Below are 72089 nucleotides of genomic sequence, written 5' to 3' on the forward strand. Positions count from 1 at the left end.
AACATCAAAGTCTGTCTTCATATTCTCTCATATTCTTTATACTCATTAGCATATGCAACATTTGACTTGAGGTAGTTGTAATTGTAAAGGACAAATATTGTAACTTTACTTTACCCTTGATATGTCATCATGTTAACTGTTTACATTTTCTACATCGGAATGGCTGCAGGTCCAAAGTTCCATAAACCCGCAATCATACAAAATAATGAATAGAAGTTACAGTATAGGAAATGTGAAGGTTTTCAGTCTTACCTGTTGAGCGAGCACCAGACACACCAGACACCATGCAAAGGCTGTCCTGCTACTGAAATAGTGGTGATGGTCCTGCATGTTTGACTGACGAAGTTGAGGTCCGATGATACAGATAGACAGAGCTAGATACAGGCTAAAGACAGGCTAGAGACACAGGCTAGATGCAGCTAAACACAACTAAAACAGGTAGACAGAGCTCGAGACACAACTAGAGACAAGTAGACAGAGGTGCTTTACTGGTCTGGTGAAGCCTAGTCTATGTTCAGTAGTTTTACAGAGTCTGTTTAGCTCCGGCCAGCGTCGTCTCTCTCCTCTCCTTAGTCTCAGTTAGCAGTGACAGCAGAACTAGACCGTTCCTCCTCCTCCTTATACTCTCCCATCAGGTCCTCAGATAATTGTGTGTGTGTGTGTGTGTGCGCGCGCACATGCATGTCAGCTTATCAGTTTGACTCTCTCTCCCTCTCCATCTTTCTCTCTCTCTCAACTCTCTCTCTCTCTCTCTCTCTGTCTTTCGCTCTTTCTCTTTCTGCACTTGGCCTTTTTATGCCCCCTCTATGACATCATGCGTTTGTTCAAAGCTTGAAGATCGTTCTGATCAGCCGTAGCTCTAGACCTTGAGCCAACAGAACAGCAGTCACACACACACATACGCATGCACACTCACATACCTGCTGTACAGACACTGCTAGCATGAACGTGGCGCGTGACCTTGAGATAGGGGAAGGGGGAGGGGAAGGTGGAGGTTGAAGGGGGAGTGTTGAGGCAGAAGAGAGTTTGAGTCCTTCCTTGTCATAAAAGATAAGGCCCTTAAGGGAGGGCATGTGAAAATGACTGTAAATCAGTGTTTAGCTTGGTTGTCTTATAGCACTTTAAAATGTTTAATACAAGTTACAACAGGGAGGCAACCTCCAGGATAGAAGCATAGAAAATGTCTAACTCACTTTCTCTTAGCAAGCCCTTATATTCTTTATCTCACAGCACCAAAGTTCTGTAAACACCCGCCATTCACAATCAGTGTCCTCGGTCCTTTTACCTACAGTCTGGCATGAATCATTATCAACAGATATGAGAACAATCCATAACATTCAGTATCAAGTCTAGTGACCTTCAAACCGTACACAAATGTGTCACAAATAGAACACAGGAAATAATGTGTATTACAGAAAGGGACAACATGTAAATAGGCATTGTGTTAATTACTCTTAACTGAATATGAACTTTATTCATCTTAAATATCCTCAACAGTAACGGTTTCCAAGCAAGCTGATGCAGTTAAGCGAAATTACAGGATATTTTATGAGCACATATGGTATAGATTCCTGGAATGTGTGCATCATAAAAGCATGAGTGAGAATCCATGTGAGTCACCACATCTGCACACAAGTCATGAAGAAATCAGAACTCTTTATTAGAACCGGGTCCGATTCCAAACCAAACAAAGGTCCTGACTTTCTGTCTTACTAACTCGAACATGGAACATGCTATGGAACATGTTCGTGATCGAACATGGAACATGCTATTATTTGTGTTTGTCAAAGGGAAAATTATTTCACCTTTCACATATGTTGGAACAACACAGATTAATTATTCCAGAACATCAACCCATATAGGCCTGCTATTATGTAACTGGGTGTAGCTAGGTTTATCTCTTGCATGTTATTGTTTCAGAAACAAAAAAACACGCAATCACATTGATTTTGACATTCTGAATCTCTTGCAAGGACAACCGCATATTTAATTTAAGGAGGCTTCAAAGTATTCACTATAATGATAGTCCATAGTTCTGAGTTATATGTTGTGAGTACTAATTTCTAACTTCTGAGTTCTAAGTTAGTTTTTATACATTTTATTTATTTTTATTTTATTTTATTTCACCTTTATTTAACCAGGTAGGCAAGTTGAGAACAAGTTCTCATTTACAATTGCGACCTGGCCAAGATAAAGCAAAGCAGTTCGACAACATACAACAACACAGAGTTACACATGGAGTAAAACAAACATACAGTCAATAATACAGTAGAAAAATAAGTCTATATACAATGTGAGCAAATGAGGTGAGATAAGGGAGGTAAAGGCAAAAAAGGCCATGGTGGCAAAGTAAATACAATATAGCAAGTAAAACACTGGAATGGTAGATTTGTAGTAGAAGAAAGTGCAAAGTAGAAATAAATAATGGGGTGCAAAAGAGCAAAATAAATAAAATAAATACAGTAGGGGAAGAGGTAGTTGTTTGGGTTAAATTATAGATGGGCTATGTACAGGTGCAGTGATATGTGAGCTGCTCTGACAGCTGGTGCTTAAAGCTAGTGAGTGAGATAAGTGTTTCCAGTTTCAGAGATTTTTGTAGTTCGTTCCAGTCATTGGCAGCAGAGAACTGGAAGGAGAGACGGCCAAAGGAGGAATTGGCTTTGGGGGTGACAAGAGAGATATACCTGCTGGAGCGCATGCTACAGGTGGGTGCTGCTATGGTGACCAGTGAGCGGAGATAAGGGGGGACTTTACCTAGCAGGGTCTTGTAGATGACCTGGAGCCAGTGGGTTTGGCGACAATTATGAAGCGAAGGCCAGCCAACGAGAGCGTACAGGTCGCAGTGGTGGGTTGTATATGGGGCTTTGGTGACAAAACGGATGGCACTGTGATAGACTGCATCCAGTTTGTTGAGTAGGGTATTGGAGGCTATTTTGTAAATGACATCGCCGAAGTCGAGGATCAGTAGGATGGTCAGCATGAGTGAAGGATGCTTTGTTGCGAAATAGGAAGCCAATTCTAGATTAACTTTTGATTGGAGATGTTTGATGCGAGTCTGGAAGGAGAGTTTACAGTCTAACCAGACACCTAGGCATTTGTAGTTGTGCACATATTCTAAGTCAGAACCGTCCAGAGTAGTGATGCTGGACAGGCAGGCAGGTGCAGGCAGCGATCGGTTGAAGAGCATGCATTTAGTTTTACTTGTATTTAGGAGCAGTTGGAGGCCACGGAAGGAGAGTTGTATGGCATTGAAGCTCGTCTGGAGGGTTGTTAACCTGTTATGGCTAGGGGGCAGTATTTTCACGGCTGGATAAAAAACGTACCCGATTTAATCTGGTTACTACTCCTGCCCAGTAACTACAATATGCATATAATTATTGGCTTTGGATAGAAAACACTCCAAAGTTTCTAAAACTGTTTGAATGGTGTCTGTGAGTATAACAGAACTCAAATGGCAGGTCAAAACCTGAGAGATTCCTTTACAGGAAGTGGCCTGTCTGACCATTTCTTGAACTTCTTTGCCATCTCTATCTTTTACAAAGGATCTCTGCTCTAACGTGACACTTCCTACGTCTTCCATGGGCGCTCAGAGCCCGGGAAAAAACAGAATGTCGTCATCCCAGCCCCAGGCTGAAACACATTATTGCCTTTCTCAAGTGGCCGATCAAGGGACTGTGGGCTTAGGCGCGTGCCCTGGCCGCCCCCGTCTTTGTGATTTTTCCTCTGTTTGCCGAAAAGGAGATTCCCGGTCGGAATATTATCGCTTTTTTATGAGATAAATTGCATAAAAATTGATTTTAAACAGCGGTTGACATGCTTCGAAGTACGGTAATGGAATATTTAGAATTTTTTTGTCACGAATTGCGCCATGTGCGCGACCCTGATTTACCATTTCGGATAGTGTCTGGGACGCACGAACAAAACGCCGCTATTCGGATATAACGATGGATTATTTTGGACCAAACCAACATTTGTTATTGAAGTAGCAGTCCTGGGAGTGCATTCTGACGAAGACAACAAAAGGTAATCAAACTTTTATAATAGTAAATCTGATTTTGGTGAAGGCTAAACTTGCCGGGTGTCTAAATAGCTAGCCCGTGATGGCTGGGCTATGTACTTAGAATATTGCAAAATGTGCTTTCACCAAAAAGCTATTTTAAAATCAGACATATCGAGTGCATAGAGGAGTTCTGTATCTATAATTCTTAAAATAATTGTTATGCTTTTTGTGAACGTTTATCGTGAGTAATTTAGTAAATTGTTAGCAAATTCCCCAGAAGTTAGTTCTGAACGTCACATGCTAATGTAAAAAGCTGTTTTTTGATATAAATATGAACTTGATTGAACAAAACATGCATGTATTGTATAACATAATGTCCTAGGTGTGTCATCTGATGAAGATCATCAAAGGTTAATGCTGCATTTAGCTGTCTTCTGGGTTTTTGTGACATTATATGCTAGCTTGAAATATGGGTGTCTGATTATTTCTGGCTTGGTACTCTGCTGACATAATCTAATGTTTTGCTTTCGCTGTAAAGCCTTTTTGAAATCGGACAGTGTGGTTAGATAAAGGAGAGTCTTGTCTTTAAAATGCTGTGAAATAGTCATATGTTTGAAAAATTGAAGTTTTTGTATTTTTGAGGAATTTGTAATTCGCCTATCATTGGATATTGGAGCAGGTGTTCCGCTAGCGGAACGTCTAGATGTAAGAGGTTAACACAGTGTCCAAAGAAGGGCCAGAAGTATACAGAATGGTGTCGTCTGCGTAGAGGTGGATCAGAAACTCACCAGCAGCAAGAGCGACATCATTGATGTATGCAGAGAAAAGAGTTGGCCCAAGAATTGAACCCTGTGGCACCCCCATAGAGACTGCCAGAGGTCCGGACAACAGGCCCTCCGATTTGAGACACTGAACTCTATCAGAGAAGTAGTTGGTGAACCAGGCGATGCAATCATTTGAGAAACCAAGGCTATTGAGTCTGCTGATGAGGATGTGGTGATTGACAGAGTCGAAAGCCTTGGCCAGGTCAATGGATACGGCAGCACAGTATTGTTTCTTATCGATTGCGGTTACGATATCGTTTAGGACCTTGAGTGTGGTTGAGGTGCACCCATGACCAGATCTGAAACCAGATTGCATAGCGGAGAAGGTGCGGTGGGATTCGAAATGGTCAGTAATCTGTTTGTTGACTTGGCTTTCGAAGACCTTAGAAAGGCTGGGTAGGATGGATATAGGTCTGTAGCAATTTGGGTCAAGAGTGTCCCCTCCTTTGAAGAGGGGGATGACAGCAGCTGCTTTCCAATCTATGGGAATCTCAGACGACACGAAAGAGAGGTTGAACAGGCTAGTGCTGTTGACTGCAGTAGGGGTAGCCAGGTGGAAAGCATGGCCAGCCGTAGAAAAATGCTTATTGAAATTCTCAATTATAGTGGGTTTATCGGTGGTGACAGAGTTTCCTATCCTCAGTGCAGTGGGAGGTTGGGAGCAGGTGTTCTTATTCTCCATGGACTTTACAATGTCCCAGATCTTTTTTTGAATTTGTGTTGCAGGAAGCACATTTCTGCTTGAAAAAGCTAGCCTTGGCTTTTCTAACTGCCTGTATATATTGGTTTCTAACTTCCCTGAAAAGTTGCATATCATGGGGGCAGTTCGATGCTAATGCAGAATGCCACAGGATGTTTTGGTGTTGGTTAAGGGTAGTCAGGTCTGGGGAGAACCAAGGGCTATATCTGTTCCTGGTTCTACATTTCTTGAATGGAGCATGCTTATTTAACCTGTTAGGGCTAGGGGGCAGCATTTGCACGTCTGGATAAAAAAAATGTACCCGATTTAATCTGGTTACTAATCCTACCCAGTAACTAGAATATGCATATACTTATTATATATGGATAGAAAACACTCTAAAGTTTCTAAAACTGTTTGAATGGTGTCTGTGAGTATAACAGAACTCATTTGGCAGGCAAAACCCTGAGACATTTTCTGACAGGAAGTGGATACCTGATGTGTTGTATTGACTTTAAACCTATCCCATTGAAAAACACAGGGGCTGAGGAATATTTTGGCACTTCCTATTGCTTCCACTAGATGTCACCAGCCTTTACAAAGTGTTTTGAGTCTTCTGGAGGGAGATCTGACCGAACAAGAGCCATGGAACGATGATGTCCCATTAGACACCTGGCGCGCGAGTTCATGTTGGGTACCCTCGTTCCAATACGTTATAAAAGAGTATGCATTCGTCCACCTTGAATATTATTCATGTTCTGGTTAAAAAAGGCCCTAATGATTTATGCTATACAACGTTTGACATGTTTGAACGAACGGAAATATATTTTTTCCCCTCGTTCATGACGAGAAGTCCGGCTGGCTTAGATCATGTGCTAACAAGACGGAGATTTTTGGACATAAATGATGAGCTTTTTTGAACAAAACTAAAAACAAAATTTGAATTTTGACATTTATTTGGATTCAAATTTGCCGCTCTTGAAATGCACCTGCTGTTGATGGAGTGCACCACGGGTGGCACGGTAGCGTCCCACCTAGCCCATAGAGGTTAAGATGGTGAGGAAGGCATTTAAAAAAAAAAACAGGCATCCTCTACTGATGGGATGAGGTCAATATCCTTCCAGGATACCAGGGCCAGGTCGATTAGAAAGGCTTGCTTGCTGAAATGTTTCAGGGAGCGTTTAACAGTGATGAGTGGAGGTCGTTTGACCGCTGACCCATTACGGATGCAGGCAATGAGGCAGTGATCGCTGAGATCTTGGTTGAAAACAGCAGAGGTGTATTTAGAGGGCAAGTTCGTTAGGATGATATCTATGAGGGTGCCAGTGTTTAAGGCTTTGGGGTGGTACCTGGTGGGTTCATTAATAATTTGTGTGAGATTGAGGGCATCAAGCTTGGATTGTAGGATGGCTGGGGTGTTAAGCATGTCCCAGGTTAGGTCACCTAGTAGTACGAGCTCTAAAGATAGATTGGGGGCAATCAGTTCACATATGGTGTCCAGAGCACAGCTGGGGGCCGAGGGTGGTCTATAGCAGGCGGCAACGGTAAGAGACATGTTTTTAGAGAGATGGATCTTTAAAAGTAGAAGTTCAAATTGTTTGGGTACAGACCTGGATAGTAGCACAGAACTCTGCAGGCTATCTCTGCAGTAGATTGCAACACCGCCCCCTTTGGCCGTTCTCTTGTCTGAAAACGTTGTAGTTAGGGATGAAGATTTCAGAGTTTTTGGTGGACTTCCTAAGCCAGGATTCAGACACGGCTAGGATATCCGGGTTGGCAGAGTGTGCTAAAGCAGTGAATAAAACAAACTTAGGGAGGAGGCTTCTAATGTTAACATGCATGTAACCAAGGCTATTACGGTTACAGAAGTCATCAAAAGAGAGCACCTGGGGAGTAGGAGTGGAGCTAGGCACTGCAAGGCCTGGATTCACCTCAACATCACCAGAGGATAAGAGAAGGATGAGGATAAGGGTTCTGCTAAAAGCTATAAGAATTGGTTGTCTATGACGTCCGGAATAGAGAGAAAAAGGAGCAGGTTTCTGGGGGCGATAAAATAGCTTCAAGGTATAATGTACAGACAAAGGTATGGAAGGATGTGAGTACAGTGGAGGTAAACCTAGGCATTTAGTGATGATGAGAGAGATATTGTCTCTAGAAACATCATTGAAACTAGAAGATGTCATAGCATGTGTGGGTGGAGGAACTGAGAGGTTGGATAAGGTATAATGAGGAGGGCTAGAGGCTCTACAGTGAAATAAGCCAATAAACACTAACCAGAACAGCAATGGACAAGGCATATTGACATTAAGGAGAGGCATGCATAGCCGAGTGATCAAAGGGTCCAGTGAGAATTAGATAGCTAACCGAGCCATAGGTAGCAAGCTGGTAGAAGATGGAGGGAAGTCTGTTTTTAGCCACCTCGTGCGTTTCCGTCTGTAGATTAGTGTGGTTCCGTGTGGTAGGGGGGACCAGTCCAATTGGCAAAATAGTTATAGTTATCGTGGCCCCAAAAAAGTTGTCCGATAGACCTATTCAGATAGCAGCCGATAAAGATAACTAACGATTATAGGGCTGCAGATGGGCGTTCAGGTCATGTCGCAACGGAGGGGCCAGTTGGATAACTCCCTCAGGCAGATAACGTCGGTGGTCCAGTCGTGAAGGCCCGATGGGGCTTCGCATCGGCAGTAAAAAAAAAAACAGATCCGGATAGGTGATTGTAGCCCAGGAGTGGCTGAAGGAACTCTTCAGCTGGCTAGCTCCGGAATAGCCCAGGAGTGGCCGATGGAATGCTTCAGCTGGCTAGCTCCGGAATAATTTATGTTAGTTCCAGGACCGACGTTCGCCAATAATCACTCAGGTAGCAGCTAGCTCGCTGCAAGATCCAGGTGTAAAAGTCCAGAGCCTGCGGTAGAAATCCGGGGATATGGAGAGAGAATAGGTCCGGTATGCTCTGGTCTGAGTTGCGCTGTACAAAAACTGCCGATAGCTTTTTGAGCTAATGAATAGCTGAGGACCGCTAACCGTGGCTAGCTGAACTCCAACGTTAGCCAGTGAAATGGCTAGCTTCTGTTGTGGATTTCAGATTTGAGGTAAATAATACTTTTTTTTTAATTGGTGAGGCGGGTTGCAGGAGAGTGTTTTGAGGTTGAGTTTTTAGAAAAAAATATGTAAAAAGATATGCGAAGAAAAATGTAAATATATATATATACACAGGACACGACAAGAGGAGAACAAAGGACGTCTGAACTGCTACTCCATCTTGGATAAGTGTTTTATTATATTTGTTTTTACCCCTTTTTCTCCCCAATTGGTAGTTACAGACTTGTCCCATCGCTGCAACTCCCATACAGACTCGGGAGAGGCAAAGACTAAGAGCCGTGCATCCTCCGAAATGCAACCCCGCCAAGCCGTACTGCTTCTTGGCACAATGCTCACTTAAACCAGAAGCACCAATGTGTCAGAGGAAACAGTGTACAACTGGCGACCATGTCAGCGTGCATTGCGCACTGGCCTGCCACAAGAGCCGCTAGAGCACGATGGGACAAGGACAATCAAGCCAGCCAAACCCTCCCCTAATCCAAACCACACTGGGCCAATTGTGCGCTGCCTCATGGGTCTCCCGGTCATGGCTGGCTACGACACAGTCTGGGATCAAACCAAGATCTGTAGCGACTCAGCTAAGACAGTACACAGTCTCTGACCTCACAGTGGTGTATCATGCATGTATCATGAACTTTGATTGGCAGTGAGTAACACAAACTATAAAATTTGACCAGAGACAAGATTATTTTATTAATCAGTCATTACAACAACAACAAATATGAGCAGTGCAAATTGGACTGTGCACATAGACCTTCACAGAACCAAAATACCCAGAATGTTCTATGTGCACAGTTTAGGCCTTGAATCAAGTGAATTTCCCAACTGAAAGTGCTTGATTCGCAAAAACGCACTCAGTAAAGAAGTGACGAATTCGTTGCCACTGAAATGTGGGCCTGATTATTGTGAAATGGTTTATGGAGAAAGATGTCTTGTTATGCTCTTAGGAGGGATAAATCTAAGGAGTTCAGATTCTTCAGCTGGGGTAGTTTCAACACATCTCTGTTTGAGAGAATGGGAGGAATGGGGATGGAGAAAGAGAGAGTGAAAGGAGAGCAAATGTGTAAGAATGAAGAGCAGAGATAATGAAGAGTATGAGGGCACGTAAGAGACGAGAGAAAAACAAAGATTTGACACGTGACTAAAAAAGTACTGTTTTATTCAAAACCCAGATGAGAAAAAAATACAGTTCAATAGATTTAAGTCACATAGAATGTATTTCAAATACATGTGCATCTTTGCTAAAATGCATGTAATGGCTTAAAATGCATTCCAGAGATTAATGTACATACAGTACCAGTAAAAAGTTTGGACACACCTACTCAGTACGGGGTTGATGGCAGCATTCGTGCAAAACTGAAAGCGCGAACCACTGCTTTTAATCAAGGCAAGGCGACCGGAAACATGACCGAATACAAACAGTGTAGCTATTCCCTCCACAAGGCAATCAAACAAGCTAAGCGTCAGTATTGAGACAAAGTAGAGTCGCAGTTCAACGGCTCAGACACGTGAGGTATGTGGCAGGATCTACAGTCAATCACAGACTACAAAAAGAAAACCAGCCCCATCGAGGACCACGATGTCCTGCTCCCAGACAAACCAAACAACTTCTTTGCTCGCTTTGAGGACAATACAGTGCCAACAACATGGCACGCTACCAAAACCTGCGGGCTCTCCTTCACCACAGCCCATGTTTTAATGCTTTACTCACGTGTTAACCCTCGCAAGGCTGCCGGCCCAGACGACATCCCTAGCTGAATCCTCAGAGCATGTGCAAACCAGCTGGCTGGTGTGTTTACGGACATATTCAATCAATCCTTATCCCAGTCTGCTGTTCCCACATGCTTCAAGAGGGCCACCATTGTTCCTGTTCCCAAGAAAGCAAAGGTAACTGAGCTAAATGACTATCGCCCCGTAGCACTCACCTCCGTCATCATGAAGTGCTTTGAGAGACTAGTCAAGGATCATATCACCTCCAACCTACCAGACACCCTAGACCCACTCCAATTTGCTTACCGCCCCAATAGGTCCACAGACGACGCAATCGCACTGCCCACTGCCCTAACCCATCTGGACAAGAGGAATACCTATGTAAGAATGCTGTTCATCGACTACAGCTCAGCATTTAACACCATAGTACCCTCCAAACTCGTCACTAAGATCGAGACCCTGGGTCTTGACCCCACCCTGTGCAACTGGGTCCTGGACTTCATGACGGGCCGCCCCCAGGTGGTGAGGGTTATAAACAACATCTCCACCCCGCTGATCCTCAACACTGGGGCCCCACAAGGGTGTGTTCTCAGCCCTCTCCTGTACTCCCTGTTCACCCATGACTGCGTGGCCATGCACACCTCCAACTCAATCATCAAGTTTGCAGATGACACTAGAGTGGTAGGCTTGATTACCAACAACGACGAGATGGCCTACAGGGAGGAGGTAAGGGCCCTCGGAGTGTGGTGTCAGGAAAATAACCTCACACTCAACATCAACAAAACAAAGGAGATGATCGTGGACTTCAGGAAACAGCAGAGGGAGCAACCCCTATCCACATCGACGGGACAGTAGTGGAAAGGTGGAAAGTTTTAAGTTCCTTGGCGTACACATTACGGACAAACTGAAATGGTCTACCGACACAGACAGCGTGGTGAAGTAGGCGCAACAGAACCTCTTCAACCTCAGGAGGCTGAAAAAATTTGGTTTGTCATCAAAAACACTAACAAACTTTTACATATGCACAATCGAGAGCATCCTGTCGGGCTGTATCACCACCTGGTACGGCAGCTGCTCCGCCCGCAACTGCAAGGCTCTCCAGAGGGTGGTGCGGTCTGCCCAACGCATTACCGGAGGCAAACTATCCGCCCTCCAGGACACTGTTGGTTCTGTTCTTCAGCCCTCTACCCTCTTGTAACAAGGCAATCTTAATTTTGTAGTCAGTTAGCCTAGCTACTATCAGACAGGGCCTTCCCTCCCCTCTGCCACCAAAACGATGAGCCCTTGAAAATCTATTGTATCCACCTGTTTGTCCGTCATCTTGAGATTACGTTTTATGAAAACCTTGACTTTTTCCTCCGTTGGCAGATAGTTTTCATTTTCATCATCCTTTATTCCCATTATGGCAATATCATTCCTCATACTTCTGCACTTTAGATCAAGCAATTCTGCTATTAGTGTGTAACAGGTGTCGTAATGATCAGACCAAAACGCAGCGGGAACGTGTATACTCATCTTCTTTTTAATGTGAAGAAGGAAAAAACAAACAAATCACGTATACAAAACGAACGAACGACACTAACAGTCCTATCAGGTGCTCAGACACTAAACAGGAGACAACTACCCACAAATCCCATAGAAAAAACACCCCTCTAAAATAAGACCTTCAATTAGAAGCAACTAGGAGCAACTGCTTCCAATTGAAGGTCAACCCCATTAACTAAACATAGAACTAGACATACTAGATAAACATAGAAATATACAAACATAGAACATAGCCCAACAAACCCCGAACCACATAAAACAAACACCCCCTGCCACATCCTGACCAAACTACAATAACAAATAACCCCTTTACTGGTCAGGACGTGACATAGTGTTTTATTATCATACAGTAGCCTCTCCGTAGTGTCTTTTAGGGAGTCCACGTTAGTTTTCAATATCTTATTTTCCGCTCGTATTTCTTTCATCATTTTATTACTGTAATCCATTCCTGTTTTTAAGGCCTCAACCTCCCCCAGTAGCCCAGGCAATCGATCCAACTTTTTTTAACTGCTCGCTCATGCTTGTAAGAAATGCTCTATCTTCTGAAGACACGTTACATTTTCTAATTTTAATTAAAATTTTTAGATGGCGGCTTCCATTCAGTTTCACTCGCAGAGGTCTTCTCTTGTTCGCTTCAATGTATCTGATTCTTTTTCGAGCATATCAAAATGCTGATCAATAAATAGTTCAAGGTTCTCTATATTTTCCAGAATGTTTGTTTCGCAGATATCAGCTAATCCTCAATTTTATGATTCATTCATGGGACAAGCTGTTTCTACCACGCTGCCACTTGCCAAGTCATCAGTCCTAACAATTGTTCGCTGACATGGCCAATTAAGTGACTGTCAGCGACAGACATAACAAGAGAAAAACTGCTGAGGCACAACCAAATTTCAAAATTGCACCTGTGTATATTCTACTATTACAACGCTCAACAGTATGTTGAGACCCCAATGGAAAATAGGGCCCCGTTTTTTTTTATTGATCCGTGGGCCTACAAAAGGGGAGCCGCAGCCAGTTGCCCATCCCTGCACTAAAGATTCCACTGAAGTTTCCACTTAGAATCGTCCACTCCCCCCTGTCAGTTGGAGTTTCAGTTTCTCGTTGCATGAGAAGTTTGAGTCTAATAATACAGTAATCACCCCATTGCCTTATCAGTTGTTAGTTGAGTATTACATATTACAATTGAGGAAAAGGCACGTATAATGCCTCGTAGAACAGCATAATGAGATGCTTTTTTGCCTTTCAGCGTCACTTTATACAAAAAGATCTCCGCTTAACATAGAAACAGGATCTATTTTTCTGTGACCAGCGATAACTTCAGAACGAAGTTGACTACAATTAGGCTACAAAGTCGGCAATGTCTTTGTAATTGTTACCAACAAGTAAAGGATAAAAGGATGCTTCAAATGAGAACCGAGATGACTTCATTAACTTTTCCCACATTTTGTTACGTTACGGCCCGATTTTAAAATGTATTAAATAAAATGTTTTCCTAATCAATCTACACACAATACCCCATAATGACGAAGGGAAAACAGCTTTTTAGAAATGTTTGCAAAAGCACTAAAAAAGAAAACAGTGATTACAGCCTCGATTTTTATTGGGTATGACACTACAAGCTTGGAACACCTGTATTAGGGTAGTTTCTCCCATTCTTCTCTGCAGATTCTCTCAAGCTCTGTCAGGTTGGATGGGGAGTGTCGCTGCACAGCTATTTTCAGGTCTCTCCAGAGATGTTCAATCAAGTCTGGGCTCTGGCTGCACCACTCAAAGACATTGAGACTTGTCACAAAGCCACTCCTGCATTGTCTTGGCTATGTGCTTAGGGTTGTTGTCCTGACGTAAGGTGAACCCGCTGGAGCAGGTTTTCATGAAGGATCTCTCTGTACTTTGCTCCGTTCATCTTTCCTTCGATCCTGACTTGTCTACCATTCTCTGCCACTGAAAAAAATCCCCACAGCATGATGCTGCCACCAGGTATTTTTCCCCCATATGTGACGATTGTCATTCAGGCCAAAGAGTTCAATCATGGTTTCATAAAACCAGAGAATCTTGTTTCTCATGGTCTGAGAGTCTTTAGGTGACTTTTGGCAAACTCCAAGTGGGCTGTCATGTGCCTTTTACTGAGGAGTGGCTTCCGTCTGGCCACTACCATAAAGGCCTGATTGGAGAGAAGGTTATCCTTCTGGAAGGTTCTCCCATCTCCACAGAGGTACTCTGGAGCTCTGTCAGAGTGACCATCGGCTTCTTGGTCACCTCCCTGACCAAGGCTCTTCTCCCCCGATTGCTCAGTTTGGCCGGGCGGCCAGCTCTAGGTGGGTTCCCTGCATTTATCCTTGTTTTACGTGATACTTTAATGTGGATTATTCCACTACCCCTTTGTGCATTATAAATTGTACGGACATGATCACCAGCATTATTCAGAAACATCGGACTCAACCTTCTGGCAATCACAACATGCTTATTCCTTATCAAACACACAGTGTCTGGCTCACCTGGAGGTCTACCTCTACAACAGGGACGTGCTACTCCTGCTAAGGCGTACTGCGAATGGCAAGAGTGAGTGTTTTCCAGACATACTGGATTATATTAAAAGGACTGAGAAACTGAAATGCAAATGAGGTGAAAAGGGGAAATGGGGTAAGGCAGCACGTCAGAGCCAGGAACAGCCACACACCTTTCCAACTATCCTCATAATTAACATACCCTCCATGTCAAAGCATCATGATGACCTCACTGCCAGTGTCAAATACCTCAATGAATACAGAGAGAGCTGTCTACTATGTGTCATCAAAACCTGGCTAAAAGACATTCATGATAGCAAAGAACTTAAAACAGAAGGCTTTGGAACCCCAATTAGAAGAGACAGAGATCCCACAATCACCAAAAAGTCACTAGGTGGAAGCATTTGCATATATATTAATGACAAATGGTGTAAGGATTTTACTGTAAAGGAATAATTTTGCAGTGGGGATGCAATCAAATTTATTTAAAGAGCTCTTTTTACAACAACAGTTGTCACAAAGTGCTAATACAGAAACCGAGCCTAAAACCCCAGAGAGAAAGCAATGCAAATGTAGAGGCATGGTGGCTAGGAAAAACTCCCTAGAAAGGCAAGAACCTAGGAAGAAACATAGAGAGGAACCAGGCTCTGAGGGGTGGCCAGTCCTATTCTGACTGTGCCGGATGGAGATTATAAGAGTACATGGCCATTAAGGGCAGATAGTTCTTCAAGATGTTCAAACGTTCATAGAAGACCAGCAGGGTCAAATAATAATCCTCTCTGGGAAGGGAGAGAGAGACAGATGGGAGGATTAGAGGGAGCATATCTAAAATCACACAGGGCACCGGATAAGACAGGAGAATAACATCAGATATAACAGACTGACCCTTTCCCCCAGCACATAGACTATTGCAGCATAGATACAGGAGACTGAGAAAAGGGGGTCGGGGGACATTGTGGCCCCGTCTAAAGTTACCCCTGGACAGGGACAACCAGACAGGATATAACCCCACCCACTACGGCAAAGCACCCCCCCCCCCCCCATACACTATGGATCAAGTCCATGTAATGCTTTGTAGGAAGTCTTTATCTCTTTGTCCTTTCTACTTTCCAAGGGAGTTTGGACTAATATTTGTGACTCTGGTGTATATGCACCCCAAAGCCAACTACAACGAGGCACCAAAACTCATTCTCTGTGATTTTAATGGATGCTCCTTTTAGAAAGCCCTCCCAAATGATGAAACATATGTAACCTGCCACACTCACAATAAAAAAAAAACACTAGATCTCTGTTATGGAAGTATAAAGAATGGTTATAAAGCAAATGCAAAGGCATCACTTGGGGACTCGTATCATAATTCCACTTTGCTCTAACCTAGCTACAAACAGAAAAATACATCTGAGAAACCTTGTATAAGGTATGTGAACGATTGGTCCCCCAGAAATATGGACATGTTAAAAGGTTACTTTGACTGTACAATTTGGGAGGAATTCTGTGACACAAACAAAAACATTAAGGAACTGAAGGGGGCTTTTACTAACTAGATACATTTTTGCATTGACTCTGTAATTCCAGTAAAGATCACTAAACGTTTTCAGAATGCCAAACCCTGGATAACTAAGGAACTAAAACTGTTACTTGAACAAAAGCGAAAAGCAATGCGTGCGAAGGACACAACTCTGATGAAATCCATACAGAGTGGCATTAAACAACAGATCAAAAAGAACAAGTTGGATGTGGTGGCTAATTTCTGCATTACCAAATGAGGAGAGTTACAGACTTCACACACCAGTCAGAGTTATACTTAAACTACATCTTTAATAATAAGAGCTTTGCAAAAGCACTTGACTTTCAATGATGCGCCATCTCTAATGAATCATTGAAAGTGACAACACAAAAGTACAAAGATCTTTTATAGCCAAGATACACCCCTTTCAACGTACATGACGAACCACAGATCTTAGGAACAGTTCACAAATAAATACTTTTACTTGAGAGAGGAGTATCCCATAGACAGACAGCATTCGCTATAAATTATCGTTCAGTTTGGTCCCTAGGACGAGGTTCTAATCCCGTTCCTGGTACTTCATAGCACAAAAACACCATCTCGTCCAATGGCATAAATCAATTGACAACTCTAGATACACCCATCTCAAGTAAACCCCCTCTTGACTCCACTCCTGGACAAGCTCACTGAGGGGAGTGAGCCTCTAGGTCATACACTATCCCAAGATAAGTGCAACATCAGAGGGTACATACAATGGTTCCAGACACTGCCATACACCTTCCCCCAATGCCAAAGGAGGGAGTGACTTGCACACAGACATTGTGGAGACAAGTAATTGGTTCCCCATTAAACACGCCATCCCTTCACATGGTTTAACAGATACATTCACATATGAAGACAATGTTCCATCCTGTCCTCTTCCCTTTCTGATATTCTGCATAGCACCAGGGATATGTGAAAGACAAGCCTGACCTCTCCCCTCTCTGGGCCCTAAGTGACTGAGCCCCAGCTGAGGGAAGAAGTCAGGCTTCCAACACCAGAGTCCAAAGGGATACATTCTGATTCATCCGCCACATGGATTACACATTTAAAATTGAAAACATGCTTGAAAATAACAATCCAAGCAAGGCATGCAAATGTATTAAACAAATGATGGGTATATAGAGAAGAAAACCTTGGCAGCAGGGCCGTTTACTGACAACAATCTAGCCAATGAACTTAACCACTTTTTTGCTAGAGTTGAAAGAACGGACAGGCCTCTTGTAAATGACTTACCCCTCCTGACAGATGCTCCTTGTGGATGACTGTGTCGCAGTCAGCGTTAGGAGAAGACAGTGTGGTCAGTGGAGACGTCATGGTTACCTGTGACCACAATTGGTTGCGCTTCCAATCCATCAGTGGGACCAAACTGTAAGAATATTTTAAGATAATACACAACGCAGAGGACTAGAGGTCAATAGGGAATTAATGATTTTATTTATTTTAATTTCACCTTTATTTAATCAGGTAGGCCAGATGAGAACAAGTTCTCATTTACATCTGCGACCTGGCCAAGATAAAGCAAAGCAGTGCGACACAAACAACACAGAGTTAGACATGGAATAAACAAACGTACAGTCAATAACACATAGAAAAGTCTATATACAGTGTGTGCAAATTAAGTAAGATTAGGGAGGTAAGGCAATAAATAGGTCATAGTGGCAAAATAATTACAATTTAGCAATTAAACATTGGAGTGACAGACGAGCAGAAGATGTATCTGCAAGTAGAGATACTGGGGTGCAAAGGAGCAAAAAAATGAATAACAATAGGGGGATTAGGTAGTTGAGTGGGCTATTTACAGATGGGCTATGTACAGGTGAAATGATCTGTAAGCTGCTCTGACAGCTGATGCTTAAAGTTAGTGAGGGAGATATGAGTCTAAAGCTTCAGTGATTTTAGCAATTCCTTCCAGTCATAGGCAGCAAAGAACCGTAAGGAAAGGCGGCCAAAGGGGAGTTGGCTTTGGGGGTGACCAGTGAAATATACCTGCTGGAGCGCGTGCTACAGGTGGGTGCTGCTATGGTGACCAGTGAGCTAAGATAAGGCGGGGCTTTACCTAGCAAAGACTTATCGATGACCAGGAGCCAGTGGGTTTGGCGATGAATATGAAGCGAGGGCCAGCCAACGAGAGCATACAGGTCACAGTGGTGGGTAGTATATGGGGCTTTGGTGACAAAACGGATGGCACTTGTGATAGACTGCAGCCAATTTGCTGAGCAGAGTTTTGGAGGCTATTTTGTAAATGACATCGCCAAAGTCAAGAATCGGTAGGATAGTCAGTTTTACGAGGGTATGTTTGGCAGCATGAGTGAAGGATGCTTTGTTGAGAAAAAGGAAGCCGATTCTAGATTGAATTTTTGATTGGAGATGCTTGATGTGAGTCTTGAAGGAGAGTTTACAGCCTAACCATACACCTAGGCAGCAATCGGTTGAAGAGCATGCATTTATTTATACTTGCATTTAAGAGCAGTTGGAGGCCACCGAAAGAGTGTTGTATGGCATTGAAGCTCGTCTGGAGGTTTGTTAACACAGTGTCCAAAGAAGGGACAGAAGTGTACAGAATGGTGTCCTCTGCCTAGAGGTGGATCAGAGAATCACCAGCAGCAAGAGCGACATCATTGATGTATACAGAGAAACGATCAATGGAAATAGTTGTTTTTTAGTTCAACATCTGTTTAGAATCTATGTAGGGGTTTCAGTCCTGGACTTATAGCTACATGTGACAAGTTATCATTGTTTCAAATTGTCTATACACTGAGCCTGAAACAGGATACTAATTGGTCAACCACAGGCTAGGGTTGGGTTATAAATTACATCCTGTTGCTTCATCTACTTCCCAGTATAACAACTATGATTTGTTATCTTTGAATAAACCAATTTTTTTCTCCCCCTGATTTGTTTTGGGTTCTGTGCTATTGAAGAATAACATCAACTGCTAAAATAACGATCCATCAAGTCTGCTCCGAGTAGCAAGTGTTCAGTTTCAAGGCTGGTAACATACACAGGGTGAACAAGCGATACGTCCTGGAAGTGTAGTTTCAGTATTAGTCGCATTGTGAGAGGCGAGGTAGTCTGAGTGAAACCTCGAAGTTTAGTGTTGCGTCGTTCCGTTTTTAACCAACATTTAGCTGGGTTCAAAGCCCTTTTGAGATCATTGAACAACGTTTGAGAGATGAGCGATATTGTGGAGCCCGAATCAATTAGCGCATCACAGGTTAAGCAGTCCTCCATGACTGTTTTCAGGTATGGCCTCTTTGAGTTGCATTTTGTGGTCAAACTCCCCACAAAGTGAAGTGAATGTTTGCAACGATGTGATGTGTCATTTGTGTTCATGGTTAAAACAGATTGACTCTTTGGAGCTTGAGTGGAATTGGCTATTGCGATGTTTACTTTCTGCATCGCAACATTTGAATCTGAGTCTATAGTCAAAGCCTGTGGGCTTGTTTCTTGATCGAGCGGGCCCTAGATAGGGTCTCGAGTGAGAGCGGGAGTAATTTGGATGTTTACGTCCTCGCAAATGGTGTTAATTTTGCCGTACCTGTTGTCCGGCAAATCCACGCTTAGTAATGGTGACTTATCTTTTTCCATTATGTAAAAACATTGGCGGTTTTGTACTTCTCTTAGCAGAGCTTCTAGAGAGTATTGGTCTATGCTTGGGTCGTCAAGCATAGACAACCCTTATTACCCTTGTACCCTTGTGCCTTGGGTGCAGGAACATTGTGATCAGGTTGATTGTAGCAGTAGTCGTTTAGCTAACGACAAACTTTAAATCTATCGTTGGTATCGTTGGTATTGGTATCGTGGTTTCGTGGTACAATGGTTGCTCAACTAAAAGTTTTGAGATTATGCTGCGGGACTTAGAGGAAATTTGTGGTTTAGAACGGTACCTTGCATCACTGCTTCATTGCTCCAGATCACCACAAGGGGGAGTTAGAGCACTGGTTATGCTTTTTGGTTCCAAGGCGCTAATGTGTCTCTAACTGACAATGGTCATTGATAAACCTAATTGAAACTGGTAATTGTGAACTGAATGATGAAGAAGGTGATTGAATTTAGAACAATACTGTAAGAATTGCTATTCCTCTGTCCTGGATGCACACCTGGAAAAGGTGTATTATAGTCTCTAAAATGAAAAATATTACTACCGACTCTTGCGCATGTCATTTTCCAGATTTTCCCTAACAAAAAATGCCCATTAGATATTAATTTAGAATCCTCCAATCCTCTAAATGTAATTATTGGCAGAGAGCCATAGTTGGGAAGAGATTTTCAATGGCACATGGTTTATGAATTGAAACACAATTTTACATTACATTTACGTCATTTAGCAGACTTACAAATTGGTGCATTCCCCTTATGATATCCAGTGGAACAACCACTTTACAATAGTACATCTATATCATATTTTTTTTTGGGGGGGGGGGGGGGGTTAGAAGGATTACATTCCTCCTGAACAGTAGTGTAAGAATTGTCATTCCTCTGTCCTGCACAAACACCCCAAAAAATTACACTTCTTTATTTGTTTCTACTTGATCAGAACAAGCTGTAACTGGACTGTAGCATATTACTTACGAAAACTTTTGTTTTCTCTTATTCTGAGAGAAACGAAAATGACCTGGGTGCATTATTATAGTCTCTAAAAGGATATATATTAACACTGTCTCTTGCGCATGTCATTTTCCTTTCAGAATTTTCCTTTTATTTTCCTTCCATCCTTATACAAAGCGATTATTATTATTATCATTAGATATTCTCTCAGAGCAGATTTGCCTTAACGAAAAATGCCCCTTAGATCCTGTATGAATTTGGAGGGAAGAAATTATTAAATATTAAAGCATTAGACCTCTCACGAAAGGCATCAGTCTGTAAGGGCTGTCGGGAGAGAGAGTAGACCAAGGTGCAGTGGAGTTAGTGTTCATCATTGAATATTTAATAAAGAAAGAACACTATACAAACAAAACAAGAAAACTGACAGCCAAACAGTCCTGTCAGGTGCAAACACTAACAGAAACAATTACCCACAAAACCCAAAGGAAAAACATGCTCCTTATGTGTGACTCCCAATCAGCAATAACGACCTTCAGCTGTGCCTGATTGGGAGCCACACACGGCCCAAAACAAAGAAATACAAAAACATAGAAAAAGGAACATAGAATGCCCACCCAATGTAACACCCTGGCCTAACCAAAATAAAGAACAAAAACCCCTCTCTATGGCCAGGGCGTTACACAGTCATACAAAAGTTATACTTAAATCCAAACTGGATGTAACAAAAAATAACATGAAAAGCGCACATTTGTAAATCCCAAACTCTAAAAGTAATTGGAAAGGTAGATACAAATTATTTGTCACATTGTGGTTACAATAAAGAATGTAAACAAGATGCTGTGTTTTTATTTACAGTAGTGATGGACAGCTGGAGGCATTTTGAAAACAGGTTTTCACAAGTGTACTGTAGTAGTGTAGCAGGTGTAGCCAGTCATGCAAACACTGTTTCCTATTAGCAGGACAATAGACTCGTCATAGCCCAGCTACTGTAGTTGTGAAAATTCCCCAATTTGCAGTGTATTCAACGCTTAAGTACTCTAAAGTGTTACATTTCTAACTCAAGACCTCATGCAACCGCAAAATGTCGGACAGCTATATAGATTGCAAAATAGTTGGGAAGAGATTCCATGGCACATGGTTTATTAATTGATACACAACTCTTCATAGCCCGACTGTTGTAGGCATGAACAGTTCTTCATCAACATCTTTATGCTTTAAAAGTGCATTTCCCCTCAGACACAATCTTGTGGATGTCGGGTTTGATGGATGGATGTGATTTTGATGTGCAGGTAGTCCTCGATTGATTTATGTGAAAGCCAGTTCCTGTCGTGGGTCTATATTGCGTTCATAGATGAAAATGAGGACTCGCAGGTGTAAGTCGATCCAAACATTGTCAGCACATACAATGCAAGTCTCTTTATTGTGCTGTATTGCTCTGAGCAGGCCACCCACAACGCACCCAGGGACTCAGCATTCCTGATGGTATCATTTTCTTAGCGGACTGTGAGAGGATCACGTATTAACCTGTTAGGGCTAGGGGGCAGTATTGACATGGCCGGATAAAAAACGTACCCAATTTAATCTGGTTACTACTCCTGCCCAGTAACTAGAATATGCATATAATAATTGGCTTTGGATAGAAAACACCCTAAAGTTTCTAAAACTGTTTGAATGGTGTCTGTGAATATAACAGAACTCATATGGCAGGCAAAAACCTGAGAAGATTCTGAACAGGAAGTGTCCTGTCTGACAAGTTGTTGTTCATCTTGGCTCTTTTTATTGAAGACTGAGGATCTTTGCTGTAACGTGACACTTCCTACGGCTCCCATAGGCTCTCAGAGCCCGGGAAAAAGCGTTAAAAGTCTTGTCTTTAAAATGGTGTAAAATAGTCATATGTTTGAAAAATTGAAGTTTTTGCATTTTTGAGGTATTTGAATATCGCGCCACACTGGCTGTTGAGTAAGCAAGCGTCCCACCTAGCCCATAGAGGTTAATTCAATGATATCCTTGGGCATGCTTTAGTCTTCAAATCTGGTGGATAACCTCTATGGGCTAGGTGGGACGCTTTTCACTGACAGCCACAACTCAATCAGCTAGAACTATTGCCATGCACACTTCCCAAATTGCAAGCTTTCCAAACATACTTGTGATTTGATCCAATCCACAGATATTTTTTAAGTAAGCTAATGATCCTCTGTGGCTATGTCATGCTACCGGGTGAAGTATTTTGAATGATTTGATTTAGACAGGAGTAATTATATAATTTCTGGCGAATCAATTTACTGACAACTATATGTAGCCCATGCATCTGATGCTGTCTGGACAGACATAGTATGACAAGCCATAATCATTTGGTCCATACAGCATCAGATACATGGTCTACACATACTGAGACAGAGGGGCGGTCTTGGTCAAATAAATGATCAATATTTCCTTTGGACAGGCAAAGAGGTAAGGTAGGGCAGGCCAGGCCCCATAAGACCCGCCCATAACGCCGTGCACACACCACACACACCTCTGGGGTCTGGGTACTCCTTTTATGGCTAGGCATTCAGTCAACCATTCAGACAGCCAACCAGTCAGGGAAATTGATGAGCTTGTTGTGCTTTCACTGAGTCAGTGATTTCTGAAGCCATCACAATTCTGGCAGTGGACTCAGCATGGTAGATAGATAGATAGATAGATAGATAGATAGATAGATAGATAGATAGATAGATAGATAGATAGATAGATAGATAGATAGATAGATAGATAGAGAGAGAGAGAGAGAGAGAGATATAGAGATAGATAGATAGAGAGAGAGAGAGAGAGATATAGAGAGAGAGAGAGAGAGAGAGAGAGAGAGATATAGATATAGAGAGAGAGAGATATAGATATAGAGAGAGAGAGATATAGATATAGAGAGAGAGAGATATAGATATAGAGAGAGAGAGAGAGAGAGAGAGAGAGAGAGAGATGGGTGGTGCCTCCTCAGAGAAGATCATAGTGCAGAGAGTAACAACACGAGCAGGGTGAGACTCGCACTTGGAAGAGAACGGAGAATACCAACCTTCACCTCTCTGAAAGGAACAGCTGGGTTTGATTTATTAAACGGAAACAAACAGATTAAATGATTAAAGGAGTCACATCATAAAAAACAATCGCTATTCGCAGTCAAGGAGATACACCTAACTATAAGCTACCGAGAGAGGTTGGCTATTGGTGCGCAGGGTCGTTGGTTGAGGGTAGGTTTATAGAGCACGAGCGTTGAAATAAGGCGAAGAGGGAGCGTTTTCAGCACCTTGGATAGAGCACACGAGCGAGCGGGACCATGGCTCCAATGGTGACGAAAGAAATGCAGTTCGGTAAGTAGCTGGGATGGGAAAACTGTCTTATTTGAGTGGGAGCAGCCAATAGTTGGTGGGAGAACTCGGGAAAGCCTCTGTCTCTGTTATTTTGGTTGGTAATATTCAGTTGCGTCACAAATGGTACCCTATTCACAATTTATTAAATGTATTTATCCTTTATTTATTTAGGAGATCATATTGAAAATATCCTGTCATGTCCTAATGCACTGGGGTTGCCTACCCAGTTTGTGCTCTGACACTAAGCTAAGAATATCTATTTGTGTTGCTAACTAACCAAGCACCCAAATCAATCATCTGATTAGATTACGATTTGAGATGAGTGTTAGTTAATTAATCAGTAATCAGTTAGATAAATCAATAAGCAAGTGAATCACTGTCTTCAAATCGCCAAATCTAAATGTTTACGTCAAAAACGCATTTTCTCTATTCATATTCAGTACATCTCATGACTCTATATGGGCCTTGATTAGTCAGTCATGTAATGTAGGAGTCACAGATTGTGCTGTTGTCATATGACACGGGTGATGTCTCTGGCACTCTATTCCCTATATAGTGCAATAGTTTTGACCAGTGTCCATATGGAATAACGTGCCATTTGTGACACGATCCGAGATTGTGCAGTTGTTATGCTGTCTCTGACTCAGACAGTGCATCAGTCAGTCAGTCAGCCAGTCAGTCATTCAGTCTATTAGTAATTAGTATTAAGCAGTGGGTTTCTGACGCAGCTTGTCATTACATTCATCTACAGACCTAGTAAGACAAAGGAAGCTTCTGCACATTCACACACACACACACAGAGACACACACTCAACAGACAGACAATAGATCAACAGGAGGGAGGGACAGTTACAAAATCAAGACTCTCTCTGCCCCCCCTTCTCCATAGCAGAGGTGCCGGTGAGTGTTGCCGTGGTGAGTGTGTTTGGCCTAGTGTCCTGCGTCTCCATCTTCGCCTGGATCTGCTGCCAACGTAAGAACACCAAGTCCCAGGAGACAACACCCTACAAGTTCATGCACATGCTCAAAGGCAGTGACATCTACCCAGAGAGCCTCAGCGACAAGAAGTTAGACAGCAAGACCGACGTGAATGGAAACTGTAATGTCAACAGCAACAATGGTAAACAACAACAACAACAACAACAACAAGTGGCCTCCAGCCCAGCAGGGGGCAGAACAGCCCTCCACCTCGACCTGGAAAAACAAGACCTGAACGACAACTTCACCATCACCACCAAACCTCCACACCCCAACGTCCAGATCCACACCAAGGTCCGCAGCTCCCCAGACTTGGATCTTCCCTCGCCCCACCCAGGGTTCACCCAACCTGGGGTTAGAGACCTTGCCCTGGTCTCCCCCACCAGCGGCAGTCTCTCCAGCCAGGCCACCACCCACACCCAAGGGGACGAGGACCAGGACAAACCCCAGGACGGAGGCCCCGATGTCGGCCTTGGGACCCTCCACTTCTCCCTGGAGTACAACTCAGAGAAGAAGGCCTTTGTGGTTCACATTAAAGAGGCCCACGGGCTGACTCCGACCGACGAGCAGTCCCTGACTTCTGACCCCTACATCAAGCTGACCCTGCTGCCTGAGAAGAAGCACCGGGTCAAGACCCGCGTCCTGAGGAAGACTCTGGACCCGGTGTTTGACGAGACCTTCAGCTTCTATGGGATCCCAATGGTCCGCGTGCAGGAGCTGTCGCTCCACTTCATGGTGCTCAGCTTCGATAGGTTCTCCCGTGATGAGGTTATCGGCGAGATGCTCATCCCATTGGCCGGGATCGACCTGATGGAGGGGCGTGTCCTGATGAGCCGCGAGATCATCAAGAAGAATGTCAAGGTAAGAGATAGTTACTTGGTTCATCATCATTATTATAATAGTCATCATCATTATTATAGTCATCATCATCTCCATTATCATATTCATCATTCTCAACTTTTACACCTTCACTACTATAGAGTACAGTAAAACAAGAGCTCTCCATTCTAGCTCTGAGGGAATCATGATCACAATGACGGTGCACTATTAGTGTCTAATAGAAATTCTGCTTTGCATAATAACCCTTAGCATAATATGAATTAAATCCTCTTCGTAGTGAGAGTTTATACCTACAGTAATATGTAATATGATAATACAGCCTCCTGTAGTTAAATGGTACAGGGTACTAATGGAATAACACAGGGAGAGTCCCAAATGGCACCCTATTCCCTATAGTGTACTACTTTTGAGAGGACCTATATGGCTCTGGTCAAAAGTAGTGTACTATATAGGGAATAGGGTGCCATTTTGGACGCATCCCACAGTTGATGAATGTTATATGATTGCAGGTATCATTGTACCAGCCACTGTGTCTTTAGAATCTCTAGATCATTCTAGAATAGATTATTCTAGAATTGATACTGATATTCTATCCTCTATGTAGCGCTGGGCTGGGCTGTTGCTGTCTTTTCCATATGATAGGTGATGAGTAGTACTACGGTGAAGGGAGAGAGTTGTAGGATCTATTGAATTGTATTGTACTGTGTACTGTGTACATTGGTGAGGGAGCGAGAGAGTGAGGCGTATGTCTTTGTGTAGTGTTGTGTGCCAAGCTTCGAGACTCTTCTATGCTGCTGGTAAACCTGACTTCTCTCTCTGCTGCTGCTCTGCTGCTTAGTAAAGGGACAGAGAAAAGGGCTTGGTTGTATTGATGATTTGTTGTTTCTTGGTTTTATGTTCTCCCTCTTTTCTAATGTTTACAAATGCATGAAGAGTTTATTTCCAAAATGCTATATTCACCAATTTTTCACATTTGTGTTTTTTTTCATCAGAATTGATTGCTTATGGGTACCTTCATGTGTGTGTATAATATTACTGTTCTCAGATTTTTTTTATAATAGATATTAGATGTGTATGAAAATGTATTTTTTTGCTAAATGCTATATAACATTGTTCAGCGGTAATGGGATGTTTGTATCCTGTATAGCCGACTGTGATATGTGATTGTCTCACATAGATATCTAAAGATGAATGCACTCACTGTAAGCCGCTCTGGATAAGAGCATCTGCTAAATAATTAAAATGCCAAATGTAAACGTTTTACTTTCAAATCTCATGTTACTGTATTGATTGATTTATTTAAAACATATTTAAAGCAAACATATTGATGTCACAAATGTATCATTTGCAAAAAATAAAAGATATTAAAATTTAGTTATTTGTTACATTTGACTGTGTGTAACCTAGTAGTACTAATTTCTCTGAAAGTGAGGCGGATATACAGTGACTTCAGAAAGTATTCAGACCCCTTTACTTTTTCTACATTTTGTTACTTTACAGCCTTAATCTAAAATTGCTTAAAATATACAGTACCAGTCAAAAGTTTGGATACACCTACTCATTCCAGGGTTTTCTTTATTTTTTATATTTTCCACATTGTGGAGTAATAGAGAAGACATCAACATTATGAAATAACACATATGGAATCATGTAGTAACCAAAAAATTGTTAACCTCTATGGGCTAGGTGGGACGCTTGCAGATTAAATCGGGTACATTTTTTTATCCAGCCGTGCAAATACTGCCCCCTAGCCCTAACAGGTTAACCTGTTAGGGCTAGGGGGCAGTATTGACACGGCTGGATAAAAAACATACCCGATTTAATCTGGTTACCACTCCTACCCAGTAACTAGAATATGCATATACTTATTATATATGGATAGAAAACACTCTAAAGTTTCTAAAACTGTTTGAATGGTGTCTGTGAGTATAACAGAACTCATTTGGCAGGCAAAACCCTGAGACATTTTCTGACAGGAAGTGGATACCTGATGTGTTGTATTACCTTTAAACCTATGCCATTGAAAAACACAGGGGCTGAGGAATATTTTGGCACTTCCTATTGCTTCCACTAGATGTCACCAGCCTTTACAAAGTGTTTTGAGTCTTCTGGAGGGAGATCTGACCGAACAAGAGCCATGGAACGATGATGGCCCATTAGACACCTGGCGCGCGAGTTCATGTTGGGTACCCTCGTTCCAATACGTTATAAAAGAGAATGCATTCGTCCACCTTGAATATTATTCATGTTCTGGTTAAAAAAGGCCCTAATGATTTATGCTATACAACGTTTGACATGTTTGAACGAACGTAAATATATTTTTTCCCCTCGTTCATGAAGTGAAATCCGGCTGGCTTAGATCATGTGCTAACAAGACGGAGATTTTTGGACATAAATGATGAGCTTTTTTGAACAAAACTACATTCGTTATGGACCTGTGATACCTGGAAGTGACATCTGATGAAGAGAATCAAAGGTAATGGATTATTTACATAGTATTTTCGATTTTAGATCTCCCCAACATGACGCCTAGTCTGTATCGCAACGCGTATTTTTCTGGGCGCAGTGCACAGATTATTGCAAAGTGTGATTTCCCAGTAAGGTTATTTTTAAATCTGGCAAGTTGATTGCGTTCAAGAGATGTAAATCTATAATTCTTTAAATGACAATATAATATTTTACCAATGTTTTCTAATTTTAATTATTTAATTTGTGGTGCTGACTTGACTGCCGGTTATTGGAGGGAAACGATTTCCTCAACATCAATGCCATAGTAAAACGCTGTTTTTGGATATAAATATGAACTTGATAGAACTAAAAATGCATGCATTGTCTAACATAATGTCCTAGGAGTGTCATCTGATGGAGATTGTAAAAGGTTAGTGCATCATTTTAGCTGGTTTTATGGTTTTGGTGACCCTGTCTTTGAATTGACAAAACATTACACACAACTCTTGTAAATGTACTGTCCTAACATACTCTAAATTTATGCTTTCGCCGTAAAACCTTTTTGAAATCGTAAAACGTGGTTAGATTAAGGAGATGTTTATCTTTCAAAGGGTGTAAAATAGTTGTATGTTTGAAAAATTTGAATTTTGACATTTATTTGGATTCAAATTTGCCGCTCTTGAAATGCACCTGCTGTTGATGGAGTGCACCACGGGTGGGACGCTTGCGTCCCACCTAGCCCATAGAGGTTAAACAAATCAAAACATATTTTATATTTGAGATTCTTCAAAGTAACCACACTTTGCCTTGATGACAGCTTTGCAATCTCTTGGCATTCACTCAACCAGCTTCATGTGGTAGTCACCTGGTATGCTGTCTTACCGACAACGGCAACAATGAGACAGCCTATAGGGAGGAGGTCAGAGACCTGGTCGTGTGGTGCAAGGACAACAACCTCTCCCTCAACTTGATCAAGACAAAGGAGATGACAAAGGAAAATGAGGACCGAGCACGCCCCCATTCTCATCGACGGGGCTGTAGTGGAACAGGTTGAGAGCTTCAAGTTCCTTGGTGTCCATATCACCAAAAAACTATCATGGTCCAAACACACTAAGACAGTCGTGAAGAGGGCACGACAAAGCCTATTCCTCCTCAGGAGACTGAAAATATTTGGCATGGGTCCTCAGAACCTCAAAAGCTTCTACAGCTGCACCATCGAGAGCATCCTGACTGGTTGCATCACTGCCTGGTATGGCAATTGCTCGGCCTTCGACCGCAAGGCACTACAGAGGGTAATGCGTAGGGCCCAGTACATCACTGGGGCAAAGCTTCCTGCCATCCAGGATCTCTATGTCAGACGGTGTCAGAAGGCCCAAAAAATTGGCAAAGACTCCAGCCACCCGAGTCATAGACTGTTCTCTCTGCTACCGCACGGCAAGCGGTACCGGAGCACCAATCGAGGTCCAAACGGCTTCTTAACAGCTTCTACCCCCAAGCCATAAGACTCCTGAACAGCTAATCAAAGGGCTACCCAGACCCCTCTTTTACGCTGCTGCTACTCTCTGTTTATAATCTATGCATAGTCACTTTAACTCAACCTACATGTACTGCTGCGGTTTAATTATTTGTTACTTTTATTTTCTATTTTCAATTTTTTACTTATCTATTTGTTTCTTAACACTCAAGCATTTCACTGTAATGTCTAAAACTGTTGTATTCGGTGCATGTGACAAATAACATTTTATTTCATTTTTAATTAACAGGTTTGCCTTGTTAAAAGTTAAATAGTGGAATTTCTTTCCTTCTTAATGCCTTTTAGCCAATCAGTTGTGTTGTGACATGGTAGGGGTGGTATACAGAAGATAGCCCTATTTAGTAAAGACCAAGTCCATATTATGGCAAGAACAGCTCAAATAACAGAAGAGAAATGACTGTCCGTCATTACTTCACGACATGAAGGTCAGTGAATCCGGAAAATTTCAAGACCTTTGAAAGTTTCTTCAAGTGCAGTCGCAAAAAATCATCAGGCACTATGATGAAACTGGCTCTGATGAGGACCGCCGCAGGAAAGGAAGACCCAGAGTCACCTCTGCTGCAGAGGATAAGTTCATTAGAGTTACCAGCCTCTGAAATTGGCAATTAACTGCACCTCAAATTGCACCTCACAGAGTTCAAGTAACAGACACATCTCAACATCAACTGTTCAGAGTAGACTGCGTGAATCAGACCTTCATGGTCAAATTGCTGCAAAGAAACCACTACTAAATGACAACAAAAATAAGAAGAGACTTGCTTTGGCCAAGCAAAGGCAATTAGACTGGTGGAAATCTGTCCTTTGGTCTGATAAGTCCAAATTTGAGATTTTGGTTTCAACCGTTGTGTCTTTGTGAGACGCAGAGTAGGTGAATGGATGATCTGCCATTTGTGGTTCCCACCATGAAGCATGGAGGAGGAGGTGTGATGGTGTGACGGTGCTTTGCTGGTGACACTGTGTGATTTATTTAGACTCAAGGTACACTTAATCAGCATTGCTACCACAGCATTCTGCAGCGATACGCCATCCCATCTGGTTTGTGCTGAATGGGACTATAATTTGTTTTTCAACAGGACAATAACCCAAAACACACCTCCAGGCTATGTGCGGGATAGTTGACCAAGGAGAGTGATGGAGTGCTGCATCAAATGACCGGGCCGCCACAATCACCCTACAGTACCTCAACCCAATTGAGATGGTTTGGGATGAATTGGACCGCAGAGTGAAAGAAAAGCAGCCAACAAGTGCTCAGCATATGTGTGAACTCTTTCAAGACTGTTTGAAAATGTCACGTCCTGACCAGCAGAGGGCGTAATTGTGTTAGTCTTGGTCAGGATGTGGCAGGTGGTTTGTGTTTGTTAAATGTTGTGTTGGTGATTGGGACTTCCAATTGAAGGCAGGTGTGTTGAGTTGCCTTTGATTGGAAGTCCTATATTGGTGTGTGTGTTTTTCTTTGGGGTTGTGGGTGGTTGTCCTTGCACTGCATTGTATGTGCCTGCAAGACTGTTGCTGTTGTAAGTACTGTTTATTGTTGTTTTCAAGTGGATGCTTTACGTGTTTTATGTAATAAACATGAGTGTCCACAATCCCGCTGCGCCTTGGTCCTCTTCTCTCCATGACAACTTCTGTGACAGAAAAGCTTCCTCATGAAGCTGGTTGAGAGAATGCCAAGAGTGTGCAAAGCTGTCATCAAGGCAAAAGGTGGCTACTTTGAAGAATCTAAAATATATTTTGATTTGTTTAACACTTTTTTCATTACATGATTCCATATGTGTTATTTCATGGTTTTGATGTCTTCACTATTATTCTACGATGTAGAAAATAATGACAATTCAGAAAAACCCTTGAATGAGTAGGTGTGTCCAAACATTTGATTGGTACTGTGCATTTTTTTTCTCAGCAATCTACACACAATGCCCCATAATGACAAATTGAAACAGGTTTTTATTTATTTTTACTAATTTATTAAAAATTAAAAACAGAAATACCTTATTTACATAAGTATTCAGACCCTTTGCTTTGTGACTCGAAATTGAATTCAGGTGCATCCTGTTTCTATTGATCATTTTAGAGATGTTAGTACATCTTGACTAGGGTCCACCTGTGGTAAATTCAATTGATTGGACATGATTTGGAAAGGCACACACCTGTCTATATAAGGTCCCTCAGGTTAACAACAAATGTCTGCTGCATTGAAGGTCCCCAAGAACACCGTGGCCTCCATCATTGTTAAATTGAGAAGTTTGGAACCACCAAGACTTCCTAGAGCTTGCCGCCCGACCAAACTGAGCAATCGGTGGAGAAGGGCTTTGATCAGGGAGGTGACCAAGAACCCAATGGTCACTCTGACAGAGCTCTAGAGTTCCTCTGCACACTCTCTCTGTGGAGATGGGCGAATCTTCCAGAAGGACAACAATCCCTGCAGCACTCCACCAATCAAACCTTTATGGTAGAGGGATGCCACTCTTCAGTAAAAGGCACATGACAGCCTGCTTGGAGTTTGCCAAAAGGCACCTAAAGACTCTCAGACCATGAGAAACAAGATTCTCTGGTCTGATGAAACCAAGATGGAACTCTTTTGGCCTGAATGCCATGCGTCACGTCTGGAGAAAACCTGGCGTCATCCCTACGGTAAAGCATGGTGGTGGCAGCATCATGCTGTGGGGATGTTTTTCAGCGGCAGGGACTGGGAGACTAGTCAGGATCGAGGGAAAGATGAACAGGGCAAAGTACAGAGAGATCCTTGATGACAACCTGCTCCAGAGATCTCAGGACCTCAGAATGGGGCGAAGGTTCACCTTCCAACAGGACAATGACCCTAAGCACACAGCCAAGACAACGCAGGAGTGGCTTCGGGACAAGTCTGTAAATGTCTTTGAGTAGCCCAGCCAGAGCCCGTACTTGAACCCAATCGAACATCTCTGGAGAAACCTGAAAATAGCTGTGCAGCAACGCTCCCAATCCAACCTGACAAATTGTGAGAGGATCTGCAGGGAAGAATGGGATAAACTCCCCAAATACAGGTGTGCCAAGCTTGAAGCTTATTACCCCAAAAGCCACAATGCTTTAGTCGCTGCAAAAGGTGCATCAACAAAGTGCTGAGTAAACGGTCTGAATACTCATGTCAATGTGATTTCTGTTTTATATATATATATATATATATATATATATATATATATATATATATATATATTAGCAAAACTTTCAAAACTGTTTTTGCTTTGTCATTATATAGGGGATTGTATCTAGATTGATGAGGGTAAAAAACAATTGAATCCATTTTTGAATAAGGCTGTAACGTAACAAAATGTGGAAAAACTCAAATGGTCTGAATACTTTCCGAAGTCACTGTATAGCATTTAGTAAAAATAAATACATATTTGTCTCTCTGAAATGTAACTATAAAGTGATAGATTTTTAACAAATATATGTCTGTCATTGGACAACCCCATGCCATTATTAGATACTGCAAAAACCCACCAATCTCATTCATAACTTCTTTAAACAATAAAACATAGATAGATAGATAGTTAGACAAAAATATGAATGCAACATGCAGCAATTTCACAGATTTTACTGAGTTACAGTTCATATAAGGGTTGAAAATGAATTGAAACGAATTTATAAAGCCCTAATCTATGGATTTCACATGAGTGGGAATACAGATATGCATCTGTTGAAAACAGATACGTATGCCTCGTGCAGTGCGACACATTTACTTAGAGCATAGAGTTGACCAGGCTGTTTATTGTGGCCTGTGGAATGTTGTCCCGCTCCTCTTCAATGGCTATGCGAAGTTGCTGGATATTGGCGGTAACTGGAACACGCCGTCATACACGTCAATCCAAAGCATCCCAAACATACTCAGTGCGTCTGGTGAGTATGCAGGCCATGGAAGAACTGGGACATTTTCAGCTTCCAGGAATTCTGTACAGATCCTTGTGACATGGGGCCGCGGATTGTCATACTGAAACATGACGTGAGGGTGGCGAATGAATGGCACGACAATGGGGCTCAGGGTCTCGTCACGGTATATTTGTGCATTCAAATTGCCATCGATAAAATGTAATTGTGTTCGTTGTCCTTAGCTCCTGCATGCCCATACCATAACACCACCGCCACCATGGGGCACTCTGTTCATGACATTGACATCAGCAAACTGCTCGCCCACACAATGCCATACAATCTGTCTGCCACCTGCCTGGTACAGTTGAAACTGTGATTCATCCGTGAGGAGCACACTTCTCCAGTGTGCCAGTGGCAATCGCAGGTCAGCATTTGCCCACTGAAGTCGGTTGCGACACCTAACTGCAGTCAGGTCAAGACCCTGGTGAGGATGACGAGTATGTAGATAAGCTTCCCTGAGACGGTTTCTGACAGTTTGTTCAGAAATTATTCGGTTGTGCAAACCCACAGTTTCATCATCTGTCCGTGTAGCTAGTCTCAGACGATCCCGCAGGTGAAGAAGCCGGATATGGAGGTCCTTGTCACGTCCTGGCCAGTATAAGGTTAATTGGTATTGTAGTTTAGTCAGGACGTGGCAGAGGGTATTTGTTTTATGTGGTTCGGGTGGTGTTTTGGAAAATAGGGTGTTTGATTTAGTATTTCCGGGTTTTTGGTTTATGGTCTGTGCTAATGTATTTCTATGTGTTATCTAGTTAGTTGTATGTCTATGTTTGGTTAATTGGGGTGGACTTCCAATTGAAGGCAGCTGTGTGGTGTTGCCTTTGATTGGAAGTCCTATATTAGTTGGGTGTGTTTGTTTGTCTAATTGTGGGAGATTGTCTTTGGATTGCTGTGTTGCCTTCAAGGCTGTCATTTTGTCGTTCATCGTTTTGTTTATTTTTTGTATACGTGTTTGTTTGGTTTTTCCTTCTTTTCCGTTAAATAAAGAAGATGAGTATACACATACCTGCTGCGTTTTGGTCCTCTTTAACCGACGACAAGCGTGACAGTCCTGGGCTGGTGTGGTTGCACATGGTCATTTATTGTCCCCAGCACAAGGTGCATCTTTGTAATGATTATGCTGTAAATCAGCTTCTTGATATGCCACACCTGTCAGGTGGATGGATTACCTTGGCAAAGTATCCAGCAAACACACTGTCAGCAGTGTTTCAAGTCACCTACTTGAGCTGAATCTGAGCATAAGTAGTTAATTTCACATCTCAGGACCTCGGCCTGTGCTTCGAGAGGGCTGAGATAGCCGTTTGATAGTGGTGAACGTGCGGGATTCATATCCAGAGGACGCAAACGAACAAACCACTGTTCATGATTCCACTCGTTCGCAAAGAGGCAGGCGCAATTAGAACTCAGTCAGATCAAGAATATAAGCGTTCTGTGCTTTGATCAACGCTATGAGAAATATTAACATTTTGACCCGAAATTGATTTTCTTTATTGTCGACAAAATATATATTGTTGTTATTTATAGGTCCGGACTTTGGTCTGCTATGTAATTACGGCCCTGCGCTACTACAGGTTCTCATCTATCGAAAGGTTTGACGAATTAGGTGCCTTTTGAGTAGTGTAACTTGGTGGGGAAAAGACATTTAATTTCACCTAATTTTAACGTTCTGTCATAAAGAGCACATGTTCAACTTAATAAAAAACTATTGCTATCTCACTACAAAAATGACTATAGTAAGTGCCTATTCAAATGAAATAAAATGTTATTGGTCACATACACATGGTTAGCAGATGTAAATGTGAGTGTAGCGAAATGCTTGTGCTTCTAGTTCCGACCGTGCAGTAACATCTAACAAGTAATCTAACAATTTCACAACAACTACCTTATTTTTAAACACTCAAGTGTAAAGGAATGAATAAGAATATGTACATATAAATATATGGATGAGCGATGGCAGAACTACATAGGCAAGATGCAGTAGATGGTATAGAGTACAGTGTATACATATGATATGAGTAATGTAGGGTATGTAAACATTATATAAAGTCGCATTGTTTAAAGTGACTAGTGATACATGTATTACATCCACATTTTTATTATTAAAGTGGCTAGAGATTTGAGTCAGTTTCAGTTTCTCGGTCCCAGCTTTGATACACTTGTACTGACCTCGCCTTCTGGATGATAGCGGGGTGAACAGGCAGTGGCTTGGGTGGTTGTTGTCCTTGATGATCTTTTTGGCCTTCCTCTGACATTGGGTGGTGTAGGTGTCCTGGAGGGCAGGTAGTTTGCCCCCGGTGATGCGTTGTGCAGACCTCACTACCCTCTGGAGAGCCTTACGGTTGTGGGCGGAGCAGTTGCCGTACCAGGCAGTGATACAGCCCAACAGGATGCTCTCAATTGTGCATCTGTAAAAGTTTATGAGTGTTTTTGGTGACAAGCCAAATTTCTTCAGCCTCCTGAGGTTGAAGAGGTGCTGTTGCGGATTCTTCACCATGCTGTCTGTGTGGGTGGACCATTTCAGTTTGTCCGTGATGTGTACGTCGAGGAACTTAAAACTTTCAACCTTCTCCATTACTGTCCCATCGATGTGGATGGGGGGTGCTCCCTCTGCTGTTTCCTGAAGTCCACGATCATCTCCTTTGTTTTGTTGACGTTGAGTGTGAGGTTATTTCCCTGACACCACACTCCGAGGGCCCTCACCACCTCCCTGTAGGCCGTCTCGTCGTTGTTGGTAATCAAGCCTACCACTGTAGTGTCGTCTGCAAACTTGATGATTGAGTTGGAGGCGTGCATGGCCACGCAGTCATGGGTGAACGGGGAGTACAGGAGAGGGCTGAGAACACACCCTTGTGGGGCCCAGGTGTTGAGGATCAGCGGAGTGTAGATGTTGTTTTCTACACTCACCACCTGGGGGCGGCCCATCAGGAGGTCAAGGACCCAGTTGCACATGGGTCGGATATGATCCTTGACTAGTCTCTCAAAGCACTTCATGATGATGAAGTGAGTGCTACGGGGCGATAGTCGTTTAGCTCAGTTACCTTAGCTTTCTTGGGAACAGGAACAGCAGACTGGGATAGGGATTGAAGGAATATGTCCGTAAACACACCAGCCAGCTGGTCTGCGTGTGCTCTGAGGACGCAGCTAGGGATGTCGTCTGGGCCGGCAGCCTTGCGAGGGTTAAAAGGTTGAAATGTTTTACTCACGTTGGTTGCGGTGAAGGAGAGCCTGCAGGTTTTGGTAGCGGGCCATGTCAGTGACACTGTATTGTCCTCAAAGTGAGCAAAGAAGCTGTTTAGTTTGTCTGGGAGCAAGACATCGGTGTCCGCGATGAGACTGGTTTACTTTTGTAATCCGTGATTGACTGTAGACCCTGCCACGTACATCTCGTGTCTTAGCTGTTGAATTGCGACTCTACTTTGTCTCTACTGATGCTTAGCTTGTTTGATTGCCTTGCGGAGGGAATAGCTACACTGTTTGTATTCGGTCATGTTTGCGGTCGCCTTGCCTTGATTAAAAGCAGTGGTTCGCGCTTTCAGTTTTGCGCGAATGCTGCCATCAATCCACGGTTTCTGGTTGTGGAAGGTTTTAATAGTCACCGTGGGTACAACATCACCGATGCACTTGCTAATAAACTCACTCACCGAATCAGTGAATACATCAATGTTGTTGTCCGATGCTATCCGGAACATATCCCAGTCCGCGTGATTGAAGCAATCTTGAAGCGTGGAATCAGATTGGTCGAACCAGCATTGAACAGACCTGAGCACGGGCTTTCCTGTTTAAGTTTCTGTCTATAGGCTGGGAGCAACAAAATGGAGTCGTGTTTAGATTTGCCGAAAAGAGGGTGTCGCGGCAGTTAGAGTAGCAATGATCCAGAATTTTGCCAGCACAGGTCGCGCATTCGATATGCTGATAAAATTTAGGAGCCTTGTTTTCAGATTAGCCTTGTTAAAATCCCCAGCTTCAATAAATTCAGCCTCAGGATATGTGGTTTCCAGTTTACATAGAGTCCAATGAAGTTCTTCCAGGGCCGTCGAGGTTGGGGGGAGGGGGATTTACACGGTGCTTAAGTGCTGACTAAAGTAACAGAGTTGACAGTAACAGGGTTAACCTCTATGGGCTAGGTGGGACGCTAGCGTGCCACCCGTGGTGCACTCCATCAACAGCAGGTGCATTTCAAGAGCGGCAAATTTGAATCCAAATAAATGTCAAAATTCAAATTTTTCAAACATACACTATTTTACACCCTTTGAAAGATAAACATCTCCTTAATCTAACCACGTTTTACGATTTCAAAAAGGTTTTACGGCGAAAGCATAAATTTAGAGTATGTTAGGACAGTACATTTATAAGAGTTGTGTGTAATGTTTTGTCGATTCAAAGACAGGGTCACCAAAACCATAAAACCAGCTAAAATGATGCACTAACCTTTTACAATCTCCATCAGATGACACTCCTAGGACATTATGTTAGACAATGCATGCATTTTTAGTTCTATCAAGTTCATATTTATATCCAAAAACAGCGTTTTACTATGGCATTGATGTTGAGGAAATCGTTTCCCTCCAATAACCGGCAGTCAAGTCAGCGTCACAAATTAAATAATTGAAATTAGAAAACATTGGTAAAATATTATATTGTCATTTAAAGAATTATAGATTTACATCTCTTGAACGCAATCAACTTGCCAGATTTAAAAATAACCTTACTGGGAAATCACACTTTGCAATAATCTGAGCACTGCGCCCAGAAAAATACACGTTGCGATACAGACTAGACGTCATGTTGGGGAGATCTAAAATCGAAAATACTATGTAAATAATCCATTACCTTTGATTCTCTTCATCAGATGTCACTTCCAGGTATCACAGGTCCATAACGAATGTAGTTTTGTTCAAAAAAGCTCATCATTTATGTCCAAAAATCTCCGTCTTGTTAGCACATGATCTAAGCCAGCCGGACTTCTCGTCATGAACGAGGGGAAAAAATATATTTCCGTTCGTTCAAACATGTCAAACGTTGTATAGCATAAATCATTAGGGCCTTTTTTAACCAGAACATGAATAATATTCAAGGTGGACGAATGCATACTCTTTTATAACGTATTGGAACGAGGGTACCCAACATGAACTCGCGCGCCAGGTGTCTAATGGGACATCATCGTTCCATGGCTCTTGTTCGGTCAGATCTCCCTCCAGAAGACTCAAAACACTTTGTAAAGGCTGGTGACATCTAGTGGAAGCAATAGGAAGTGCCAAAATATTCCTCAGCCCCTGTGCTTTTCAATGGGATAGGTTTAAAGGTAATACAACACATCAGGTATCCACTTCCTGTCAGAAAATGTCTCAGGGTTTTGCCTGCCAAATGAGTTCTGTTATACTCACAGACACCATTCAAACAGTTTTAGAAACTTTAGAGTGTTTTCTATCCATATATAATAAGTATATGCATATTCTAGTTACTGGGTAGGATTAGTAACCAGATTAAATCGGGTACATTTTTTTTATCCAGACGTGCAAATGCTGCCCCCTAGCCCTAACAGGTTAACGACTTAATCTAAATCAGCCATGAATCCCTTTGTGAAAGGGGGAATGTAAGCTTGTGTTCAACAGGGAAGGTCAATTGAATGCAAGCTTCACCAAAAAATGTAAATGTTTCTAAAATGTCTAGCCTGTCTATATATGGGTAATAGGGTTGACGTATTATTGATATCCTTCATCTGCGCTTATGGACTGCCCTCTTCAATTCAAGCCACAGATTTTTAAAAGGGTTCAAGTTTCTCAAATGACTGCCTCGCCTTGTTCACCAACTACTTCTCAGATAGAGTTCAGGGTGTCAAATCGGAGGGCCTGTTGTCCGGACCTCTGGCAGTCTCTATGGGGGTGCCACAGGGTTCAATTCTCAGGCCGACTCTTTTCTCTGTATATATCAATGATGTCGCTCTTGCTGCTCTGATCCACCTCTACGCAGATGACACCATTCTGTATACATCTGGCCCTTCTTTGGACACTGTGTTAACAAACCTCCAAACCAGCTTCAATGCCATGCTAATAAAATTAAATGCATGCTCTTCAACCGATTGCTGCCCACACCCGCCCGCCCGACTAGCATCACTACTCTGGACGGTTCTGACTTAGAATATGTGGACAACTACAAATACCTAGGTGTCTGGTTAGACTGTAAACTCTCCTTCCAGACTCACATTAAGCATCTCCAATCCAAAATTAAATCTAGAATCAGCTTCCTATTTTGCAACAAAGCCTCCTTCACTCATGCTGCCAAACATACCCTCGTAAAACTGACTATCCTATCGATCCTTGACTTAGGCGATGTCATTTACAAAATAGCCTCCAACACCCTACTCAGCAAACTGGATGTAGTCTATCACAGTGCCATCTGTTTTGTCACCAAAGCCCCATATACTACCCACCACTGCAACCTGTATCCTCTCGTTGGCTGGCCCTTGCTACATATTCGTCGCCAAACCCACTGGCTCCAAGTCATCTATAAGTCTTTGCTAGGTAAAGCCCCGCCTTATCTCAGCTCACTGGTCACCATAGCAACAACACCCATAGCACCCGCTCCAGCAGGTATATTCACTGGTCACCCCCAAAGCCAACACTTCCCGTGGCCGTGTTTCCTTCCAGGTCTCTGCTGCGAACGACTGGAACGAATTGCAAAAATCACTGAAGCTGGAGACTATTATCTCCCTCTCTAACTTTAAGCATCAGCTGTCAGAGCAGCTTAGAGCAGCTGTACCTGTACACAGCCAATCTGTTAATAGCACACCCAACTACCTCATCCCCATATTGTTATTTATCTTCTTTCTCTTTTGCACCCCGGTATCTCTACTTGCACATCATCATCTGCCCGTCTATCACTCCAGTGTTAATGCTAATTTGTAATTTTTTCGCCTCTATGGTCTATTTATTTTCTTACCTCCCTAATCTTCTACATTTGCACACACTGTACATAGATTTTTCTATTGTGTTATTGACTGTATGTTTGTTTATGTGTAACTCTGTGTTGTTGTTTTTGTAGCACTGCTTTGCTTTATCTTGGCCAGGTCGCAGTTGTAAATGAGAACTTGTTCTCATCTGGCCTACTTGGTTAAAAAGTTAAAATAAAATAAATAAAACGTTTTTCACAACAAAACATCAGAAAATGGCCAAAAAGTGTTGTACCACCTCACCTGCGTTTACATTATGTTTTGACTATTTTGTTCAACGTATCTTTTGAAAAAAATATTTTAAAAGGAATCAACATTTTGCAATGGCCATCTCAGTCTCCGGACTTGAACCGGTTTGAATTGAAGAGGACAGTCCATAAGCACAGATAAAGGATATCAATGATCTGGAAAGATTTGCTAAAGAGGAATGGTCTTCTCATAAAACATTTTAGAACAAGGCTCAGTGCCATTATCCTCACAAGGTAACATACTGAAAACAGGGGTGCCAATAATTTTGACCCCTTGTCTTTTTTAGAAAAAGGTATTACTTGTTACTTTTTCTCTGAGAAATTGTATTAGTATAAAATAATATAATTTACCCTTTTCTTGCCATACAATATAGCTCAGTAATTGTATTTTTTTTACTCATCTTTATCAAGGGTGCCAGTCATTTTGGAACTGACTGTATATATCTCTACTTTATAACCTGGTGTAAATATCACAGTTCATCATCATAATGTCAGTGTAAACCCAATCTTCCTCCTCACTAGTCAGTCCCTTGCTCGGGTCTCAAAGGTTTGATATTCTGGTGGGGAATTTCTCTCTCCTCCTCCCACCTCTCTCCCTCTCTCTCTATCCCCCTCCCCCCTCTCCCTGTCTCCATCTCTGTTTATAGAGGAGTGCAGGTCGAGGGGAGCTGCTGTTGTCTCTCTGTTACCAGTCTACCACCAGTACTCTAACAGTCGTGGTGCTGAAGGCTCGCCACCTGCTGAAGACCGACAACCACAGGCCCTCAGGTACATAAAGACCCCCCCCCCCCACACACACACACACACACACATGCAAATGTAAGTATGTACGCATGTATGCACACGCACACACACACACACACACACACACACACTAATCATGTATACATACGTCCTCATTGAAAAAATGGTTCATTCCTCCTGAAAAGTGATCAAATGAAAAGCTATTTTATCATGTATACTTGTATGCCTTTGGTATGTCATAGAATAAAACAAAGAAGCTGTGAAAAGAGATGAATTATTGCTTATTCTACAAAGATATTCTAAAATGGTGCGACACAGTTGTTGGTACCCCTTAGAAAAGATAATTATATAGTGATATTTCAAACTAATTTGTTTCTTTAATCAGTATCACACGTCTCTAATCTTGTAATCAGTCATTCAGCCTATTTAAATTGAGAAAAGTAGTCGTTGTGCTGTTTGGTATCATTGTGTGCGCCACACTGAACATGGACCAGAGAAAGCAAAGGACAGATTTGTCTGAGAAGATCAGAAAGAAAATAATAGACAAGCATGGTAAAGGTAAAGGCTACAAGACCATATCCAAGCAGCTTGATGTTCCTGTGACAACAGTTGCAAATATTATTAAGAAGTTTAGGTCCATGGAACTGGAGCCAACCTCCCTTGGCACGGCCGCAAGAGGAAAATCGACCCCAGATTGAACAGTAGGATTGTGCGAATGGTAGAAAAAGAACCAAGGATAACTGCCAAAGAGATACAAACTGAACTCCAAGGTGAAGGTATGTCAGTTCCTGATCGCACCATCCGTCACTTTTTGAGTGAAAGTGGGCTCCGTGGAAGAAGACCCAGGAGGACTCCACTTTTAAAGAAAAACATAACTGGACTGGAATTGGACTGGAATTTGCTAAAATACATATTGACAAGCCACAATCCTTCTGGGAGAATGTCCTTTGGACAGATGAGTCAAAACTGGAGCTTTTTGGCAAGTCACAGCAGCTCTATGTTCACAGATGAAAAAATGAAGCTTTCAAAGAAAAGAACACCATACCTACAGTGAAACATGGAGGAAGCTCGGTTATGTTTTGGGGCTATTTTGCTGCGCCTGGCACAGGGTGCCTTGAATCTGTGCAGGGCACAATGAAATCTCAAGACTATCACGGCATTCTGGAGCGAAACGTACTGCCCAGTGTCAGAAAGCGCGGTCTCAGTCACAGGTCGTGGGTCCTCCAACAGGATAATGACCCAAAACACACAGCTAAAAGCACCCAAGAATGGATAACAACAAAACATAGGACTATTCTGAAGTGGCCTTCTATGAGTCCTGATCTGAATCCTATCGAATATCTATGGAAAGAGCTGAAGCTTGCAGTGCAGAAGTCTCATTGAGAGCTACAGAAAACATTTGATTGCAGTGATTGCCTCTAAAGGTTGTGCAATAACATATTAGGTTAAGGGTCCCATAATTTTTGTCCATGCCATTTTCATTTGTTTTATTATTTACAATATTATTTTGAATAAAAAAATCTAAAGCAAAGTCTGATTTCTATTAAATATGGAATCAACAATGGTGGATGCCAATTACTTTTGTCAGTTTCAAGTTATTCTATAGATAATTGTGCATTCTTCATTTTTTTGTGGAGGGGTACCAACAAATTTGAGCACGTCTGTAAAACTTGGATTGCTGATGTATTGGCCATTGAGAGGCTTTGAAGTCACCGGTTAGCCATATTGGCACTCCCCAATGGGAGCAGTCCTCCAGATGAATGAATGGAATTCTGCAGTATTTTAATGAAATGTTTCAAGGACAAAATTATACATGTATTAAAGTATATACAGTACCAGTTAAAAGTTTGGACACACCTACTCATTCAAGGGTTTTTCTTTATTTTTACTATTTTCTACATTGTAGAATAATTGTGAAGACATCAAAACTATGAAATAACATACATGGAATCATGTCGTAAGCCAAAAAAGTGTTAAACAAATCAAAATAGATTTTCTATTTCAGATTCTTCAAAGTAGCCACATTTTGCCTTGATGACAGCTTTGCACACACTTGGCATTCTCTCAACCAGTACCATGAGGAATGATTTTCCAACAGTCTTGAAGGAGTTCCCACATATGCTGAAGACTTGTTGGCTGCTTTTCCTTCACTCTTCGGTCCAACTCATCCCATAACCATTTCAATTGGTTTGAGGTCGGGTGATTGTGGAGGCCAGGTCATCTGATGCAGCACTTCATCACTCTCCTTGGTCAAATATCCCACACACAGCCTGGAGGTATTTTTTGGGTCATTGTCCTGTTGAAAAACAAATGATAGTTCCACTAAGTGCAAACCAAATGGGATGGTGTATCGCTGCAGAATGATGTGGTAGCCATACTGGTTAAGTGTGCCTTGAATTCTAAATAAATCACTGACAGTGTCACCAACAAAGCACCCCCACACCATCACACCTTCTCCTCCAAGCCTCACAGGTGGTAACCACACATGCAGAGATCATCCATTCACCTACTCTGCGTCTCACAAAGACACGGCGGTTGGAACCAAAAATCTCAAATTTGGACTTATCAGACCAAAGGACAGATTTTCCACGAGCAATGTATTGTCCATTGCTCGTGTTTCTTAGTCCAAGCAAGTCTCTTATTCTGATTGGTGTCCTTTAGTAGTGGTTTCTTTGCAGCAATTCGAACATGAAGGCCTGATTCACGCAGTCTCCTCTGAACAGTTGATGTTGAGATGTGTCTGCTACTTGAACTCTGTGAAGCATTTATTTGGGCTGCAATCTGAGGTGTAGTTAACTCTAATGAACTTATCCTCTGCAGCAGAGATAACTCTGGATCTTCCTTTCCTGTGGCGGTCCTCATGAGAGCCATGGTTTTTGCGACTGCACTTGAAGAAACTTGAAAAGTTCTTGAAATTTTCCAGATTGACAGGCCTTCATTTCTCTTTGCTTATTTGAGCTGTTCTTGCCATAATATGGACTTGGTCTTTTATCAAATAGAGCTATCTTCTGTATACCACCCCTACCTTGTCACAACACAACATATTTTCTCAAACACATTAAGACGGCAAGAAATTCCACAAATGAACTTTTAACAATGCACACCTGGTAATTGAAAAGCATTTCAGGTGAATACCTCATGAAGCTGGTTGAGAGAATGCCGGTTAGCCTATGTATTTATTTCTATGTAAAATATTCTGTAACAAGTGTTGTTTTTGTGCTCAATGGTGGCTCTATTCATAATTATTTAAGAGATAAGCTGTCATCAAGGCAAAAGGTGGCTACTTTGAAGAATCTGAAATATATTTTGATTTGTTTAACACTTTTTGGTTACTACATGATTTCATATGTGTTATTTCCTAGTTTTGATGTCTTCACTATTATTCTACAATGTAGAAAATAGTAAAGTGGGGACAGTAACATTATTTATCAAAAAATATATGTTTTATTTTATTTTTATGTTTATCTCACATAATATAATTATAAAGTATGCATTAAGGTGTCTGTAATAGAATACATGTGCCAAGATGGAGGCATGGACTCTACAACACAACGCCCCCTATCAGTCATCTAGCGTATATATAAATTGACACACAATTACTATATATGATGGACAAAGCCATTGATCACGTGACACCATTCATTCCTATGTGTAGACTCATTAGCGCATTTGAAGCCAAGGAAGTCGGTTTTAGCATTCTAAAATGTCATCTCATTGGGGAGATGTATGTAGGCATCAGAGGAAGCTGGTGGGAGGAGCTATAGGAGGACGGACTCGTTGTAATGGCTGGAATAGAATAAATGGAACGGTATCAAACACAAACATATATAAACCACATGTTTGACTCCATTCCATTTCTTCCATTCCAGCCATTACAATGAGCCCTTCCTCCAATAGCTCATCCCACCAGCCCCCTCTGGTAGACATAAAATGTGCAGTATGAGCCACTCCAGGAATTGACGTTGTAGGCTAGCTCAGTGCTGACCCTTCTCATTGAGTAGCTCAAGTTGAAGCCCGACCAGGGTACTACAGGCTGCCATTGGCAACTAAATTGTCCTTATAACTTCTTCTGTGTGCGATAATAGGTTCTAATTATTCATTTTTACACGGAAACTGACCACGAAGACTGCCATTATAGTGAATGGTGAATCCTGTTTTCTGCAAACAATGCTTGTAGTACTGCAGTCAGTCTTGAACTCTGTGGCTTCAATGAGAGGGCGCAGTCATTCTCCCCTGACACACACATACACAGACACGCAAAAATATAAGTATGCACACACGTAAGAACGTACTCATACACACAAGAATGTGCACACACAGATACGCACGCACACACAGAGACATGCACACATAGACAGGATACACAGGAAGCGGCGCAGGTCCTAATCCAGGCACTTGTCATCTCCCGTCTGGATTACGGCAACTCGCTGTTGGCTGGGCTCCCTGCCTGTGCCATTAAACCCCTACAACTCATCCAGAACGCCGCAGCCCGTCTGGTGTTCAACCTTCCCAAGTTCTCTCACGTCACCCCGCTCCTCCGCTCTCTCCACTGGCTTCCAGTTGAAGCTCGCATCCGCTACAAGACCATGGTGATTGCCTACGGAGCTGTGAAGGGAACGGCACCTCCATACCTTCAGGCTCTGATCAGGCCCTACACCCAAACAAGGGCACTGCGTTCATCCACCTCTGGCCTGCTGGCCCCCCTACCTCTGAGGAAGCACAGTTCCCGCTCAGCCCAGTCAAAACTGTTCGCTGCTCTGGCACCCCAATGGTGGAACAAGCTCCCTCACGACGCCAGGACAGCGGAGTCAATCACCACCTTCCGGAGACACCTGAAACCCCACCTCTTTAAGGAATACCTAGGATAGGATAAAGTAATCCTTCTAACCCCCCCCCCCCTTAAAAGATTTAGATGCACTATTGTAAAGTGGTTGTTCCACTGGATATCATAAGGTGAATGCACCAATTTGTAAGTCGCTCTGGATTAGAGCGTCTGCTAAATGACTTAAATGTAAATGTAATGTAAATGATAGTAGGAAAAAAATTCTTCTCTCAGTAATGAGACACTCGGGCCCTTCAGGAGTACTTATGGGCGGAGTTACAAAATGGCACCCTATTCCCTACATAGTGCACTACTTTTGACCAGAGCCAATGGGCCCTCGTCAAAAGTAGTGCGCTATATAGGAAGTAGGTTGTCATTAGGGACAAAGCCCCAATACTCTTATACAGGTTGTAATGACAGAGACTGAGGTAATGTAATCTTGTAATAAAACTTCTCTAGATAAAACAGAGTCTTAGCCATATCACAGTGTTTGGTCACACTTTCTTTGGATAGTCCGGATAGTCCATCTGTAGATGCTCTACAGATGCTCATACTACCAACAAACTGAGCCAGTCAATACCACACACAGGCATGTACACACACACGCATGTACACTTATACCACTGTATTGATCCATTGTGCCATTTTCAGAGCTGTGCTATGAATTCTATTCACTCTGCCTCTCTCTCTCCTTCCTCTCATCCCTTCCTACCTCCCTCCTTCCTTCCTTCCCACTCTCCTTCCCTCCAGACCCATATGTGAAAGTCAACCTCTTCAAAGGGAAGAAGCGTATCAGTAAAAAGAAGACCCATGTGAAAAAGTGTTCCCCCAACCCTGTGTTCAACGAGCTGTTTGTGTTCGACATGGCCTCCCAGGAGGGGCTGAAGGAGACCAGCGTAGAGCTCCTGCTCATGGACTCTGAGTCTCCACCAACCAGGCGGGGGGACTCCTCCCGCTCCCCCAATCCCATCTTGGGGCGCCTGATCCTGGGTACGGCTGCTGCCGGTACTCCTGGGGAGCACTGGAGGGAGATCTGCGACCACCCGCGCCGGCAGATTGCCAAGTGGCACATCCTGTCCGAAGACTAGGGTTTTTGTTGAGGCTTCGCCGTCAAGGTTACAGCTGAGCTACGGTTATTTAGGAGGGGGGGGGGGGGGGTGTGTGTCGACAGCGCCGGGCATTGCCTAACAACAGGTAGATTTTAACGTGTTCAACACCCAAGGAACTATTGATAAGTGAAAGGGGGGAGGGGGGTGGAGTTAATTCTAATTGATGTAATTAATCAATCAATCAGTTATTCAATCAATTTATCAATCGTTGAAATGTTTGGTTATGGTGACCGAGAAACACAATCATCCGTCTATGATCCCATAGACTGTCACCACAACGACCCCCGGCAATGCAGCTCTCTATCTCCATGGCAACATCATCTGATCGTCACGGCAACCTTGTGCAGTGCAGAATGTCCTAGTAACTGTCGCTAACTTCTACTATTATTACTATAAACATTACTCCGTTGTTCGACAAAAAAAAAACATTTTAATATTACTACTGATGTATAAAGATGTGGATTATCAAAACTTTATTTTATAAAGATGCTATCTTTTATTTATCAAATGTTATATTTATTTATTTGTTTTTGTACTCTTCTGGTTGAGTTCCTGAGTATGTTTTGTAAGTAAAAGTGGTATTTCATATCATTGCATCCCAGAGGGGCGAGACAAGCCTAAATGGTGACAGGAACAAAGCTTGGATTGCATAAAGAACATTGTGCATGTTTATTTAGGTCAGAAGGGATGAGAGGCCGTATGTATTCTGTCTTTACTGTGAGCACAAAGACAGCCTGAAATGTACATGTACCTTACTATAAAACATGGCAAGTTCTGAGAAAAGCACCTCAATCGGTTGTGTTTTATTTCGATGCTTCACAAAAACATCCTTAAAATACACATAAGTTTAACATCCTGTATACAAACCATGCACCCTGAACTCCAATTCCCAGTTTGCCTGTGCAGAAAATTATAAAGTTTCAGAATCTAATGAACGTTCTTGAATTTAATGAACGTTCTATAGAATCTAGTCAATATATTCCCTTCAATTCCACTGGCCTGTCGTTAGAAAACCTTGAAGATGACATCACTCCCTCCCTCCCTGAGAGGATGATGTAATCAGTGAGAAGATAGATACTCTCAGATGATATCATGGCACTGTAGAATGTAATGTCAGCTATGTGCTGCACGATGAGGTACAGTTGGCACAGCGCCCACACTTGTTCCCTTCCTCCCTCTCGCGCTCTCTCTCTCATGCTCTGTCTCTGTTTGACTCTTTGAGATAAGGAGAGTAAGGATGGATAGCAATCTCTCTCCACTCTCCTCTCTCTCTCTTTTTCTCCCTCGCTCTCCAATTAGCGTCAAGACTATACCATATCTAATACTTCTATTACTGTACATTGCATTTTAGTTACACTGTTTATACACAATGCATGTTTATTTAAATACTGGATTCTTGACATAGCTCACTCTAATACACTTTATATACAAAAGTATGTGGACACCCCTTCAAATTAGTGGATTTGGCTATTTCAGCCACACCTGTTGCTTACAGGTGAACAAAATCAAGCACACAGCCATGCAATCCCCATAGACAAACATTGGCAGTAGAATGGCTTTACTGAAGAGCTCAGTGACTTTCAACGTGGCACCATCATAGGATGGCACCTTTCCAACAAGGTAGTTTGTCAAATTTCTGCACTGCTAGAGCTGCCCCGGTCAACTGTATGTGCTGTTATTGTGAAGTGGAAATGCTTAGGAGCAACAACGGCTCAGCCACGAAGTGGTAGGCTACACAAGCTCACAGAACAGAGCTCAAAAATCAACTGTCCTCGGTTGCAGAACTCACTACAGAGTTCTAAATGGCCTCTGGAAGCAACCTCGCACAATAACTGTTCCTTGGGAGCTTCATGAAATGGGTTTCCATGGCCGAGCAGCCGCACAGAAACCTAAGATCACCATGCCAAGCGTCAGCAGGAGTGTTGTAAAGCTCACCTCCATTGGACTAAGTGGAAACACGTTTTCTGGAGTGATGAATCACGTTTCCTCATCTGGCAGTCTGACGGTTGAATCTGGGTTTGTCGGTTGCTTGGAGAACACTACCTGCCTGAATGCATAGTGCCAACTGTAAAGTGTGGTGGAGGAGGAATAATGATCTAGGGCTGTTTTTCATGGTTTGGGCTGGTCCCCTTAGTTCCAGTGAAGGGAAGTCAACACTACAGCATACAATGACATTCTAGACAATTCTGTGCTTCCAACTTTGTGGCAACAGTTTGGGGAAGGCCGTTCCCTGTTTCAGCATGACAATGCCCCCATGCACAAAGCAAGATCCATACAGACATGGTTTGTCGAGATCGGTGTGGAAGAACTTGACTGGCCTGCACAGAGCCCTGATTTTAACCCCATCAATGAATTGGAACACCGACTGCGAGCCAGCCCTAACCACCCAACATCAGTGCCCGACCTCACTAATGCTCGAGGCTGAATGGAAGCAAGTCCCCACAGCAATGTTTCAACAGCTAGTGGAAAGCATTGCCAGAAGAGTGGAAACTGTTATAGCAGCAAAGGGGGGACCAACTCCATATTAACATTTCTCGGCCCGGGGGCAGTATTGAGTAGTTTGGATGAATAAGGTGCCCTATGTAAACTGCCTGTTACTCAGGCCCAGATGCTAGGATATGCATATGCATGGTAGTATTGGATAGAAAACACTAACGTTTCCAAAACTGCTAAAATAATGTCTGTGAGTATAACAGAATTGATATGGTGAAATCCATCCAGGAAATGCTATTATTTTGAAATGGCTGTTTTTCCATTGAAAGCCTATCCACCATACAAATGACCCAGTTCACGATCCCTATGGCTTCCACTACATGTGGCCAGTCTTTAGGCATTATTTCAGGCTTTTACTATGAAAAATGAGGGAGAAACACCACTTTCAATGAGAGGACAGTGGAAATTTCCAGAGATGTTACTTGCGCATGACCGGGAGCGCGCCTTTCTCGTTTTTCCTTTTCTATTGATGGAGATATTGTCCAGTTGAAATATGATCGATTATTCATGACAAAACAACTTGAGGGTTGATTATAAACATCGTTTGACATGTTTCTACGAACTTTTATGGTACTTTTGGGATTTTTAGTCTGCCTGCTGTGACCGCTACTGAACAAAACGCACCAACAAAACGGAGGTTTTTGGACATAAAGAGGGACTTTATTGAACAAAACAAACATTTATTGTGTAACATGGAGTCTTGTGAGTGCAACCATATGAAGATCATCAAAGGTAAGTGATACATTTTATCGCTATTTTTTACTTTTGTTACTCCTCTACTTGGCTAGTTACTGTTTGTAATGATTTGTCTGCTGGGCGCTGTCCTCAGATAATCGCATGGTATGCTTTTGCCGTCAAGTCTTTTTGAAACCTGACACTGTGGTTGGATTAACAAGAAGTATGTATAACACTTGCCGATGTATAACACTTGTATGTTTTCTGAATTTTTATTGTGAGATTTCTGTTGTTTGAATTTGGCGCTCTGCAATTTCACTGGCTGTTGGCCAGGTGTTCCGCTATCCCTAATTTAATGCCCATGATTTTGGAATGAGATGTTCGACGAGCAGGTGTCCACATACACTACATGAAAAAAAGTATATACTGTACTGCTGTACATACCGTTCTTAGTATACAGCGCCTTCAGAAAGAATTCCCACCGATTTACTTTTTCCACATTTTGTTGCGTTACAGCCTGAATTTAAAATGGATTAAATTGAGATTGTGTCACTGGCCTACACACAATAACCTGCTTTCCAATAGACACTGGGAGACAAATTCACTTTCAGCAGGACATTAACCTAAAACACAAGGCCAAATGTACACTGGAGTTGCTTACCAAGACACCATTGAATTACAAGCAAATATTTTACAATCCAGGTCCAAGCTATTAGAGACTAATTCAGAAAGACTCTGTAATCGCTGCCAAAGGTGATTCTAACATGTTTTGACTGAGGCGTGTCAATCCTTATGTAAATTAGATTTCTGTATTTAATTTGTAATAAATTTGCCAAAAATAAAATAAACATGCTTTCACTCTGTCATTATGAGGTATTGTGTGTAGATGGGTGAATTTTTTTATTATTCATTTTGAATTCAGGTAGTAACAACATTTCTGAACGCACTGTTTCTTGTGTAAATTCAACATTAGATTAGTTTCCCGACATTTCTTGATTATTTTATTATTTATTATTTGTGTGCTTGTTTGACATTTCACTGCATTGTTAGGAGCTGTGTATGCAACCAATTAACTTTGATTTGATTTACCTGACGTCCCGATACAGATAAAAATATATAATATACAGATTATACATTATTGTTTTTTATTTTAACCTTTATTTAACTTGGCAAGTCAGTTAAGAACAAATTCTTATTTACTGTGACGGCCTACCCGGGCCAATTGTGCGCCGCCCTATGGGACTCCCAATCACAGCCGGATGTAATACAGCCTGGGTTCAAACCATTGACTGTAGTGACGCCTCTTGCACTGAGAAGCAGTCTTAGACCGCAGCGCCACTCGGGAGCCCGAGTGATAGACACAGTCATACTTTTTTGTTCACATTCTCAAGCTCACAAACACTTCTCCGCTTAGCTGTCTAGAGAGCTCTTTATCTTATTCACTAATGGGCCTATTCAGACGTATGCCTTTCCTATGCACACTTTTTCTAGGCACTTCTCAGAATTTGGTATTCAGACTTACCTTATTCAATCACGTAAATGCGCTCTGTTGGTGAGGCAAGACTCTTAAGGACCCACCCCTTTTTTTCAATTTTGGCCTAAAACGAAAATATTTCATTCAACCACTGAAAACCTTGCTGGTCAACATATTTTTTTTCGTGGCATTTTCATTCAATAGTGGTTTCAGTACATTTATCTTAAGCCATCTCTTGAAATACGGTGTACCTTTTAATTCGAATTTGTTTGTCAACAGACTCACAAGAATATATTGAGAGAACAGATTCATAATATTAGGGATCAATGAAAGAAAGACATCTTCATATATGCATATTCGTCTCTGTTTCAGCACCAATTGGTAGATTATGTAGGTTTTGGAAAGTATTTATGAATCACCAAAAAAATTTGAGAGCCTTTACGTATGAAAGAAATAAAACAATGGTTGGATTCATTCTGAAAATTAGCATAGCTGTTTAGAAATTTTTGCAAGATCATTACAAATAAAATACTTCTCAGTATTTGGTATTCAAACATACCTTATTCAGTCACGTAATGTGCTCTGCAGGTGAGGCTAGACTCTTAAGGACCCGCCCCTTTTTTTCAATTTTTTCAATTTGGCCTAAAATGACATACCCAAATCTAACTCCCTGTAGCTCAGGCCCTGAAGCAAGGATATGTTTATTCTTGGTACCATTTGAAAGGAAACACTTTGAAGTTTGTGGAAATGTGAAAGGAATGTAGGAGAATATAACACGGTAGATCTGGTAGAAGATAATACAAAGAAAAAAACAACCGTTCTTTTGAATAGTTTTCGTACCATCATCTTTGAAATGCAAGAGAAAGGCCATAATGTATTATTCCAGACCAGGTGCAATTTTAGATTTGGCTACTAGATGGCAACAGTGTATGTGAAAAGTTTTAGACTGATCCAATGAACCATTGCATTTCTGTTCAAAAATGTTCTATCAACACTGACCAAATATGCCTAATTTAATTAATAACTTTTCATGTTAAAAATTGTGCACTCTCAAACAATAACATGGTATTATTTCACTGTAATAGCTACTGTAAACTTGACAGTGCATGTAGATTAACAAGAATTTAAGCTTTCTGCCAATATCAGATATGTCTGTCTTGGGAAATGTTCTTGTTACTTACAACCTCATGCTAATCGCATTAGCCTACGTTAGCTCAACCGTCCCATGGAAGGGACACCGATCCTGAAGAAGCTCTAGCTTGCGCTATGAACATATTTATTTCAACCACTGAAAACCCTCCCACTTGCTGGTCAACATATTTTCTTGTGGAGTTTTCGTTCAATAGGGGTTTCAGTATATTTATTTTAATAATGACAAACATCCTCTTTTATTGAAGCTTCCCTAATGTTAAAAATCTAGTGTTTGGTGTACAGTGGGGCAGCTCTCTAGGCCCTATTTTCTATTTTTACAAATGACCTGCCACTGGCATTAAACAAAGCCTGTGTGTCCATGTATGCTAATGATTCAACCATATACAGTACCTTCGGAATGTATTCAGACCTTTTAACTTGTTCAACATTTTGTTACGTTACAGCCTTATACTAAAATGTATTAAATTGTTTTTTTGCCCTCAATGTACACACAATACCTCATAATGACAAAGTAAAAGCAGGTGTTTAAACATTTTTGCAAATGTATTAAAAATAAAAAACTGAAATATCACATTTACATAAGTATTCAGACCTTTTACTTAGTACTTTATTAAAGCACCTTTGGCAGTGATTACAGCATCAAGTCTTCTTGGGAATGACGCAATAAGTTTGGCACACAGGTATTTGGGGTGTTTCTCCCGTTCTTCTCTGCAGATCTTCTTCTGTAGCTTTGTCAGATTGGATGGGGAGCTTTGCAGCACAGCTATTTTCAGGTCTCTTCAGAGATGTTCGATCGGGTTCAAGTCTGGGCTCTGGCTGGGCCACTCAAGGACATTCAGAGACTTGTCCCGAAGCCACTCCTGCATTGTCTTGGCTTTATGCTTAGGGTCGTTGTCCTTTTGGAAGGTGAACCTTCACCCCAGTTTGAGGTACTGAGCGCTCTGGAGCAGGTTTTCATCAAGGATCTCTCTGTACTCTCTGCGCTCTGTTCATGTTTGCCTAAATCCTGACTAGTCTCCCAGTCCCTGCTATTGAAAAACATTCCCACAGCATAATGCTGTTTCCTCCAGACGTGACGCTTGGCATTCAGGCCAAAGAATTCAATCTTGGTTTCATCAGACCAGAGAATCTTGTTTCTCATGGTCTGAGAGTCTTTAGGTGCCTTTTGACAAACTCCAACTGGGCTGTCATGTGCCTTTTACTGAGGAGTGGCTTCCGTCTGGCCACTCTAGCATAAAGGCCTAATTGGTGGAGTGCTGCAGAGATGGTTGTCCTTCTGGAAGGTTCTCCCATCTCCAGAGGAACTCTAGAGCTCTGTCAGAGTGACCATCGGGCTCTTGGTCACCAAGGCCCTTCTCCCATGATTGCTCAGTTTGGCCAGGCGGCCAGCTCTAGGAAGAGTCTTGGTGGTTCCAAACTTCTTCCATTTATGAATGACGGAGGCCACTGTGTTCTTGGGGACCTTCAATGCTGTAGAAATTGTTTGGTATCCTTCCCTATTACTGTGCTTCGACACAATCCTGTCTCTGAGCTCTATGAACAATTCCTTCGACCTCATGGCTTGGTTTTTGCTCTGACATGCACTGTCAACTGTGGGACCTTATATACACAGTTGTGTGCCCGATCAATTGATTTTACTACAGGTGGACTCCAACTTGTGGAAACATCTCAAGGATGATCAATGGAAACAGGATGCACCTGAACTCAATTCCGAGTTACATTAAGTAAATAAGGTCCTGAGCTACAGGCAGTTAGATTTGGGTATGTCATTTTAGGCGAAAATGTAAATAAATACCATTTGAAAGGAAATGCTTTAACGTTTGAGGAAAGTGAAATGAATGTAGGAGAATATAACACGTTAGATCTTGTAAAAGATAATACAAACAAAAAACATGTTTTTTGTCGTTTTTTTCCCAGCATTTTGAAATGCAAGAGAAAGGCCATACTTTCAGATAGGAGTCTATCTCTAATTTAAATTTTGGCCAACAGATGACAGCAGCGCGTGTACAACATTTCAGACTGATCCAGTGATGAATTACATTACTGCACAATATTTTGTATCAAGTCTTCCAGGAGTTTGCCCAAATGTGCAGAATTGGTCAATTGATACATTTTCAAGTACATGACCATAGAGAACATACAAAAATGCTATGGTAATAAAAAAAATGTTTACACATTCCCAGGAATGTCATACATGACGGATCATTAGCTTAAAACACTACATTTCACACATCTAGATGGTCGGGTGGGGTGGGTGTGGAGCCAGAGACAACAGTGGAGTCAAACTGTAGACCCCAGTTCCTACATTTGAACATACGAATTGATTTTATCAAACAAAACTATCTCTGGGACCTTTAGGATGAAAAATCAGAGCAAGATTACTGAATGTAAGTACATTATTTACCTTCAGAGGGAAATGTGTCAAACCAGTTGCCGTGATAAACGTATTTTGTTGTTGTGCACTCTCCTCAAACAATAGCATGGTATTTTTCACTGTAATAGCTACTGTTAATTGGACACTGCAGTTAGATTAACAAGAATATATGCTTTCTGCCCATATAAGACATGTGTATGTCCCAGAAAGTTGGCTTCTGTATAAAATCAAATCAAAGAAAATGTTATTTGTCACATGCACCGAATACAACATGTGTAGACCTTATAGTGAAATGCTTACTTACAAGCCCTTAATCAACAATGCTTTTAGAAGTTAAGGAAAAAAGCTTGTTAAGTTAAAAATAGATAAGTAAAACATTTAAAATAAAAGTAACAAATAATAAAACAGCAGCAGTAAAATAACAACACAGAGGCTATATACAGGGGGTACCAGTACAGAGTCAATGTGCGGGGGCACCGGTTAGTCAAGGTAATTGAGGTAATATGTACATATAGGTAGAGTTTAACCTCTCTTGGGTAGGGGGTTGTATTTTCACGTCCGGATAAAAAAAACGTACCTGATTTAATCTGGTTATTACTCCTGTCCAGAAACTAGTATATGCATATAATTATTTGATTTGGATAGAAAACACCCTAAAGTTTCTAAAACTGTTTGAATGGTGTCTGTGAGTATAACAGAACTCAAATGGCAGGCCAAAACCTGAGAAGATTCTATACAGGAAGTGCCCTCTCTGACCATTTCTTGGCCTTCTATAGCCTCTTTATCGAAAACACAGGATCTCTGCTGTAACGTGACATTTTCTAAGGCTCCCATAGGCTCTCAGAAGGCGCCAGAACAGGGAATGATGACTGCAGTCCCTGGCTGAAAAACAGTAGGGGTATTGGATAGTGGTCGATCTGAGAACAATGACACGGGTGTGCGCGTGCACGTGAAGACACCATTTTCTTCTTTCAGTCTTTGAACGAAAACAACGTCTCCCGGTCGGAATATTATCGCTATTTCATGAGAAAAATCGCATAAAAAATGATTTTAAACAGCGTTTGACATGCTTCGAAGTACGGTAATGGAATATTTAGAATTTTTTTGTCACGACATGCGTCCGCGCGTCACCGTTTGGAAAGGGACCTGAACGCACGGACAAAACAGAGGATATTTGAACATAACTATGGATTATTTTGAACCAAAACAACATTTGTGGTTGAAGTAGAAGTCCTGGGAGTGCATTCTGACGAAGAACAGCAAAGGTAATCCAATTTTTCTTATAGTAATTCTGAGTTTAGTGAACGCCAAACTTGGTGGGTGTCAAATTAGCTAGCCCGTGATGGCGAGCTATCTACTCAGAATATTGCAAAATGTGTTTTTGCCGAAAAGCTATTTTAAAATCTGACACCGCGATTGCATAAAGGAGTTCTGTATCTATAATTCTTAAAATAATTGTTGTGTTTTTTGTGAACGTTTATCGTGAGTAATTTAGTAAATTCACCTGAAGTTTTCGGTATGTTTACTAGTTCTGAACGTCACATGCTAAATGTAAAAAGCTGGTTTTTGATATAAATATGAACTTGATTGAACAAAACATGCATGTATTGTATAACATAATGTCCTAGGAGTGTCATCTGATGAAGATCATCAAAGGTTAGTGCTGCATTTAGCTGTAGTTTTGGTTTTTGTGACATTATATGCTAGCTTGAAAAATGGGTGTGTGATTATTTCTGGCTGGGTACTCTCCTGACATAATCTAATGTTTTGCTTTCGTTGTAAAGCCTTTTTGAAATCGGAGAATGTGGTTAGATTAACGAGAGTCTTGTCTATAAAATGGTGTAAAATAGTCATATGTTTGAGAAATTGAAGTTATAGCATTTTTAAGGTTTTTGAATTTCGTGCCACTCAATTCCACTGGCTGTTGACTAGCTGGGACGATTTTGTCCCACATACCCGAGAGAGGTTAAATGATCATGCATACTGTAGATAATAAACAGAGAGTGGCAGCAGCGTAACAGAGACATCTGGATAGCCCTTTGATTAGCTGTTCAGGAGTCTTATGGCTTGTGGGTAGAAGCTGTAAAGAAGCCTTTTGGACCTAGACTTGGCGCTCCAACGGCCGCTTGCCGTGCGGTAGCAGAGAGAACAGTCCATGACTAGGGTCGCTGGGATCTTTGACAATTATTAGGGCCTTCCTCTGACACCGCCTGGCACAGAGGTCCTGGATAGTGGGAAGCTTGGCCCCAGTGATGTACTGGGTCGTACACACTACTCTCTGTAGTGCGTACAGAAACAAGATGGCGCCGACAGATGGTCGCCTCACTTCGAATCCTAAGCAAACTATGCATTTTTTTTTCTTATGTATTATTTCTCACATTGTTACCCCAGAAAATCTTAAGTGTTATTACATACAGCCGGGAAGAACTATTGGATATAAGAGCGACGTCCACTTACCAGCATTATGACCAGGACTTTCCCAAAGCGGATCCTTTGTTCGGAACACCACCCAGGGTATTGGATCTAATCCCAGAGGCCTACCCAAAACAACGTCGCCACAGAAGAGGTAGATGGAGCGACCTCCTGGTCAGACTTCGAACGCATGCACACCACCCACCACTTCCAAGTGTATTACTCACCAATATCCAGTCTCTGGTGGACGATCACACGGACTGAGAAATGTTCTGGACAGGCTAAGAGAATAACATCAGTTTATACGCTGACTCTGTGAATGAGTTTATAAGGAAGTGCATTTGAGATGTTGTACCCAGTGACTATTAAAGCCTACCCTAACCAAATACCGTGGATAGATGGTGGCATTCGTGCAAAACTGAAAGCGATAACCACTGCATTTAACCTCTTGGGGCTAGGTGGGACGCTAGCGTGCCACCCGTGGTGCACTCCATCAACAGCAGGTGCATTTCAAGAGCGGCAAATTTGAATCCAAATAAATGTCAAAATTCAAATTTTTCAAAAATACAACTATTTTACACCATTTGAAAGATAAACATCTCCTTAATCTAACCACGTTTTACGATTTCAAAAAGGTTTTACGGCGAAAGCATAAATTTAGAGTATGTTAGGACAGTACATTTACAAGAGTTGTGTGTAATGTTTTGTCAAGTCAAAGACAGGGTCACCAAAACCATAAAACCAGCTAAAATGATGCACTAACCTTTTACAATCTCCATCAGATGACACTCCTAGGACATTATGTTAGACAATGCATGCATTTTTAGTTCTATCAAGTTCATATTTATATCCAAAAACAGCGTTTTACTATGGCATTGATGTTGAGGAAATCGTTTCCCTCCAATAACCGGCAGTCAAGTCAGCGTCACAAATTAAATAATTAAAATTAGAAAACATTGGTAAAATATTATATTGTCATTTAAAGAATTATAGATTTACATCTCTTGAACGCAATCAACTTGCCAGATTTAAAAATAACCTTACTGGGAAATCACACTTTGCAATAATCTGAGCACTGCGCCCAGAAAAATACGCGTTGCGATACAGACTAGACGTCATGTTGGAGAGATCTAAAATCGAAAATACTATGTAAATAATCCATTACCTTTGATTCTCTTCATCAGATGTCACTTCCAGGTATCACAGGTCCATAACGAATGTAGTTTTGTTCAAAAAAGCTCATCATTTATGTCCAAAAATCTCCGTCTCGTTAGCACATGATGTAAGCCAGCCGGACTTCTCGTCATGAACGAGGGGAAAAAATATATTTCCGTTCGTTCAAACATGTCAAACGTTGTATAGCATAAATCATTAGGGCCTTTTTTAACCAGAACATGAATAATATTCAAGGTGGACGAATGCATACTCTTTTATAACGAATTGGAACGAGGGTACCCAACATGAACTAGCGCGCCAGGTGTCTAATGGGACATCAACGTTCCATGGCTCTTGTTCGGTCAGATCTCCCTCCAGAAGACTCAAAACACTTTGTAAAGGCTGGTGACATCTAGTGGAAGCAATAGGAAGTGCCAAAATATTCCTAAACCCCTGTGTTTTTCAATGGGATAGGTTTAAAGTCAATACAACACATCAGGTATCCACTTCCTGTCAGAAAATGTCTCAGGGTTTTGCCTGCCAAATGAGTTCTGTTATACTCACAGACACCATTCAAACAGTTTTGGAAACTTTAGAGTGTTTTCTATCCATATATAATAAGTATATGCATATTCTAGTTACTGGGTAGGATTAGTAACCAGATTAAATCGGGTACATTTTTTTTATCCAGACGTGCAAATGCTGCCCCCTAGACCCAACAGGTTAACCAGAACATGAATAATATTCAAGGTGGACGAATGCATACTCTTTTATAACGTATTGGAACGAGGGTACCCAACATGAACTCGCGCGCCAGGTGTCTAATGGGACATCATCGTTCCATGGCTCTTGTTCGGTCAGATCTCCCTCCAGAAGACTCAAAACACTTTGTAAAGGCTGGTGACATCTAGTGGAAGCAATAGGAAGTGCCAAAATATTCCTAAACCCCTGTGTTTTTCAATGGGATAGGTTTAAAGTCAATACAACACATCAGGTATCCACTTCCTGTCAGAAAATGTCTCAGGGTTTTGCCTGCCAAATGAGTTCTGTTATACTCACAGACACCATTCAAACAGTTTTGGAAACTTTAGAGTGTTTTCTATCCATATATAATAAGTATATGCATATTCTAGTTACTGGGTAGGATTAGTAACCAGATTAAATCGGGTACATTTTTTTTATCCAGACGTGCAAATGCTGCCCCCTAGACCCAACAGGTTAACCATGGAAAGATGACTGGGAATATGGCTGAATATGAACAGTGTAGTTTTTCCCTCTGCAAGGTAATCAAACAAGAGAAATGTCGGTATAGGGACAAAGTGGAGTCACAATTCAACGGCTCAGACGAAAGACATGTATGGCAGGGTCTACAGGCAATTACAAAAAGAAAACCAGCCACAGCCACGTCACATTACTACAAAAAGAAAACCATCCACGTCACGGACACCGGCGTCTTGATTCCAGACAAACTAAACACCTTTGCCGGATATAAATATGAACTTGATTGAACAAAACATGCATGTATTGTATAACATAATGTCCTAGGGTTGTCATCTGATGAAGATCATCAAAGGTGAGTGCTGCATTTAGCTGTCTTCTGGGTTTTGGTGACATTATATGCTGGCTTGAAAAATGGGTGTCTGATTATTTCTGGCTTGGTACTCTGCTGACATAATCTAATGTTTTGCTTTCGTTGTAAAGCCTTTTTGAAATCGGACAGTGTGGTTAGATTAACGAGAGTCTTGTCTTTAAATAGCTGTAAAATAGTCATATGTTTGAGAAATTGAAGTAATAGGATTTTTAAGGTTTTGAAAATCGCGCCACAGGCTGCAAGTGGCTGTTACGTAGGTGGGACGCAAGCGTCCCACCCAGCCCATAGAGGTTAAATAATGCCACTTTAATAATGTTAACATAGCTTACATTACTCATCTCATATGTATATACTGTATATTATACCATTTATTGCAACTTGCCTATGCTGCTCGGCCTTCACTCATCCATATATGTACATATATGTACATATGTATATATTCTTATTCAAACCTTTTAGATTTGTGTGTATTAGGTAGTTGTGGAATTGTTAGATTACTTGTTAGATATCACTGCACTGTCGGAACTAAACTCAGCAAAAAAAGAAACGTACATTTTTCAGGACCCTGTCTTTCAAAGATAATTTGTAAAAAGCTAAATAACTTCACAGATCTTCATTGTAAAGGGTTTAAACACTGTTTCCCATGCTTGTTCAATGAAACATAAACAATTAATATACATGCACCTGTGGAATGGTCGTTAAGACAGTAACAGCTTACAGACAATTAAGGTCACAGTTATGACAACTTAGGACACTAAAGAGGCCTTTCTACTGACTCTGAAAAACACCAAAAGAAAGCTGCCCAGGGTCCCTTCTCATCTGTGTGAACGTGCCTTAGGCATGCTGCAAAGAGGCATGAGGAATGCAGATGTGGCCAGGGCAATAAATTGCAATGTCTGTACTTGGAGACTCCTAAGACAGTGCTACAGGGAGAAAGGACAGACAACTGATCATCCTCGCAGTGGCAGACCACGTGTAACAACACCTGCACAGGATCGGTACATCTGAACATCACACCTGCGGGACAGGTACAGGATGGCAACAACTGCCTGAGTTACACAAGGAATGCACAATCTCTCCATCAGTGCTCAGACTGTCCGCAATAGGCTGAGAGGCTGGACTGAAAGGCCTGTTGTAAGGCAGGTCCTCACCAGTAATCACCGGCAACAACGTTGCCTATGGGCACAAACCCACCGTCGTTGGACCAGACAGGACTGGCAAAAAGTGCTCTTCACTGACGAGTTGTGGTATTGTCTCACCAGGGGTGATGGTTGGATTTGCATTTATCGTCGAAGGAATGAGCGTTACACCGAGGCCTGTACTCTGGAGCGGGATCGATTTGGAGGTGGAGGGTCCGTCAAGGTCTGGGGCGGTGTGTCACAGCATCATCAGACTGAGCTTGATGTCATTGCAGGCAATCTCAACACTATGCGTTACAGGGAAGACATCCTCCTCCCTCATGTGGTACTCTTCCTGCAGGCTCATCCTGACATGACCCTCCAGCCATACTGCTTGTTCTGTGCATGATTTCCAGCAAGACGGGAATGTCAGTGTTCTGCCATGTCCAGCGAAAAGCCCGGATCTCAATCCCATTGAGCACGTCTGGGACCTGTTGGATCGGAGGGTGAGGGCTAGGGCCATTCCCCCCAGAAATGTCTGGGAACTTACATGCGTCTTGGTGGAAGAGTGGGGTAACATCTCACAGCAAGAACTGGCAATTCCGTGAGGAGTATATGCACTGTGTCGTGTCTTTGGCATCATTAAAACGGAAGACATGTTTATGAAATAACTCTCTGTAATTATTATTACGCGATTAAACTGATTAATCATGTAACTGTAATTAACTAGAAGGTCGGGGCACCAAGGAAAATATTCAGATTACAAAGTTATAATTTTCCTAATATAACTTTCAGATATTATAATATCTGATCGATTAGCCTCCTTTAATGATGTGTTAGTTTACCTCACGTCAATCTCATTCCAAACGTCGTAAATTGTTGGTTATCTGCACGAACCCAGCCTTCACTATGAGTCATCCATACATCAATTGTCTTAAAATCATGTATTTACTAAACTAAATAATTCAACAGAAATGCATAACAAACAGATATGGTTACAAGGAAATGATAGGAGAATGTGCCCTAGTGGGCTAAACCAGCATGGCAGCTTGTTACACAAAGAAAGGGAGTGTGAGTCAGCTGAGAAGGCACTACAGAGTTGATAAATATGAACAACTGAAATGCTCTTCCTTTGCACATGAACGCTCACTCATTCGGGAACAATTGCAATCAATATATATATTTACGCTCAGTGTGTCGTCGGGATCCTTGTTGAAAAGTTCTGTTCTGTTGGAGAGTTTTGTCCTCGCGTTCTCTCTCTCTCGGTTAGAATGGATATTTCAAAGTGACATTCATTAATGTCGTTATAGGAAGGATGCTTCGTCGGTCTTCACGTTCAATGATACCGAATTCCTAGCTGCAGACTAGTAATTAATATCAAAGACTTGTTATTATTCTGTCGGTTTCGATAGTCTAAGAGTTTAACCTCTATGGGCTAGGTGGGACGCTTGCGTCCCACCTACGTAACAGCCACTTGCAGCCTGTGGCGCGATTTTCAAAACCTTAAAAATCCTATTACTTCAATTTCTCAAACATATGACTAACTAACTTCCGGGGAATTCGCTAACATTTTACTAAATTACTCACGATAAACGTTCACAAAAAGCATAACAATTATTTTAAGAATTATAGATACAGACCTCCTCTATGCACTCGATATGTCCGATTTTAAAATAGCTTTTTGGTGAAAGCACATTTTGCAATATTCTAAGTACATAGCCCAGGCATCACGGGCTCGCTATTTAGACACCCGGCAAGTTTAGCACTCACCATAATCATATTTACTATTATAAAAATTTCATTACCTTTTGTTGTCTTCGTCAGAATACACACCCAGGACAGCTACTTCAATAACAAATGTTGGTTTGGTCCAAAATAATCCATCGTTATATCCGAATAGCGGCGTTTTGTTCGTGCGTTCCAGACACTATCCGAAATAGTAAAGAAGTGTCACGCGCTTGGCGCAATTCGTGACAATAAAATTCTAAGTATTCCATTACCGTACTTCGAAGCATGTCAACCGCTGTTTAAAATCAATTTTTACGACATTTTTCTCGTAGAAAAGCGATAATATTCCGACAGGGAATCTCCTTTTCGGCAAACAGAGGAAAAAATCCCAAAGGCGAGGGCGGTCGGGGTCACGCGCATAAGCTAGTGTCTCTTGATCGGCCACTTGAGAAAGGCGATAATGTGTTTCAGCCTGGGGCTGGAATGACGACATTCTGTTTTTTCCCGGGCTCTGAGCGCCTATGGACGACGTGGGAAGTGTCACGTTAGAGGAGAGATCCTTAGTAAATGATAGAGATGGAAAAGAAGTTCAACAAATGGTCAGACAGGCCACTTCCTGTAAAGGAATCTCTCAGGTTTTGACCTGCCATTTGAGTTCTGTTATACTCACAGACACCATTCAAACAGTTTTAGAAGATTTAGGGTGTTTTCTATCCATATGTAATAAGTATATGCATATTCTAGTTACTGAGTAGGAGTGGTAACCAGATTAAATCGGGTATGTTTTTTATCCAGCCGTGTCAATGCTGCCCCCTAGCCCTAACAGGTTAAAGTTCAGAACGAGGAATGCATGGTCAAACCTTGGCCCTCTCTTCTCGAGGTAAGCTGGTCTCGTGACAGAAACCCTGGGTGGGGTTTCTATTCGGAATACAGAAAAAGGCTGTCTCATGACGCCAGGTCCTGTCTGTGTACCTGGGGGCGTGCCGATGACTTGGTAAAACTTTAAACAGAAAATAAAATTCTCTCACATTAACATCTTACAAGCATCCCAACATATTCCAAATAGCTTTATCCTTTTTCATAAATTTTATACAACCATTAGATGTAAGTCTCACACTTGAGGCTATAATACACTGCTCAAAAAAATAAAGGGAACACTTAAACAACACAATGTAACTCCAAGTCAATCACACTTCTGTGAAATCAAACTGTCCACTTAGGAAGCAACACTGATTGACAATAAATTTCACATGCTGTTGTGCAAATGGAATAGACAACAGGTGGAAATTATAGGCAATTAGCAAGACACGCCCAATAAAGGCGTGGTTCTGCAGGTCGGGACCACAGACCACTTCTCAGTTCCTATGCTTCCTGGCTGATGTTTTGGTCACTTTTGAATGCTGGCGGTGCTTTCACTCTAGTGGTAGCATGAGACGAAGTCTACAACCCACACAAGTGGCTCAGGTAGTGCAGCTCATCCAGGATGGCACATCAATGCGAGCTGTGGCAAGAAGGTTTGCTGTTTCTGTCAGCGTAGTGTCCAGAGCATGGAGGCGCTACCAGGAGACAGGCCAGTACATCAGGAGATGTGGAGGAGGCCGTAGGAGAGCAACAACCCAGCAGCAGGACTGCTACCTCCGCCTTTGTGCAAGGAAGAGCAGCACTGCCAGAGCCCTGCAAAATGACCTCCAGCAGGCCACAAATGTGCATGTGTCTGCTCAAACGGTCAGAAACAGACTCCATGAGGGTGGTATGAGGGCCCGACGTCCACAGGTGGGGGTTGTGCTTACAGCCCAACACCGTGCAGGACGTTTGGCATTTGCCAGAGAACACCAAGATTAGCAAATTCGCTACTGGCGCCCTGTGCTCTTCACAGATGAAAGCAGGTTTACACTGAGCACATGTGACAGACGTGACAGAATCTGGAGACGCCATGGAGAACGTTCTGCTGCCTGCAACATCCTCCAGCATGACCGGTTTGTCGGTGGGTCAGTCATGGTGTGGGGTGGCATTTCTTTGGGGGACCGCACAGCCCTCCATGTGCTCGCCAGAGGTAGCCTGACTGCCATTAGGTACCGAGATGAGATCCTCAGACCCCTTGTGAAACCATATGCTGGTGCGGTTGGCCCTGGGTTCCTCCTAATGCAAGACAATGCTAGACCTCATGTGGCTAGAGTGTGTCAGCAGTTCCTGCAAGAGGAAGGCATTGATGCTATGGACTGGCCCGCCCGTTCCCCAGACCTGAATCCAATTGAGCACATCTGGGACATCATGTCTCACTCCATCCACCAACGCCACGTTGCACCACAGACTGTCCAGGAGTTGGCGTATGCCGTATTCCAGGTCTGGGAGGAGATCCCTCAGGAGACCATCCGCCACCTCATCAGGAGCATGCCCAGGCGTTGTAGGGAGGTCATACAGGCACGTGGAGGCCACACACACTACTGAACCTCATTTTGACTTGTTTTAACCTCTATGGGCTAGGTGGGACGCAGGCATCCCCCCCGTGGTGCACTCCATCAACAGCAGGTGCATTTCAAGAGCGACAAATTTGAATCCAAATAAATGTCAAAATTCAAATTTTTCAAACATACAACTATTTTACACCCTTTGAAAGATAAACGTCTCCTTAATCTAACCACGTTTTACGATTTCAAAAAGGTTTTACGGCGAAAGCATAAATTTAGAGTATGTTAGGACAGTACATTTACAAGAGTTGTGTGTAATGTTATGTCAATTCAAAGACAGGGTCACCAAAACCATAAAACCAGCTAAAATGATGCACTAACCTTTTACAATCTCCATCAGATGACACTCCTAGGACATTATGTTAGACAATGCATGCATTTTTAGTTCTATCAAGTTCATATTTATATCCAAAAACAGCGTTTTACTATGGCATTGATGTTGAGGAAATCGTTTCCCTCCAATAACCGGCAGTCAAGTCAGCATCACAAATTAAATAATTAAAATTAGAAAACATTGGTAAAATATTATATTGTCATTTAAAGAATTATAGATTTACATCTCTTGAACGCAATCAACTTGCCAGATTTAAAAATAACCTTACTGGGAAATCACACTTTGCAATAATCTGAGCACTGCGCCCAGAAAAATACGCGTTGCGATACAGACTAGTCGTCATGTTGGGGAGATCTAAAATCGAAAATACTATGTAAATAATCCATTACCTTTGATTCTCTTCATCAGATGTCACTTCCAGGTATCACAGGTCCATAACGAATGTAGTTTTGTTCAAAAAAGCTCATCATTTATGTCCAAAAATCTCCGTCTTGTTAGCACATGATCTAAGCCCGCCGGACTTCACTTCATGAACGAGGGGAAAAAATATATTTACGTTCGTTCAAACATGTCAAACGTTGTATAGCATAAATCATTAGGGCCTTTTTTAACCAGAACATGAATAATATTCAAGGTGGACGAATGCATACTCTTTTATAACGTATTGGAACGAGGGTACCCAACATGAACTCGCGCGCCAGGTGTCTAATGGGCCATCATCGTTCCATGGCTCTTGTTCGGTCAGATCTCCCTCCAGAAGACTCAAAACACTTTGTAAAGGCTGGTGACATCTAGTGGAAGCAATAGGAAGTGCCAGAATATTCCTCAGCCCCTGTGTTTTTCCAATGGCATAGGTTTAAAGGTAATACAACACATCAGGTATCCACTTCCTGTCAGAAAATGTCTCAGGGTTTTGCCTGCCAAATGAGTTCTGTTATACTCACAGACACCATTCAAACAGTTTTAGAAACTTTAGAGTGTTTTCTATCCATATATAATAAGTATATGCATATTCTAGTTACTGGGTAGGATTAGTAACCAGATTAAATTGGGTACATTTTTTTTATCCAGCCGTGCAAATACTGCCCCCTAGCCCTAACAGGTTAATGCAGCTGGTGGCCACACCAGATAATGACTGTTACTTTTGACCCCCCTTTGTTCAGGGACACATTATTCCATTTCTGTTAGTCAAATGTTTGTGGAACTTGTTCAGTTTATGTCTCAGTTGTTGAGTCTTGTTATGTTCATACAAATATTTACATGTTAAGTTTGCTGAAAATAAACGCAGTTGACAGTGAGAGGATGTTTCTTTTTTTGCTGAGTTTAGAAGCACAAGCATTTCGCTACACTCGCATTAACATCTGATAACCATGTGTATGTGACCAATACAATTTGATTTGAGGTCATTGGCTGACCAGTTGCCGTACCAGGCAGTGATGCAACCAGTCAGGATTCTCTCGATGGTGCAGCTGTAGAGCCTTTTGAGGACCTATGACAAATCTTTTCAGTCTCCTGAGGGGGAATAGGCTTTGTCGTGCCCGCTTCACCATACTTGTGGGTATTAGGGAAAATGTATGGAGTTAAAAGTACATTATTGTCTTGAAGTAATAGTAACAGTTGTCAAAAATATAAATAGTAAATTACAGATACCCCAACAAACTACTAAAGTAGTACTTGAAAGTATTTTTACTTAACTACTTTACACCACTAAATGTCATTACCGATAAATACTTTTTACCCAGACTTTTACACATCTTGGACATTTCATTTTTGCTTTGTGGACGTAAGAAATGGGAATGGCTTGTTCTGTCAAGTGTGGAGTGTGAACCTCATACTTGCGTTCACAAAGTGGAGAGAGCTAGCTTGCTAGCTAAGGGATTCAAACCGACCTGTTGAAAAGGTAATACATCCTGTACTGTAGCTAATATATATTGCTAGATATACAGTGCATTCGGAAAGTATTCAGACCCCTTGTCTTTTTCCACATTTTGTTACGTTACGGCCTAATTCTAAAATGGATTAATATGTTTTGTCAAATGTATAAAATAAAATAAACTGAAATATCACATTTACTTAAGTATTCAGACCCTTTACTCAGTACTTTGTTGAAGCACCTTTGGCAGGGATTACAGAGTCGAGTCTTCTTGGGTATGATGGTACAAGCTTGGCACACCTGAATTTGGGGAGCTTCTATCATGTCTACTCCTGCTCCTCCCCTCCGACGTCACCGGTTTACTAACCACCGGTCCTGGTAACCATCATTACATACACCAGGCATCAATCATTACACGCACCTGCGCTTCATCATGAGGCACACCTGGACTCCGTTACCTCACTCATTACATTTAACATTTTAGTCATTTAGCAGATGCTCTTATCCAGAGCGACTTACAGTAGTGAATGTATACATTTCATACATTTTTTCCCATACTGGTCCCCCGTGGGAATCGAACCCACAACCCTGGCGTTGCAAACACCATGCTCTACAAACTGAGCCACACAGGACCTCCCTTTTATCTGGCACTCCCTTAGATTCTTTTCCCAGGCAGTATTGTTTCTGTGTCACGGGACTCTTCTAAAGTCCGTACCACTGTCAACTTCCATCTGTACCGTCCGAACAGTTTGGCCTTCACAACAACGTTGTCCCCTCTATGGAAAGGTGAGACTCTCACGAACACAAGTCTCACAAGACTCATCTGAAGGTAGCCCGGAACTAGTTTAAAAAAATTATGGAAGTATTTTGGAGCCATAAAATTTATAATTTTCCTGATCTTATATCTCTCAGATAGAGGACAGACTATTTAAAACAATCTTCCTTCTGATTTATTTTTTTTACATGTATGAATCTGTTATTCAATGTGTTTCTATGCGCTAATAGCAGTAAGCCTCAGGCTTAGACTCCTAAGTGTATCCTTGATGTTATGTTATTTTTCTGATGTCTGTGATATGAAAGTCACACATTTGATTAGCTAGCCAGCTACTTCACTTCATACTAGTGGCATGGAATAGCCATTATCATTGGAAAAATTGTAAATCCTTTGTGAAAGGCCATGGAGTTTTTTGCGAATTATTCAGATGAAATGTGTCCATATATTGTTGTCCACCTGTAAGTTGTAACTGGATGCTAAATCGGTCTACTATGGCAGAGTTGAGCAGTGTGTCATTTTGTCGGATGATAGCTATGAGATATGCTGCCATCAGAAGCGTGTCTCTCTCTCACTCTCAACTGAGGATTTATCCCTGAGCCCCACTGTCATTTATGTATGTGTATAGTGTTCCAGTTTTATGTGGACCCCAGGAAGAGTAGCGGCGGCATGTGCAAAAGCTAATGGGAATCCTGTGTGTACGTATAATGTTCCAGTGTGTGTTTGTCTCTGTACGCATGTATGTACAGTACGAGTCAAAGGTTTGGACACACCTACTCATTCATGAGGTACTCACCTGGAATGCATTTCAATTAACATGTGTGCCTTGTTAATTTGTGGAATTTCTTTCCTTCTTAATGTGTTTGAGACAATCAGTTATGTTGTGACAAGGTAGGGGTGGTATACTGAAGAGAGCCCTATTTAGTTAAAAACCAAGTCCATATTATGGCAAGAACAGCTAAAAAAAATCTAAGAGAAATTAACGTCCATCATTACTTTAAGGCATGAAGGTCAGTCAATACGGAACATTTGAAGAACTTTGAAAGTTTCTTCAAGTGCAGCAGCAAAAATCAAGCGCTATGATGAAATTAGCTCTCATGAGGACTGCCATAGGAAAAGAAGACCCAGAGTTAACTACATCTCAGATTGCAGCCCAAATAAATGCTTCAGAGTTCATGTTCAGAGGAGACAGTGTGAATCAGGCCTTCATGGTCGAATTACTGCAAAGAAACCACAACTAAAAGGACACCAATAAAAAGATGAGGCTTGGCCCAAGAAACACGAGCAATGGATATTAGACCAGTGGAAATCTGTCCTTTGGTCTGATGAGTCCAAATTTGAGATTTTGGTTCCAACTGCCGTGTCTTTGTGAGACGCAGAGTAGGTGAATGGATGATCTGCTATTTGTGGTTCCCATCATGAAGCATGGAGGAGGTGGTGTGATGGTGCTTTGCAAGTGACACTGTCAGTGATTTATTTAGAATTCAAGGCACACTTAAACTGCATGTCTACCACAGCATTCTGCAGCGATAGTGGGACTATCATTTGTTTGTTTTTCAACAGGACACCTCCAGGCTGTGTTAGTGTTATTTGACCAAGAAGGAGAGTGATTGAATGCTGAATCAGAAGCACTGGCCCCCACAATCACCCGACCTCAATCCAATTGAGATGGTTTGGGATGAGTTGGACTGCAGAGTGAAGGAAAAACAGCCAACACGTGCTCAGCATATGTGGGAACTCCTTCCAGACTGTTGGAAAAGTACAATACACGCATGTTTTGTTCAATCAAGTTCATGTTTATATCAAAAACCAGCTTTTTACATTAGCATGTGACTAGCATTCCCACCGAACACTGCCGGTGAATTTACTAAATTACTCACGATAAACGTTCACAAAAAGCATAACAATTATTTTAAGAATTATAGATACTGAACTCCTCTATGCACTCGAGGTGTCCGATTTTAAAATAGCATTTCGGTGAAAGCACATTTTACAATATTCTCAGTAGATAGCCCGGCATCACAGGGCTAGCTATTTAGACACCCAGCAAGTTTAGCACTCACCAAAGTCAGATTTACTATAAGAAAAATGTTATTACCTTTGCTGTCTTCGTCAGAATGCACTCCCAGGACTTCTACTTCAATAACAAATGTTGGTTTGGTTCAAAATAATCCATAGTTATATCCAAACAGCGGCGTTTTGTTCGTGCATTCAAGACACTATCCGAAAGGGTAAATAAGGGTGACGAGCATGGCGCAATTCGTGACCAAAAAATTCTAAATATTCCATTACCGTACTTCGAAGCATGTCAACCGCTGTTTAAAATCCATTTTTATGCAATTTTTCTCGTAAAAAAGCGATAATATTCCGACCGGGAATCTGCGTTTAGGTAAACAGACGAAATAAAATAAAGCATGGGGTCGACTCGGGCACGCGCCTAAGCCCATAGTACTCTGATCGGCCACTTGCCAAAAGCGATAATGTGTTTCAGCCAGAGGCTGCCTCGATATCGTTCAGCTTTTTCCCGGGCTCTGAGAGTCTATGGGAGCCGTAGGAAGTGTCACGTTAGAGCAAAGATCCTCAGTCTTCAATAAAAAGAGCCAAGATGAAACAACTTGTCAGACAGGCCACTTCCTGCATGGAATCTTCTCAGGTTTTGGCCTGCCATTTGAGTTCTGTTATACTCACAGACACCATTCAAACAGTTTTAGAAACTTTAGGGTGTTTTCTATCCAAAGCCAATAATTATATGCATATTCTAGTTACTGGGCAGGAGTAGTAACCAGATTAAATCGGGTACGTTTTTTATCCGGCCGTGTCAATACTGCCCCCTCGCCCTAACAGGTTAAAAAGATGCCACCCTTATGCCTTGATGACAGCTTTACACACTCTTGGCATTCCCTCAACCAGCTTCATGAGGTACTCACCTGGAAAGCATTTCAATTAACAGGTGTGCGTTGTTAAAAGTTAAATAGTGGAATTGTATTCCTTCTTAATGTGATTGAGCCAATCAGTAGTGTTGTGACAAGTTAGGGGTGGTGTACAGAGGATAGCCCTATTTGGCAAAAAACCAAGTCCATATTATGG

At 41.9% G+C, this 72089-nt stretch overlaps 2 protein-coding genes across 3 annotated transcripts in view; one reads left to right on the top strand and one right to left on the bottom strand.

The window, feature by feature from the left end:
* Positions 1 to 817, bottom strand: part of LOC106609047 (liver-expressed antimicrobial peptide 2) — a 2631-nt gene extending 1814 nt beyond the window's left edge. Inside the window, exon 1 of the mRNA XM_014207389.3 lies at positions 253 to 817. Within this exon, the coding sequence (XP_014062864.1) occupies positions 253 to 330 (78 nt within the window). The 5' untranslated portion in view covers positions 331 to 817. The remainder of the gene's footprint in view (positions 1 to 252) is intronic.
* A 22640-nt stretch (positions 818 to 23457) lies between these two features.
* LOC106609065 (synaptotagmin-4) lies at positions 23458 to 48169 on the top strand. 2 transcript variants are annotated; one of them, XM_014207443.3, is made up of 4 exons: positions 23458 to 23805; positions 24695 to 25644; positions 41356 to 41476; positions 47025 to 48169. In XM_014207443.3, the coding sequence occupies exons 1-4, from the start codon at positions 23772 to 23774 to the stop codon at positions 47360 to 47362; spliced, it is 1443 nt and encodes a 480-aa protein (XP_014062918.1). In that variant the 5' UTR covers positions 23458 to 23771; the 3' UTR covers positions 47363 to 48169. The 2 variants fall into 2 exon arrangements, with proteins under 2 accessions (XP_014062918.1, XP_014062920.1); XM_014207445.3 differs by having other exon boundaries at positions 24698 to 25644.
* Positions 48170 to 72089: the final 23920 nt, after the last annotated feature.

This window comes from Salmo salar, chromosome 07 (assembly GCF_965601325.2).
Source record: "Salmo salar chromosome 07, fSalSal1, whole genome shotgun sequence".
Classification (NCBI taxonomy): domain Eukaryota; kingdom Metazoa; phylum Chordata; class Actinopteri; order Salmoniformes; family Salmonidae; genus Salmo; species Salmo salar.

Excerpts from the sequence above, each read along its gene's own strand:
- LOC106609065 (XM_014207443.3), top strand. The coding sequence starts at position 23,772 with ATGGCTCCAATGGTGACGAAAGAAATGCAGTTCG. Across the intron at positions 23,806-24,694 it reads GACGAAAGAAATGCAGTTCG|CAGAGGTGCCGGTGAGTGTT; the intron begins GTAAGTAGCTGG and ends CCTTCTCCATAG. Across the intron at positions 41,477-47,024 it reads CGACAACCACAGGCCCTCAG|ACCCATATGTGAAAGTCAAC; the intron begins GTACATAAAGAC and ends CCTTCCCTCCAG.